The 61,480-nt window shown below is 43.4% G+C and overlaps 1 protein-coding gene across 1 annotated transcript; it reads left to right on the top strand.

The window, feature by feature from the left end:
- The first annotated feature begins 14,531 nt into the window (after nucleotides 1-14,531).
- Nucleotides 14,532-53,686, top strand: LOC127012819 (amine oxidase [flavin-containing] A-like). The gene is made up of 15 exons (XM_050891245.1): nucleotides 14,532-14,592; nucleotides 26,721-26,815; nucleotides 29,387-29,524; nucleotides 37,219-37,323; nucleotides 38,605-38,696; nucleotides 41,734-41,875; nucleotides 43,725-43,874; nucleotides 45,184-45,343; nucleotides 46,644-46,740; nucleotides 47,146-47,199; nucleotides 48,125-48,182; nucleotides 48,597-48,694; nucleotides 50,153-50,264; nucleotides 51,748-51,810; nucleotides 52,313-53,686. The coding sequence occupies exons 1-15, from the start codon at nucleotides 14,532-14,534 to the stop codon at nucleotides 52,466-52,468; spliced, it is 1,581 nt and encodes a 526-aa protein (XP_050747202.1). The 3' UTR covers nucleotides 52,469-53,686.
- The last annotated feature ends 7,794 nt before the right edge of the window (nucleotides 53,687-61,480 follow it).

Raw genomic sequence — 61,480 nt, forward strand, 5'->3', positions numbered from 1 at the left:
CCTCGGGTCTATGCAGGGCTCGTGAGGCTTGGGAAGGGGAGTCCCGCGGCAGAGTGGGGTCCAACCCATGGCGACAGCATTCAAGGGGTAAAATCAGCGTAGGTGAGCATGTCCTCTATCCCGGCCCCATGGCCTCTGAACAGGAACACGTCATGTCTTGGCCTCCATCACGGTGCCCTGGGAGAGGAGTATGGAACCTGGCAGGGGTGGGACAGGCAGGCTCCTGTCCACCAGCGCTGTGTGAGGAGCAGATAAGGGACAAGGAGATAAGTGAACACAGTGACATATTCAGTGTCCAGGTGGCCTGGGAGCCTGCTCTTGCTGCGGTCCCTGGGAGATAACCTGCTGTTTGTTGTGCCAGCTGTGTCTGTCCCTGCCTGGAAAGCAATGTCTGGTTTATACTACCTGTCTTATAGTGCCAACACCGTGCATTAAGTGGATTTTGCATAACGTATTTGCAAATATTGTATAAATATTTCATATGTCTTCCAGCCTGTGTTTTGGTCTGGAAAGAAAGAAGGAAAGCATTTATTATAGCTGAGTATTAGTACAAGCACTGTAGATAAGTCTAGAAGGAGATCTGTATTTCTAACTGTCATAAAACATCTTGTCTCCAGAAGCTTGCTCCTGAGGGTGCCATGCGTTCTTATAAAAATCATTATGCTTGGACAGAAGTCATAATTGCACTACTGGAAATGCTGTATTCTTGTACCAGCTGCCTCAGGTCTGACTGTAGAGAAACAGGAATAAAGAAAACAACCCTTGAAAGCTCAGGATTTCTCTTCTAAGAGCCATGCCAAAAATTTGGGGTGTTTTCTCAAAGTTAACTACAGTTGTTGGATTCTCCATACGACTGAGATGCAAAGCCAGTACTGCCAATTCTTCTGACTCCACCAAAAATCTTGTGGTTATGAAACTTTGTCTTTAAAGCTTTGGATTCCAGATTCTTATGATGATATGAAAATCTTGGAGCGTGCTGTTTTTAAAGAAGCGAGCTTCTGCTGTCCATAGCTGCAGAGAAGAAGCTGCAGCTGTAAATTTGGTATAAGCTAACAATGCAAGAGAAAGAGTAGAAATATATCTTTTCTTTCTGGGTTTTTCCTTTTTTCTAAATCTCAACAGTTTTAAGCCCATTTTTTGATTTAGCAGGGCCTGTGTGATGGTGCTTGGACATATGCCACCCACAATCCTGGAAACTTTGTGAGAACAAGACTATGTGTACCCCATGATCTGGGGGCAACCACTGCCCATGTGGTTCCCTTCTGTCACCTGCCTACATCTCTGGTCATCAGGCTTTATACATCAACAGATGGCTTCAGCCTTGCCTTCATGGGTAGCTGGAGAGGGACTGCTTAGCCACAGAGAGGTCATTTCTCACAGCTTACAAATTGTCAGGTGGCTGGAGTAGTTGGGCAAGGAGAACATCACATCCACGGGCTTCAAAAATGGCTTCAAAAATGCTCCCAACAACACTTCCAGTGCATGATGAGAAAGAGGTATGAGAGGATGCAGAGTCTCTCTGAGGCATGAGGTCTCTCTGACGGTCACCCCGCCCTCCTCCTCCCCAGCACACAGTGGGACCAAACCCATTGCTTGGAGCTGCTAAGCCTCTGGAAAGAAAAGTGGATGCTGACTTCTGTGAGAAGAGCCATCTTTGTAGTATCTCAGCTTTTATATCCTGTCTTAATCAGATGGAGCATGGCCAGAGATGCATGAAAATGCAAAATAATCGGGGAGAACTATGGCCTTTATCAGCCTCAAAGGTTGAAATTATCATAAAGTCTGGCTTTGTGGAAGTTTGAATGGATTCATCAGCAGTGTTTCACCCACATGTGCATCTGAGCTGCATGTCTGCTTCTGCAACAGGCGCTGCGAGCGTGGCGGCGTGCAGTCACAGCAGTGGCCACAGGCTGCCTCCGAGTCAGGCGTGTTCTTCTGACAGTACATAAAAGCCTACGCCATGAACTGTATATGCCAAATTGCACAAGAAAAAGTGCTGCCTTATGGCACTGCATCATTTGAATTACAGCTTTGCATCACCAATTTGATGATTAGATTTTAGCCCTGCCTATGCCTATGCAATCTTCAGAAATCAGGAAGGTTTAAGAAAAATAGTTTTTCCTTGCTTGCCTATTTTTACAGTAGGTGTTGCAAGCACCTCCCTGCTATGCATGGAAATGAGAGAAAAGTTCAGCTATACTACTACATTATCTGTACTAAAAAAAGTTCAGCAGCTGCCAACAAAAATTCAGAAATCAATTACTTTTAGGAAATGAAATTATCAGTTAATAAAATGTTTAACAGGTACTCCAGGATTTTGATGTTTTCTACATTCATGCCACCACAGCTGCAATCCTAGACAAGAGAAAAGCAACCTTGCTCCTTTTTTTTGTTTTCTTTTACAGGTGCTTAAAAATACCTGCTGCCTTCTGGAATGGACTTCTGCTAGATAGCCAGAAAACAAGTTTGTTAACTACCTAAATATTCTGTTTGTTAATTCATCGGTTTATTTATAATAGGCTTTTCCTTTTCTGAATTAGCATTTTCATTTCTAAAGGCTTTGTCAGCTTCTGGTGTAATGGATTGTGGAAGTAATCTTAGCACATGGACTTTGTTTATTCTAAATTCCTTCAGACTAGTGCTGAGCAGAGGCTAATGTGTGCTTGAACCTTAAGGATTTTGTGTGCTTATGTGTGTACACATGTATGTATGAATAAAAAAATTTATGTGCACACAGTTCCTCTGTTACAAGGATCTGGGAACAAGAATGAGATTTTGGCTACAGTCATCACTGCCACGTGTTTGCTAGACATACTCTTGTCTGACAGATTTTGTGCTGAAATATTAGCAGGTTGATGGCTGGCAACCATCAAAATGCAGGTAAAACTAGAAGCATGAAAGCTGGATAGTTGCCTGAGCTGTCCACATATCTCAAACTAAAAACTCAGTCTGTCTTTATTTATTTAGACAAATTTGGTGATGGGCTCAATAAGAAATTTCCCAGAGGGAGCAGAATAAAGTCAGTACATCTGCCTTGGGGAAGGTAGAACAGGAAATAGTTCTCTTGGGACCTCAGCACTTCCCTTTCCAGTCTCAGCCATGCCAAAGAAGCACTGAAGTGCGCAAAGATGTAAGTAGGAGCTCTGATCCTGTCTCTTGAGCTCGTGCATCTCATCACTCTACATGCCCAAAGTGACAGTGAACCTGGAGGCGGCATCCCTACGTGCTGTGCAGGGACTTGTCTGGTCCCTGTCATTTCCTTTCCAGTTCTAGTCGGTGCTGGAAGGAAAGTTTTTATTTTTCTGAAGGATCTTTATTTTCTTTGCAAGAATGTATTTATATTGCTTACCACTGTCACACATTTACCTGTAAATACAATTTAGGCAGGATAAACTGTGCCTGTGAAATACACCCCTCTCTCTGTGAACTGTACAGACAACTGAGATGTCTTCTTGTTAGATGAAATCAGGAGAGATGAATTGTACTCAGAGCCGCTCTCTCCTTATTTGGCCTGACAATACGGGATGCTTTGGGTTATGGGTGTCCTAGAAATAAATTAGTAACGTCTTTTCACATACAGGAGGCTTGAAACTGTTTAGTCCACCTGGGTGCTTAAGCAGAAGCCATGCAAGCAGGAGATCCAACTTCTTCTCCAGGCTTGGGGAGGAGGAGTCCGGCAGCCAGCACACCCTGCAGGTCGGGAGCTGGTCTTGGCTCCGTCGCACTTGCCTGCAACCTGTTTTGCTTGCCCTTGGCTACTAGACTGTGGCTTTTTTCCCAGTCAGAGGGAAAGCCCCATGCCAAGCATGGGCTGAAGGCCTGGCACTTCCCTGTGGAGGGTTAACGTGGCACTGGCAGGGGACACAGCCGCTGCGAGGTGCTAGAGACATGGGCAACCAGATTGTCACCCCCATGCCACGGCAGCTCTGCGGCGTCTGTCACTGAATGGGTCCAAGTCTGCAGCGAGTTGACTGGGAGCAAGCAGCTCAGCTGCCCAGCCACGCAGCCAGGAGGACCAGAAGCACCATACCCTGCCCAGGGCAATGGATGGGGGGCAAAGCAACAAGGAAGAATGCATCAATTCTTGCACCTGGAAGCTGCTCCTCTACTCACGTCTCCCGGTGCAGCCTGCCCCTGTGCCGCCATTATGGACAGCCAGAATGCCCCGTCCTGTTCCCTGTACAAAGTTTTGGTACAAAGTACAAAGCTTTTGTATCAAGAAGGATTTTCTACTATATTGCATAGCACTGAACGACACAGAAAAAAAACCAAACAAATACATGCAGATAATCAATATGTTTTACTCCATAAGTATCTGAATTAAACGGCATAATACATGAACAGATATTTTTCTTCTGTGGAAAATAAGATAAACAGTTCTAGCATAGTCCTGATAGAAGAATATTTAATAAATGGGATTATTTCCAACCAGATTAGTCATTAAGGGATCTGAATGTGATCAGCACACCTCAGACAAACAAAGAGTCTGAGGACATGGGAAGAATGAACTAGAAAAAAGTAGCTATTGAAATGAAAATGAGCATAGCTCTTTCACAAGGTTGTGGTTCAAACAGGCACAGAAAAACATATAACAAAGTGTTCTGGGAGTAGCTCACACTAATACCCATGTCCTAGCCCACAAATACACAGGAATTGTAGACCTAATACTTCAGTGTAATTTGTTTATTCCTTCTCTTTCCAGGAATCTCTTGTTGATAGTCATTCCTTCATCACATAAATGTTTTCTCAGGAAAAAATCTATAACTGAGTATTATCTCCTTAGAAATATATTTGAAAGCCAGTCAAATTGCAGAGGAGGTAGAATTCTCCTTTCAAAAGACTCAATGATTCACCACTGTGTAACCTTCAACACCTGCAAACACAAAACATCCTGCAGGTAAAAAGTTCAGGCAGATATAAAACCTCACATACAGGCGGTTCCCACATTTCAGAAAGCGTACTTTCACACTAAAGAGCAAACACACCAAATCGTTTATTGGTGTAGGCTCCTTTTAATAGCTATATGACATTGAAGACAGTAAAACTAAAACCTGCCAGAAGGCAAAATCCAAAGAGCACCAAATAAGATACATGCTTACTTAAGCATTGTACAGTTGATACACAGAAATAGTCTTTATGCTGAGGCATTGCATTAGGTAAGGCAAGAGGCTCCAGTGTGTGCACCCTAAATTACTAGAGGCTGGCGAAGCTGCAGGAACTGGTCTCAGGTGGCTCTGTCATGTAGACAAGAGAAAAAGTCCAGAAAAGGAAATTAGGATACAGGAAAATATGAATTGAGATCCATAGTCAGACTGCTTGCTAATGGTGCTTGCACCTTCTGGCTTGGCTGGGCACTTCAGCCTGTGCTGTCATCCTCAGACTCTGCAACCTGTGGAGAAGTGACAAGCTTCCTCAGAAGGGGCAGAAATCAGTCTTTGAAGGCACCGTCTTTCTTCCAGTGCCTTTTTAATGCTTTGCAAATGCACAAGCAAAGGTGCTGTGAATCACTCCTCCCAGCCAGATGCCTCCACTTCCAAACCCTGGTGTAGGTGTCATGTCACCCCAGACTGACAGTGCAGTCCCCTGTCCCTGCTGCCTCCCCTGGCACTGGCCACCCAGACTGGTGGGCAGAGGGTTTCACCGTGAGAAGTCGCCCTGGTGGACACTGCTGACGGAGCCGTGCCCATGCCTGTCCAGACTAGCATCAGGTGACTTTTTCTCTCCCGCTGTGAACAAAAAGTAAACGTACACTCCCATGTGTGGTTTTCCCTCAGTCCTCTTTTCACAGGTGTAAGCTGAAGATTGAACTCATAATGATGCCTTTATCTCATAACACGGCTCACAAGAATGAAAACCACTTTTACGGTTCCTTAAGAAATACCCCAAAATATTTAGAAAATTGCACCAATTGCCTTATCTCTTAAACGACTCATTGAGAAAAGAGACAACGGGCAATGCATTTTTCTAATGACTCAGGAGCACAAGGTACCTGCAAAGCTGCCTGCTGCTGCACCCCTCATTTCCAACTCTATGGACAGATGCGCAGCTTCATGGTCTGGTCATACGGTGACAACAAGGACTTTGCCACCCCAACCAGGCACCTGCGCTGGCACTAGAAGTACCACACTGTATTTGTAGTGTGTGCCAAAGGCGTAAGCAGAACATAAATACAGCTACCTCCTGCTGCTGTAAATTATACTTACATCTGTGCTCAGCATTTTGGCTCTAGGTAAATCAGCGCCACTGAGGCAAGCAGCAAGCAGCTCACATTTGAGAACAGTTTCCCTGTCCTTCCTCTCTGTTGCCCTGACACTACAAATTGAACTTTGATTGCTTTGCTCTGCCTGTATCATATATAACCCTGTGAGGCCCTGCAGACTCACATTGCTTGCTGTGTACAGTTGAACGCAGCAGGGCTGCATGCCTATTTATTAATCAAGAAGGTACGCGTAGCCAGGCACTTCCATTTGCCTTCTGGGACTATCTTTTTGAAGTTGGCAGTGACTACTGCTAAACAGAGCTCTGAGAAACTGCATAAGGTGGTGTCGATGGATATCATCACAGGGTACAGTCAGGCTTTTTTTCTTTTACTGGAAGCACATTGCCAGATTTACCTTGATCAGAGATTAATATCAGTTTTGGGTTTTTTTAATCTAGAGCCAGATTAAGATATTTTTTCTCTGAAGCAGTCAAAAAGTTTAATATGTTACTAAATTGCATAAAGCAGAAGTAATCAATAGTATTCTAGAGCATGTTTTGATATCACCAGATAAGCGATAGTGACTATCATAAATACTGCTGAGATAATATAGTTACGCCAGATGTCAATAAAAATTACTAATAATTCTCATGATTTTAACTTTAACCAATTTATTCACAGTTCTTATTTACAAAATCTGCTAATTCGTTGCTTTGGCCAATTTCTAATAATTTATTTATTATCTAAATTTGAGTAATTGTGCGAGGAAAAAGGATGCACTTCTCTCTAAGTCAGTCTTAGGAACGAGCATGACATTAGGATCTCAGATTCTCCATTTGGGCTTGCAAAAAGGAAAACAGGCAATTAACGTTATTTACTCAATACAAGAATGTGATTCCTTGGGTCACACCAGAAGGCATGCTGAATCTACATGGTAACTTCCAGTCAAGGACTTGCAAGAAAAGAAGAAATGGCACCTTGGAAAAGAGCTTTTCAGTCCTCCTCAGTCCAGTGACCTGACAGAGATGGGGAAACGTGTCTGTGTGACCGATTTCTACCTGGTGGTACTTAGGGCTGGGTCCAATTGCAAAGTGCCGGGGTCACTGCACAGGGAGAGGAGGGCTGGCAGAAAGGGTTGTTCGTCTCCCAAACCTCTGCAGTAAATTTGCTTCTTGGGGAGGGGTGCTGAGGGTTTTAGGTATTCAGTGAAGTAGTCATTAATCTAGAAGATAGATTAAGCTGTCCACATGGCTTCAGCTGACTGCATCCCGTACCGAATTGGCAGAGGAGAACAGCCCTTATTTCCTTTTGGATGCTTTCTATAGGTTTCCAATGCTGTTTTACCTGATAGACAGTGAGAGGGCATGACAAATTTCTCTGACCTACTTTTAGCAAAGCTTTTCGATTTTTTTGTTGTATCAAAGGCTGTAGTTCAATGGCTCTAACTGGATTCTTTATTCCAGCTGGCGTTTCCACTAATGATCTCCACTGATCTCCCCATATTCCTATAATGGCTGCTCTGCTTCAAAAATCCTGTTCACACCACAGCCAGGGTTTGTGATCTATAACCAATACTTGTTCTCTGAACGTACTATCATGTTTAGGTTGTTGTTACCTCTTATTCAAGTTTTGATCTAATCTCAAATGATACCAGCAATCCATGAGCTATACACAAACCCCTTTTTTATGAAGCTGGTAATTAAAGGAACATTTTGTTAATATCACTGAAAGTGCATTGTAAAACCCGACGCATAAAAATTATCTGATAGTGTGATGGTGGTGAAGGGCACATAGAAAACTTGATAGCAGCAACGACACTGCACAGTATAAATCTGTTTCATGTGCTTTAAAGAACATGAGCGAAGTTCAGGTCTTCATATAAAGTTCTATCAACTAGCTGGAGCATACGTTGTGCAATACCAACACTCTCCCCTCCAAAGGTCAGAAGGCACTTGCACTCATATGGTATCTAAAGCCTGAAAAGCGAGCCTGGGCAAATCAGCAGGAGCTGCTAAACTAAGAATGGAAGTAAGTCGATTTAATACACCCTCAGAAATACAGTAGCGTAAGTCTGGTACACAGTGACAGAGTCAAAGATCTGAAATGTACAGGTTGAATGTTAAACCCGTGCCTGCGGAGTGGCTGAGTTGGGAGGGAAGACTCAGAAATTTCTCCCTGTTTCCAGAGGCAAAGGCTGCTCTGCCACGGCTGCTCCTTGCCGTCACCTACAGGCCTGCTTGGGGTCTTTGCGTGCCTCTTGGCCAAAACTCTTGCAGACATCTCCCACTGGCAGCTATTTGGGCAGCTCCTTTCGAATGCAACCCCATGCTCTGAACTGCTTGCATGGCCACTTTGCCTCCAGCTTGCTCCTTCTGTTGTGCAATGAAAGCACCACGTGTGCTGCCTAGCAAGGTCTTCCCCCGTGAAGATGGGAGGAAGGAGCTCGAGAGGTTTGAGCCGTACCTGGAGCCCTTCTTCTAGACCTTCCTTGCAGTCTCTCCCACCTGCTGACTTCATATTGGCACTTATATTGGAGCTGAAAGTGTTAGTACAACTAAGCATCCTGAAGGATTTATTTAATTTAAGCCTGTTGAAATCATTTCAGGGCTTCTTTTATTTGAAAGCAAAGACAGACATATACATATTTTTGAAATCCTTATTACTACTGTCCATGAATATATTTTATCTCATAGTTATTAAAATAAACTCCCTTTATAGGCAAATGAGTCACGAAGATAAATTAGAGAGAAAGGGAAAGACTTCATGTCTGTCTTAACACTGGCGGTTGAACTAACGCATATAATTAAAGACAAAGGCTAGTGAGCTAAAGAGATTAAAAATGAGTTACCAGCATAAGCTTTTTAGTCACACATGCTAACTTTAGCTTGAATTGCTTCTACTTGCTTTGTTAGCGTGAGTCATATATCTGAAGCTATGTTTCTTTCACTTCCTACGTAAAAAAAAAAAACCCACACAGGGGGATTGTGAATTTTTGTGATCGCCTAGTACAGCCCCAGGAAAATGTTTATCAAGAGGTTGTCTGGAATCTGCTGGTGCCACTGTAGTGGAACTAAACTAGCTATGAAATTATAAAGATATCTAAAAATCATTGCTTTCCTTCAGAAAAGCTGTGTACAGGAGAAGGTTGAGTCCTGAAAAAAATGGGCTTATCGCACTGCACCTACTTCTTCCTGAAGCACTGTGTACATGTCTTTGCAAATAGAAGCAATTCAATAATAGCCATGAGCGATGATAATTTGCTTCAAGGTGCTTGTTCATTGATCAGAGTTTAGTGTGGTGCCTGAAATAGAGCTAGCCAAGAAGCATGAAGACGCTATAGTTGTTGAAAACACACCAGTGAAAATGAACAGTGATGAACAAACGTCACAGCCTTCTTTGTGTACAAAAGCATTTTTCGTACCAGCAAAGACTGCTTTACAATATCAGTCTGGTGATTGTTTTCTGGTGGTTTTGAATACACACCTAAGTAAGAAAGTGGACTTGAAAAGCTAAGAATATACATCCTAGTCAATAAAAATGTCCATTAATACTCTACAATACCATTCACAGCTTACCAATTTGATTCTTACCAGTTTTTACCAACGTGTCGCATAATCTTGTTACGACTCCCCTGCTGGGACCGTTCCAGCTGGTCTAGATAACTACCTATTCGATGGACCAGAGAGAGGCAGAGAGATTGTATGAACATCCCCTAGGGGACTCACTGAGGACATGGGATCATGATGGTTTACTTTCAAGACCTACTGTATAGTGTCATGTTTTTAATGCTTCTTGAAATATCTCCAACAGAAGAGGGCGAGAAAGATTTGTTCCAAAACAGCAAAGCACCCAGGGCGCCCTGCGATGGGACAGGGGCAACTGGCACAACCTGGAGACACAGGAATTTCCAACTTGATATGAGGAAAAAAAGGTCCACTGCGATGGTGGTCAGACCCTGAAGCCCAGAGAGGTTATGCAATCTCTATCCTTGAATGCATTCAAACTGGACAAGCCCTGGATCTGCTTTGGGCAGAAGGCTGGACTACCCCTTCCTTGCTGTTTGGGAATACGTGTTTTCTCTCCTTCCTCTTTCATAAAACCCTTGGAGACACTTTGATCTGGGGTTGGTTGTTTGGAATTTGTTTGTTTCAGAGGAAAGTGCTCTAAAGCCTGAAATATTTTATAGAACATTTCCTTTTTTTTTCTACTCATGGTGTACAACATATTGTCTATTTCCATGTGCTACATGGTCTTTTATCATTTCCATTACTGATAAAGTCCTTGGAAAATAAAAATAACAAACAACTCTGTAAACATCATTAGCATTGTAAATTAACTGAAGACCCCAAATTTAGCATAAGATAGTCTAAGATACTGTTCCAAAATAGAAAACTGTCCTTAGAAAATACAGTATCACCTACAGCTGAGGTTTGAAGTTACTCCATACCATGCACACTACTGCCCAACAAATGGACTCCCAACAGAACTACTGAGTCTGATGTTTGGAAGAATTTGGGTTATTTTTTGTAGTTTTTCATATTTCAGCTTGATGTAATCCAGAGTACTGACCATATAATTACCAGAATTAAAATGTGTGTGAATATAAATTTATGTGACTCAAGCTTTGCAAAAGGCTCTGATACTCTCTGGAAGGCTCATCTTTGTGCCTGCAGAGTAGAGTGCTAATCAACACAGATGATGAGTTAACGGCAAAAATTTCAGCTGGCAGTAACACTTAAGATGGCATGTTCTAGGATATTTCAGATAAACTCTGTTGATATCGTTAAGATACAAGCATTAGGTGACTTTAGAGGTGGCTAAGTGGTGGTAATTATGACCTTAATAATGACAATCAGTCTTCCAGTGATAATGCATTCCTGCCTTATAGCACCTAGGTTCTATTTACCTGTCAAAAGACATTCATAAAACAAAGAACTAAAAAATTATACTGTATACATGAATGCACCATAGATAATGTTTTTTATTTTGACAAAAACATTTTATTTTAATGCCAGGGATTTTCCCTATGTTTGTGTTCCTGTTTTCGGATGCATTGGCAAAATAAGTAACAGCGAAATCCAGAAGGAATGCAAAACATCTGTATCTTCCACAATGAGTATGACTGATTTTACTCATCCTTTGGGATACCAAGCAGACATAAAATAACACGTAACTGTGACTACTGATGACATGACCTGAGAAGTTTGACTTCCTCACATCAGTAGTTGGCAAAATTGAGAGCAAAACACTTGTAGTACAATAAAGACCTTGGTGATGACACTTATCTTTGGATATTTTTCTTCATGTTCTTTGATCAAGAAATTGATGCATTTTTGCCCATTCTTGGGGCTACCTGACAATTTTTATTGTTGCTGACACAGCTGTGATCTCAAGCGAAAGCCTTGCTCTGGATGTTCCACTGTATTTCTCAGCAACTTCCAGTGGTTTTTTTCCTAGTAAATGTGAAAGTCTGTGTCAGTCCCGTGACTTTCTATACCTTCACATTAATGATCACGCACATTCTGCAAGCTCAGCAAATTATTACCACAACTCATTCACTGAAGCAGACATAAATCAGCTAGACAGATTGCTAGGAAATGATTTCAGCAACAGTAGCTTCCTATGTTCACCCTTCAGCTTTGCCCCCTGTATTTTTATAGCGCATAAGGAACAGGGCCCATTGGCAAGCATTTCTTTATTATTCAACTCTGTTCCGAGCAACAATTAACTTCCTTCCAAATAAAATTTTATCTTCTTGGAATAAAATTTCCTTTACTGTGAAGTTTGCCATCCCTTTATTTTCTGTTGATTTCTGAACACTTTTCAAATTTCTCTTTGAAAAACGGGGTCATAACATTTAGGAAAGGACGATCACTCTCAATATGACACATCACCTTCTTCCTTCCCTGCTTCTTGTGTTTTCAGCAAGTCCTCAGCAAACTCTGATGGAATTATTCCAAGGTCTCTTACTTGTATCATACAGATGGTAAGGGCTTAGCAGTTACATGGTTCTGACAGCCATTGCTACCCCTGGAGGCTGCTAATGCCTGAGATAATCCTTGGTAGCCCCTTAGACATTTTTTCGGTCTTTACTCCAAGGGTTGAGGCAACCACAATGTGTACAATTCACACTTTGATGTCCTCTCTTATCGTTAGAGCTGCTCTAGGTAAAACCATTTCAATCTCCATTGCTCTTTAACAAGCCTGTTGCAGCTCCTTTTAGCACTAGAGATTTTTTGGCAAGCTTATCTATCAGCACATTATCTAGATACACAGAAGTTTCCTGTTGTTATCACAGAGGACGTTTTTGTTGTTTTCCTCCGAACTTGGCTACTGGATCATGAGGGAGGTGCTGGTTGCTGAAGCTTTTTATTCGTCAGATTCCCTGTGACCTGCTCACTGGGGCCAGCAGAGCTGCGGGAGCGGGTATCCTTATCACTCTCAAGAAGCAAAGACTTTTCTCCCCAATAAGCACAAATGGTTGTTTCTGTTTCAGAATACATATCACTCTCACAGTCTTAGACTGTCCCCTTTTTGCTCACTTTACTCTGGCATGGAACAATCTCAGTGATAATAAGCTGCTGTGTCAGTAGATGATCTCTGAGAGCAGTAGGGATCTTGTTGTTCTTATTTGCTGTAGCACCTGGCACTTGTGTGTCTACAGCTAGTACAACACACTTAATTAGCACTGCACATATACTTTACATTTTAAAGTACCTGTCTTTATTTTTGAAGAAGTTCCATTATTCTGTCTCTCGTATTGTTGCTTAGTGACTTCACAGATGTTTCTGCATTCAGTCACTGCTGTCATAGAATCATAGAATGGTTTGGGTTGGAAGGGACCTTTAAAGGTCATCTAGTCCAACCCCTCTGCAATGAGCAGGGACATCTTCAACTAGATCAGGTTGCTCAGAGCCCCATCCAACCTGACCTTGAATGTTTCCAGGGATGGGGCATCTATCACCTCTCTGGGCAACCTGTTCCAGTGTTTCACCACCCTCATCATAAAAAATTTCTTCCTTAGATCTAGTCTGAATCTACCCTCGTTTAGTTTAAAACCATTACTCCTTGTTCTGTTGCTGCAGGCCCTACTAAAAAGTCTGTTGCCATCTTTCTTATACGGCCCCTTTAAGTACTGAAAGGCCCCAATAAGGTCTCCCCGGAGCCTTCTCTTCTCCAGGCTGAACAGCTCCTACTCTCTCAGCCTGTCCTCATAGGAGAGGTGTTCCAGCCCTCTGACCATTTTGGTGGCCCTCCTCTGGACCCACTCCAACAGGTCCATGTCTTGCTCATTTGGCACAATTAGCACAAACCAAAAGTCCGAATTTTTCCCACTGTAAGAAAGCCAAGGCATTTCCAAGGACACCGACTGTGTAGTATTGCACTCTCATTCAATTCTTTGGTCATATCCAGGTATGGAATACGGTTGCAGAATTGGGCAACTCTCAGAACTTATATCAATATTTAACATGACGTGGCATTAGGATTTTCTGTAATTGTGTGAACTGTAAAGGTCTTCTGTGCTTACTTGGAAGGGGATGGACAGGCTCTCTATTTTTTCTACTTAGCTTCACAGAGATGACATTTACACTCTGGCAATAAAAACTGCACGAGCTGTAAAATGCGCGAAAAAATCACAAATATCATGTATTTCAGAGCAGTAATAGTAGCCAAGTACAAACAAAATTGGCATTTTGGCAACCAGTTATTATGTCAGGCATTGTCTTTGGGAAGCTACTTTCGTGCAAAGGTTAACCCTTCATTCCCTGGCTCATGGCCCGAGTGCAATTTGATTCTAGTACGAGGTGAGGCTTGCATACTGTTGTAACCTGTGACACTAGCTCCATGGATCTCCTCCTCTCCCATGCTCGCTGCTAGCCTACTTTCTAAATTTTAGTAAATAAAAAGGGGCTAGCGAGTGCAGGCTGCTAGAGCTGCTGCATCCTGCAACAGGCACGCTGTCGCCTATCTGCCTCCAGCCCTCCTGGTGCACCCAGGACGGAATGGTGCGAAACCGAGCCGGGCCCAGGCAAAACGCGCACTCGTAAGCAGCATTTGGCAGCGCTTTTCCCCGGGCGGCCCCCTCCGCCCTCCCGCTCCGCCGGGGCCTCGCACCGCCCCGTCGGGCCGGGCCGGGCGGTGGGCGAGCAGCGGAGAGGCGTGGTTAGGCAAAGCCCCCGCCCCTGAGCAGCGCCCATTGGTGGAGGTGGCGCGGGGCCCGCCCAGGGGCGGGTCCGGGGCGGGCGGGACGGCGCGGTGCTGTCCGCCCGCCAGAGCCGGTTGGGAGCCGCCGCCGCCGCCGCGGGAGGGCGGGATGGAGACAGCGGCCGGGATGGGGGGCAGCGGCATGGCCGAGAAATACGACGTGGTCGTGGTCGGGGGCGGCATCTCAGGTGGGTCCGGGGGGCGGCGGGGCCACCGCGCATCCGCCGGCCTCCCCCGGGGCATCACCGCCGGAGCGGTCCCAGAGTCCGTCCTGCGACGGGGACGACGGGGGGAACCGGTGCTCGGGGCCGGGGTGCTCCCGGCTGGGCAGCGCGGGGCCTGGGAGCGGCGGGGTCGGGGGTGGCTCGTCGCCACGGCTGGCCTCAAGGCTTGGGCGACGGTTAACGAGAGTGTCAGGTCTCCAGGGGCTTCAGATACACTTGGGGAAAAAAAAGGGAAAAATTATCCAGGTCGATATTTTAGGATGTATTCGCTTCTTCTTGCATCGATTTGTACTTCGTGCTCATCAGAAGAGAGTCCGTAGGAAAACTGACTTTATAATGTCCACAGGTGCATGAGAATGCAGGGATACAGGCTGGGATTTTTGCATCCCGAGAAAGACGGTGTTTTGAAGTTGTGGGTTTTTAGGTTGCTCTTGCAGTGCTGGCAATTGTATTCTTTTGATGAATACTGCAGAAAGATATCTGGGAATATCTGTAAAAACAGGTTGGGTTTTGTTACTATGATAAGAGCTGTACTACAAACAGCCAAATTCCCCCAGTGCGATGACTCTTCACACTTTACTAGGAAATACTTCCCAAAATACTCTTCAGATCTACCTTAACACTAGCAAGTGCATTGTGGCCCCTGATCCTCATGCTTAAAAAAAAGAAGTAATTATTCTTATGGCACCTGATGGTACCTAAGATGAGAATGTTGCCATGTTGGAGAAAATCTGTATTTGGTTTGTCCATCAGATAAATACTGTGTTAGCAGCTTTGGCCAGGTTCCAGTTTTTAGGGAGTCTTTACTTCACTAATGATTCAGAAAAGGTGAGTTATGTGACTGAGTGACTTCAGTGATACTACAACCATTATTGCTATAGGTAAAATTAGTTTTTATTAGAATTGCGAAAGAGTCAGAGGCTTTCCTTTCTTTAATCTGCAGTGAATTAATGCACGAAACAGCAAATTGTTTGCTTGATTACATTATTTCATTTGCTAAAACAACAGTAATCGCTTAAACAATTATTTGTGACAACATAGTTATGTAAATAATCTGTAGTGTCACCGAACAGAAAGAAAGAGTTTGGACCTAGTTTTGCTTGCTTTTTATTTTTACAAGACGCCTGGCTATTTTCCTGCTAGCACGAGTCATTTGGTCTTCATCCTTAAGGTTCCTGTAATGCACAGAGCGCCCTTAGGGAATTACCACCCGTACTGTGTGCAGCTGATGGTGATGTGATCTTAATATGTTTTTTAGGGCTCTGAGAAGCTCTTCTTCCCTTGAGGGTACCTTGTTCCTTCGGCTTTCTAACCTGTAGCAGTGTTTTGGAAAATGCATTGAGCATTTTTAAGTGGTATCTTGCCTCACTAGTACAAGAATCAGTAAGTTACTTCAGAACATTTACGCCTTGGACTAAAGCCTGGTGTGGAGTCTGAAATGGAGCCAAGCAGGAAATTTCAAGGCGTTACAGCCCCTGAAAATTTGTCAGTGGCGTTAGGAAGACAAATAAACATGTCAAAGCACTTTTGGGGTACAGGAACAGTTTTCTTGCCAATGGAAACCCTTAGGTCATGCCAGTGGCATAGAAATTGGTGTTTGCCTGTTATGAATTAGAACAGGCATTGTTTTAAGAAAGCAGCCTTAGAAAAATGGACAATAAATGCCTTATTTTATAATTAATCCATCTTTAATGTACAATACCATTCACAGCTGGGCACTATAATTCCTATAAGCTCCTGGTTTGTTTTGCTTTTCACACAGCTTCTCTGTCGCTACTGTTCCTGTACCAACATACCTACACCTCAGTTCTGTAAGAGGTTAGACAGTGCTGCTTCCTGGTCTTAAAAAAAGTAGTCTGTATCTAGAATTTTGGTTCTGGTGAGACAAATAGTAAAACAGGCTCCAGTATGGACAGGGTTTCCCCTCAACATCTCTCTGACTCCAGTCTTGACTTGCTGCTGCTTATTTCTCTGAAGATGTATTTTCAGTTGCCTCATCTGGTAAGATTACCGTCTTCTCTCCTTCTGCTGTATTTTAAATACTCATTACCTGATGCTGGCAAAAAAGGATGGGAGACTTTGGGATAAACTAGTTCTTTACTAGAAATACATGAAATGCGTATCAGGTATAAGCAAGCTGCTTGTTATATTAAGTGTGAGCTTCCCAGCAGTGAGATTCTGGCTTTTTTAAATATGTGTACAATATTTGTAAAATGAAGCTCAAATCCTGACTGGCACCTCTGGAGTTATCTGTTCCTCAAAGTGAAGCATGGACTTGAGAGCCAATTTCTGTACAACCTAACACACTCTTCTCATCCATGCTCCTGGCCTCTGTATGCACAGATCTGTACATGGTCATTCACAGGGACACAGAATCGACCCTGCCTGTAGGAAGCTGCAATCTAGGGATGGAGGGAGCTTCTGCAAAGAGTGCTTCACAGTGGGGAAGCTCTTGGAAGAAGAACTCGGCTCTGGTGCCTCTACTGCTGAGATTTTCCTGCTGTACCCCATGGAATCGTGTTCAAACTGTCCAGACTGCATCAGCGAGGACATTTGGACCCCTACAGAGAGGGAGCTGCAGAGCTTGGGCTAGATTCCTTTTTTCACATGGGTGTGCATGTTAAAAATGTGGATCATGGCCAGGAAACGCCCCAGGCACATGTTTGTATCATTCTTAATGGATGATGTCCCCTGTAATATAGTTAATATTAATTATAACATTTTATACTCAAACATATTAAATAAACTGATGCCTGAAGTTAAAGACTTTCCCCATACCCACAGGGGGTTCTTATTTATATGCCTTGAATATTGCTCCCATTTTCTATTTATAGGGTTTTCTGCTGAACCGAAGAGGGTGTTCTGGTTTGGATTGATTTTGACCTTTTGCTTGTGCATTTTGGTTTAGGCTATGTAATTCCCTCATTTGTTAAACACAGCAAGCTCATAGCACATGATGTGCCATGGATGCATGTCTGATTAATCAGCAGGATCGTAACCCTGACATCCTGTCAGAGAGTCCTTTGCTGCTTGGGTTAAGGTGCTACACTAGTTGAGGACTTGGAGATTGTGATCCTCTATGTGGACTAACTACTGTATTGATGGCTTCCAGAAGTTGTCCCTTTTATGCAGCAGGTCACTGCCATACCTCTCCTGACGCATTGTCTGCATCCCAGCTTCATTACCTGCTCCGCAAGCTAAGGCCACAATTACAGGGAAATTCAGATTTTGGGTCCGTAGCCCTAGGATGCAGCGTACACAGGTGCTCTGAGATACGAGATGGTTGTAAGGAGGTCTGGGATGCTCAGTCACTCCTTGGGGACTGCTCGTTAACAACTGGACAGCATTAAGTGCTCGGAGAGTTTTGACAGAAACCTCAGATATTTCAGCTTTTCAGATCTAGAAAATGGCTGCTGCTTATGTGTGACCTGTAATTCCTCAAAACTTTGTAACAGACCTTATTGGGGACATATTTTCACATGGATAACAAAATGCGCTATTGTCGTGGTTTGACCCCAGTCAGCAACTAAGCACCATGCAACTGCTTTGCCCTCCCCCCTCCCAGTGGGGTGAGGAAGAGGAAAGGGAAAAAAAAAGTAAAACTCGTGGGTTGAGATAAGAACAGTTTAATAACTAAAGTAAAACATAATACTAACAATAGTAATAATGAAATATAATAATAATAATAATAGTAATGAAGAGGAATATAACAAAAAAAGGAAGGGGGGAGGGAAGAAAAAAAAAACCAGTGATGCACAATGCAATTGCTCACCACCCGCTGACCGATGCCCAGTTAGTTCCCGAGCCGCGATCTGCCCCTCCTGGCCAACTCCCCCCTGTTTATATACTGGGCATGACGTTCCATGGTATGGAATACCCCTTTGGCTAGTTCAGGTCAGCTGCCCCGGCTCTGCTCCCTCCCAGCTTCTTGCACACCTGCTTGCTGGCAGAGCATGGGAGACTGAAAAGTCCTTGGCTTAAGATAAGCGCTACTTAGCAACAACTAAAACATCAGAGTGTTATCAACATCATTCTCACACTAAATCCAAAACACAGCACTATACCAGCTACTATGAAGAGAGTTAACTCTGTCCCAGCTGAAACCAGGACAGCTATGTTGACTCAAAGGCTACCTCCTTGCCAAACTTCACATTGCTGCTAGAACTTCCAAAATAGGAATTAAAAAAAGCCATGAGTTTTCAAAATCAAAGAATGTTTGTTTCCTAGTGGTTTAGAAATAACCAGCCAATTCTGACCAAGATTTTGCAGCAAAAAAGAATCAGCCTGAAAAGCACACCCTGAAAATTCAGGCTTAAATAGTTCAATAGTTTGGCAAAAAAAGAGTGTAAGCAAAATACCCCAATTTTTTTCAGCTGGAAGTTTGGGGTATGTTTGTGTGGCAGCCTCACCTTACACGTGAATTTTGGACACTGGAAGCCGAGTTTGTCAAAAGAAGGCATGGAGAACGAAGAACGTTTGTCTACATAATGCAAACCAGAGATGCATCAGATACGAAGTATGTCCAGAAGCAGGCGAGTCCAAGAAAACTTGTATGTAAATATCTTTTGGAAGAAATTTCAGCACATCGTGTTACAAGCACAAAGCCCAAGGGAAACACAGCCGTAATTGAAACTTACACTGAAGATTATCATTCTTTGACATGGATAGTTCTTATTTCCACATCAAAACATGTTTGTTCTTAGCTAGAAACAAGAAGATCTCATAGCTCAACAAAACGGGCACTTAGATTTGCCCGCTGCGTGCAGGAAACAGCACTGTTTTCTGTTGCATTTATGGAGGAGTCCAAGGGCCACAAATTGTAGGAGAAGCTGGGGTGTAAAAATAATTAGTCTTTATATTGAAATAAAACATATGATACACTATTAAGGCTATTCTTTTCCTCTCTCCGTGGAAGAGCACTATGTGTTGGCATCTCCTGCTCCACGGTGTGTGATCGAGAACCTTGATACTTGAGCTACCTATGCATTGGCTGTGGTCTCTGAGTGAAAGACTGAATAATGAGGAAATGCAGATTTTCCTTGCTTGCTATAATGGCAGCACAACTTATGTTGTATGCTGCTCTGTTTGTTTTGACAGCATGCCAAGCTGCTGGTGGGTGGTGGTGTCAGATAAACTGTCAAATACAGTTACTGGTAGAAGATATAATCAGTCCCACCTGTGTAAATCTGGAGTAGTTTTCAGTAGATTTTTTTTCTAGTGTTACTTCTGAATTTACCCAGAATTTGACCTGTAGGAATGCAATAGCAGGTTCCTAAAATGTATCCTCTGTTTATCTCTTTACATCTGCCCTGTGCTGGGCTCCAGCTACCCAGTTCCTTCCCTGTTTCTTTCTGGATCCAACAGGAAAGCTGATAATCAGTGATAATATTGTCACTTGGTACCAGAAATTCCTAAAGGCCGTTTTTTGGGATGCAGAAATAAATAGCAATGCTTCACAGAGCTCTCAATTCCCCATGTACTGCTAGCAAGCTGACTGTCATTATGAGAAGAATTTACAGCAGGAACAAAACTATCAGACCCCCATATAAAGCATAATGAATGTTTTATACAATACTTGCAAATAAGCAGAAATACCAGTTTCCATTTGCCTCCTTCTTCATAATGTGTTCTAATGTTTTGCTGCTAAAGATGCGAAACCTTATGATGTGCGGCACGGGTTTTGGTTAAGACACTACTTTGTGTTATGCTCAGTGCTAGATATTTAGTTTTGGCCAAAGTATGGTTGCGATGTGTTCATTATATAACCAGATGTAGAAATATTATTATTTTCTTCATCTTTCATCATATTCTTCGTGTGGTTTTCTATGGTAAATGCATCATTTATAAACATTGTCTAACGCAGGGGGTAGCCTGAGTAGTCACAGCTGGTTCTGCTCCTGAATGAAGAACGTGTCAGGTTTTTTTCTGGCAAAAACAAAATGTACACCAGCATGATTCATAGATTAGCAAATTCAGAGCTCCTAAGAGAGCACTGTAAACCTATGGTTTGTCCTTGAGGAGTAGATTTTGCACTATGCCTCAGGCTTAGGTGAAATGTGTTGAAAGGTAGGAAAGAGTATTCCTGCTAGCTAGGTAGGTCTGAAGTCTTACGAGTGTTACTTCAGCGAGCAAAAGAAATAGCCAAGTAGTTAGGACAGATCTCTAAATACCCTAGCATAATAAAAATGGGCATGGGACAGGCATTATGTCTTTCCTGGGAATACCAGTGCTGATGTTCTTAATATTTGTGGCAATGACATTGATCATAGTTTAGCAGCAAAATTTTTTCACATATTTAGTTGAAGATCACCGTTTAGCTAACAGGAATTTCTTCTGCATACTGACCAAAACAATTATCAATAGTTAGAAAATGTGAGTAATTAGCTTAGATGTTTCCATGAACTAGATGGTATCAAACCATCGTCATTTTAACTGGTGCTGCTCATTTTAATATGTAAGGGGAAGGAGGATGCTGCATTTCTAACCCCATGCTTATACTAGTTAACTTTTTTCTGCCTTTGTTCAGGGGGGAGGGTGTTATTCTGGGGAAGAGATGTTTACTGCAATGGGCTTTGGACTTCAAAATCCCAGTGGGTGTGTACGGAGGAGTGGATTCATCCTCGGGATACAATTCCCTCTTCCTGCCCACTGTGTTCCGTTAACACTGTCCATGAGAAACTGTCTTTGTACCCTTCAGAACAAGGCTTGCATCTGTTGAAAGCGTTTAGACAGTAGCGCCATTGAAACAAGTCAGAGTGGCTTGGTCTCAGTTGGACAATGTACTCTGTAATAGAAAATATTTATTCTCTTTTGGTTGAAATCTTTGCTGAATCAACTGGATTATTTTTGCTAGAGGGGAAAAAAAGTATTGATGAAAAAGAAATGAAAAACGTTTACCTGAAAATGACAAAATAAATGAATGCTACCTCACCCCCAGTATCAAGTATTCTACAACAAGGATTGTGAAAGAACGTATGGAAAGATACAATACAGTTTCTGACAGAAAGTTAGTGATGTTATGGTATTAGGCAACATTGAAGAAGAAATGAATGTAGACTTGTGATCCACACTGTGTATTCTTGCTGTTTTGTGCAAATTTAAGAGGCTGTAATTTAATTAAAACTTCTTTTTCTTTTGCAGCAGCAATTTTAAATCTTCAGATCCTTAGTCTGTGAAAGAAAACAGTTCTTTCATTCTCAGCCTTCTATCTGTTGTTGCCCATTAGTGATTTCTCTGGTCAGTCTGATGTAACTGAGTACTTTTTAACTATATTTTAAAACTTATTTAAATACCATGGTGTGCACAAAAATTCCAGTGAAAAGAAAATCGAGGAGGGGGGACAAGAAGAAGAGAGGGGAGGAAGGGAGATTTTACCCTACAGTCATGGCAGAAATGTTTTGCATCTCTTATTGACAGGTTCATGTTTACTTGGCAAAGAGACTTCTAGCTGAATAATGAGAGCTGATTCTAAGGTGGCCATTGCCACATTTAATTACTAAATTGTGTTTGGAAAAAGTTAAGTTTTCCATCAATGAAACAGTAAAAATAATCACAGCATTAGCATGTCATTACAGTGGAACTTTAATGAGGATATATTGACAATTGTCTTACTTTACTCACATATATTAGAATAACGAGCAAAAAAGTTTTAAAATTATTCCCCTGTCTAAGATCAGAAAAATGTAGAGATTTTCCAGAAAGATTTTTTCCGTATGTTACTCAATTAAAGCCTGCTAGAACCCTACAGTAATGGGTTAGTCGTCTTTCACACAATGTAATTATCCCAGTCCATGTACAGTAGGGTGGATTAACAAGGATTTTATGAAGGAATGTTGTATTAGGTTGGTTTTGGTAAACTTTCAGCCCGATAGTGGATCCATAAAAGGCAAATGCACTTTGTCAAAGAAGCTAGCAAGTAGGCAAACAGCGCATCTAGAAAACAAGCAGTTACCTTTTCAGTAGTAACAGGTAACTTCCTCTGCCTTTGTTTTGGTGCGCTCAATATGGCACATACACAGCGGCCTCAGTTTGAAAAGTTAAAAGGTTAATGGTGTCAGACTGTCATCACTCCCCTTCAGTGCCCTTGCATGTTTTGGAGATGTTCAGTGTACATCACGTGAGAAGTGATGTCTCTGGGAAAGATGCTGGTGATTTTTGCTTCTGATCATGGTGTATCAGTGAATCTGTTTAATGTTGTGGATTTACAGAGCCTATATTTTGAAAAGTAGAATTACTGTACTATTACTATAGAATTACTATCACATTTCCAATAAAGTAACTTTTTAAAAACTCCCACCATTTGTGCTACAGAACTTGTATCTGCTCATATGCCCTGTATCAACCCCAGTATTGAGGCAACTTGGAATTATTCTCATAAACTCTACCCTTATAAATGCTTCCCTACAAAATAGGGAAACATTTCCCACATTACGGGGCTCGATTGGGAATCAAGCTCAGGTCTCTTAAGTCCCAGTTTTGTGCACTACCTGTAGAGTTGAACCTTTCTCTCCTATGAGGCAGAGACTTGCTTTGTTGTATTTTCCATACAAAATTCATACAAATTTCCATACAAAATTCAGTATTGTTCAGCATCTCTATGTTTCAGCCATGGTGTATGTCTTGTAGCCTGGAGATTGGCATAAATTCATCTTAGTTTCTTTTTTTTTTTTAAAACTGTGTATCCAGTGTTTTGATGCGCTTGAAACTGCTTCGCTTGATAGGATTATGGCAATTTTCTGAAATGAAAGCAGCGGCAGTATGATCTGTGGCAGCAGCAATTCTGAGTCCTTAATAGCACTGCAAAATCAATAGGAATAGAGCTTTCCTGCATGGTGTCTTCAGACGGGGGGAGCTTGTTGTGAGATTGCCATAGAAACCCTTGTGGAGGGTGTATAAGTCACCTCGCCTTGTTTATTCTCATCTAATAACAAGTGAATTTCTACAGCCAGATAATTCAAATGAGGCATGGTTTTGGCAGGCTCCTTTCATCTTTCTGAGCCAAGTAGCATATTTCTAATTCATAGAGTGATATCTGGAAGGAGTGTGGCCAGTGATTTGGGGTGGTTTGCAGCTTTATCTCCAGGCTACACTTGGAGGAGGTGGAGGCGGCAAAGGGGCACAGCAGCGGCCTTGGCTGTGACAGGCATGTCTGTGCTGCAGTCATACAGGCATACACAGGTGCGTTTTAAAATACCTCGCCTGAGTCATGGCTGCGGCCTGAGAGGTCACAGCCCAGTGTTCGGTTTGGCCTGGTACGGCGTGCTCGCAGGACACTGTGGATATCCACAATATCCCAGGACGGTGTGGCTGCTGTCAGAGCCCACGCGTGGTGGAGGGCCATGGCTCTAGAGCAGTGCTCGCGTTGCGGGAGGCCTTTGTGGTATGAAGGTCCTGCCCTCCCCCTTGGCAGCTCCTGGAAGGTGCGCGATGTCTTCTGGGGAAGTAGCGGAGGTATGGGAGAGGAGCTGAGAGGCTAGCTCCATGCAGCCTGAGGGGAGCTGAGCAGGCAGACGTGGGGCAACGAGCTGGAAAGGAGAAGGTCTCGTTCCTTCCTCTCTCTCATTCTTACCCCATCGATCAAACAGAAATAAATGGTCACTTTCTGGTGTCCAGTCCTATAGAGGGTACTGGAAGAGCGACAAAGGTCTTGAAAATTCAAGTTATGGAAAAGATAAAGGGAAAATATGCAATCTATGTAGACGTTAATTGTGTATCAAAAGCATGTAGGCTTCATGACCTGTGGGATGCTTAAGCCGTATCTGTGGAAGCACCTATATCTGGTGCACTTTGGCCACACCAGAATGGAGCTGAAGAGTTGCGTTCAATAGACAACTACATAGAGATACCCATGTGTGGGTGTTGTTGCTAGTTCTCGATTTTGAAAGAAAACTGTTTCAATGCTTTAAACAAATAAATGTGTAGTAACAATCTTTAATCAACATATTTTGCATTGGTTTTTTTTCTGAGTCGGGCCCTCTCCCAGTTGCCAGTAAGCCATCACTGTCCCAATGTATGTCTTGCCCTTTCCCAGTCTGTGTAGCTCTGAAGCGTTTTTTTTTCCGGATCGTTGTCTAAGGTGACACTTGGATTAACAATAATGAAACTAAAAACCTGTAAGGCTGGAGCACAAGAAGTACAGTTTAACAAGCAAACAGGTTAGAGAACCTCAGTCACACTACTGCATGTTCTTCATCCTTTAGCAGTCCTTCTTTATTTGGATGTATCATATAATTAAGCTATAAAACAGTAGTAAGCTTAACTTCCAGCCCAGTTGAATGCAACCGTTATTCTTCCTAAACAGCTGTGGCGTGAATATAACTAGCATATACAGCATGAAATGATGGTCTTAGGCACTGAGGATTTGCATACAATTTTTTTCATACCTAGGCCAGATTTTTCACTGCTTCATGTTCCATAGGGTAACACATGAATGCGCTGTGCATTTTTTCAAGACTTGTATATCTACAAGTCTAACTTTCTTACAAAAGAATTACCCACTCATGCCTGAGTGTCCAGTGGTTTTTAGGCAGAATAGAGAAATTCAACCTTTTATTTTATATATGTAGGAAATCCACTTTTTTGTGACAAAACCCACTGTATATTTTGAAAAATACTTTTTCCTCATATAAAAAATACAAATATTTGTAAGAAAATACTGCAGTTTGTGTTTCCAACATCATAGACTTGTGTCTTCTATGTTGATGTTGAGGAAGAAGAAAACACCATCACTGAAAGGATTAAAGAATTAACTATACAAAAAATCATAAAATGTTCTCTATAGACTTTCATGCAGGAAAAAAATGATCAAAAACTACTGAAAGAAATTAGATCAGTTTATAAGTTGTTCACTCCACTGACAAATGGCTTGCATTTTTAAAAATTAGAGTATTAAATAGATGGAAGAATTAAGTGTACTTCTGCTCCAGCAGCAATCTAAAGAATATGGTGCAAGAACGTAAAGTTATTTTTAGATGAGTGTGGAAATCCTATATATAATTTTTGTCAGTGTAAGACATTTGAGCTTCCTCAGTTCTGGTTTCCAGTGAATGGTGTTGCACTTCCCCATTAGAAGATTATGTGCACAGAAGTTTATGGGCTATTCTGTATTGTCCTCAGAATAAATGAGTATGCTTAACACTGCCCAGAACGATTCCTCTCCTTTGGTCTTTTCAGATGTGCATTCTTTGTAGGCTCATGAACAGTTGCTTTTAATCACATTTTGAGGTAGTGTAATAAACATGAATATAATATTATTATTCCTTACTGCAGGGTGTCTTGGAAATTCTGATCAATAAGGCTGGCTTTCATATACTTAAGGAGGGGAAACAACTCCAAAGAAACAATGCTTCAGTGCCAAATTGGCCTGCAGGGCAATGGGATAATCTGATTTCACAAACTCATGATTGCTTTTTACAATTTCAGCTTGTGTTTGTCAAAAGCAAAGAGGACTCCTGTCCTATTGAATTTTCAGTTGTCTCTAGTGCCTCCATCACAAAGTCCCATAATTAGATAATTTTTGCTGAGACCATAATTCCTTTTATAAAGTATCTACATACAGCCTGTTTGATTGCCATGGTCAAACTCCATTGCTTAAAATGAATCTTGACAGTGAAGCAGACTTTCTTTCTGCATATGAATGAGGACAACAGATAGCAATAGAGTGAAGAGTTGACAAGTGAGAGAAGAAGTTGGAAGCCTACCTTGCTGGAACATGCCTATTTAGTATATTATTATTTCTATCACTTTAGCGCTGCAAGCCCCACAAGCTGAGTTCTACCTTTCTATGCACTGCACAAATGAAGAGTAAGATGCGTGTCCCTTAATAATTGAGATTTTAGTATTTTTTAAAATGCCAAAATGGTAACCTGAAGGAGGAAACTTCAGTCTGTGAATGCTACTTATGGAGATGGTTATAACACGCAACTAAGCAGCAGCCACATGATTTCTGTGGTAAGGCACCATGAAAAGTTTTTGACTTCTCTCAGGAATTTTTGAAAACAGTATTGAAATCTCTGACCTTTGGTTCAGTTTTTGACCATTAATGTGGCTGATTGCTGCCACTTGCTTTAAAGCACTTTCTCTTCTTCTGGTAGGTTTGTCGGCTGCCAAATTGCTGTCTGAGTCTGGGGTCAGTGTGGTGGTTCTTGAGGCCCGGAACAGAGTTGGAGGAAGGACATTCACTATCAGGGTAAGTAAGTGCTTCATGAGATGCTGGACTCTCACTTGTGCTGTTCTATGACGTGGCAAATGTCACTCCTATCTTCAAGAAGGGCAAGAAGGAGGACCAAGGGAACTACAGGCCGGTCAGCCTCAACTCAGTCCCTGGGAAGGTGATAGAGTAACTAATCCTGGACACCATTTCTAGGCACATGAAGGACAAGAAAGTCATCGGTCAGCATGAATTCACCAAGAGGAAGTCATTCTTGACCAACCTGATAACCTTCTATGATGAAATGACTGGTCTGGTACATGAGGGAAGAAAAGTGGATATTGTCTACCTAGACTTCAGTAATTCAACGCTGTCTCCCATAAGATCCTCATAGACAAGCTGAGGAAGTATGGGCTGGTTGAGCGGACAGTGAGATGGACTGAAAACTGGCTGAACGGCCTGGTCCAGAGGATGGTGATCAGTGGTACGAAGTCTGGTTGGAGGCCAGTAACTTGTGGTGTACCCCAGGGGTCAATACTGGGTCCGATCCTGTTCAACATCATCATTAATGATCTGGATGATGAAGGGACTGGAGCATCTCTCCTGTGAGGAGAGTCTGAGAGAGCTGGCACTGTTTAGCCTGGAGAAGAGAAGGCTGAGGGGGGATCTCATCAGTGTATAGAAGGGAGGGAAGGGTGCAAAGAGGATGGAGGCAGGCTCTTTTCAGTGGTGCCCAGTGGCAGGACAAGAGGCAGTGGACAAAAACTGAAACACAGGAGGCTCGAACCATCTGAACATTAGGAAACACTTTTTTACTGTGAGGGTGACTGAGGACTGGCACAGGTTGGCCAGGGAGGTTGTGGCATCTCCCTTCTTGGAGATACTCAAAAGCTGTCTGGATGCAGTCCTGGGCAACCGGCTCTAGGTGACCTTACTAGAGCAGGAGGGGTTGGACCAGATGACCTCCAGAGGTCCCTTCTGACCTAGCCATTCTGTAATTCTGTTGGATTTGACATCATTAGCCAGGGGGAAGAGGGGAAGTAGAGTTCCTAAAGAAGACAGGTGTCTCAAGTTGCCATCACTTTTGTCAAGTAATAGAGCTCTGTTTGGACAGGTTGCATTGCAATATATGGCAGTGAGCTTCTCTTTGACAGGAGGTGCTTTAAAATTGGTCTGGAACGAACTCTGAGAGCCATCAAATGGGATTTGGGTGCCTAACTAGAAGTGTGTAGTGCCATTTTAGCTGCCCTAGGATACCTTGCCTGGCCTCCAGCTGCAGGTCTTCTGTGGGTCGTGAGTCACATTTGTCAGTCTCGCACAGAAGTCTTGGATACCTTGGGCTGTCTAAAATGGTGTTAAACATCTGTATTAAGGTAATTGAATTCCACCCGCATAGTCCATACCTTTTGTCCATGGCAGGATCTGCTCTGCCTTTAACATTACAGAGGGGAACTATTATCTGAGACCGTGAGTGTCAAAGCATTTCTCCTCTCATTCCCATCTCACTTTGCATACTGTCACAGGCATGATAACTAAGAGCCCTATAAGAAGCAGCCTGAGCAGGGCCAGCTATGTCAGTTACAGCTCAGACATACATTTTAGCATGGCTTAAAATTATCTGAAATAACACTCCTGCTTCTAAAAATGGACCGCATCTTGATTGCCATTAAAAAGAAAATTAAAGAAATGACAAGTCACCTGTGGCACAGGGTAATGTAATATAGACATTACCTCTGCTTCCCACCCTGGAAGTAAGGGAGGTTTAAATTATGTCAGATGCCATTGCTGGGGAACCAGAGATAAACAGTGGTGTTTCAGCAGAAATCATTATACGTGAAACATGAAGCATAAACACCATCCTTCTGTGACACTGAGAATGCCTAGCTTAAAATGCTCGCTATAAACAGTGTTAAAAAGAGTTACTATCTTGGGAAATCAGCCTGCTTATAATAGTATGCATCCCTGGAACTTTTTGCTTTCTTCCTGCTTCCCAAGTGAGCATGATGCTGGTCTGAGGGGTGTGTGGAGCACCTTCGGTGGCAGGCATGGCTGGGGGCTTGCTAGCCAGAGTGCACCGAGCTAGAGCCGAGGTGTGCTGTGTTGGAAAGGAGATTACTTTCCTTGAATACTGCAGTGCAGCACTCAGCATCTACAGCATTAAGTCTAAGCAGATATCTACAGAGAGAAAACAAGCCTTGGTGCTGGAGATGGTTTCAACTTGAGAAATGTTTTGCAATGACAAGAAAAGTAACATGAAATCTGAAAAAGTGGGGTTAGACTTAACCAAAGTATTGATTTGGTTGGATATTTCTTCATATTCTCATGTCTTTTGTGAGACTAAAAAGCCAATACTGAAAACTATAGTGAAATTTAAACAAGAGTGAAAGCCAGTTGCACACATGTGGTTGATGGAGTGAAAACACTGTGATCTCTGTGTGTCTGTCATTACAGAGCTCAATACTGCCTACTTTTAAATCAGTCAGTACACATTTTCTCCTGTGCATATAGTTGCAGTGCTAGTCAGTACGGAATAATTCTTTCTACTTCTAGATGTTTGTATTGAGCAGCTTCCTGCACAGCTTCTGATTCCTGTATTCTTTCTTTTGACAGAACAGTCAAGTTAATTACGTAGATGTTGGTGGATCGTATGTAGGACCTACCCAAAACCGGATTCTCCGACTGGCAAAAGAGCTGGGTATTGAGACCTATAAAGTGAATGTCGAGGGCCATATGATCCATTATAAGGGGGTAAGTATTGCATCTTTCATGTTGAGATACCTAAAGGTATCATTGAGCTTTGGAAATTACTGACAGTCATTAAGAGGGTTTCATTTAAAGCTTGCTTTTAGTAATCCAGTAAGCACCTATTTAAAGTGTTGTTATTCTCTTTTAACTTACTGGGAGTGGGATGAATGGTTCTTGTTTTCTTTTGAAAAGTGTTCAGAAAATGGGACTGACAGCAGTTAAAAAATTTGGGATACCTTTGACACCTGATTATCTTTGAACATATCCTCTAAAGAATTTTTGCCTGAAATTCAGAAAATACTTGTTCTGAAATAAAAGCCAAATTTAAATTAAAAAAAAAATAATACTGTTGGATACTATTGAATGACGATACTAGACAACAGTATTATGGGACTAGTCTGGGAGTAGTATAACGTATTTGCCCCACTTAAGTAACTAGATTCACATGAGATCCCTCCCAGTCCTGTAGCGTGGGATTCATCTTACTTACAAATGGATGTCTGGAAGCTGGGCATTTAATTTGAGACTCATTGAGATTCCCTCTCTAGCTGATGGTGAGAAACAAGCCCCTTGCAAGGGGGGCTTACAAGGCTCGCTGTAAGCTTCATGTCAGAGATGTGGGGCAGCGGGAGTCCAAATGGCCACTCTTGAGTAGGTACTGGTGCAGCTAAAGTGAACTGGAATGAAACCTGTCTTCAGAGCAGATTTCCAGCCCTTGTCTTAGATCTTTAGCCCACCGAATTTTTGCTCAGGTCCTAGTCAGGACCTACTGCCAAAACCAGTGCAGGGGGAGAGCGGTAGGGAGAGGGACAGAGATTCATAGGTATGAGGTACAACCATCTATCTCGATAACTCACAAACTACTTTACTTTCCAAAGACCATCACTTTTTAATTTTTTTAATACCCTTTAGTTTTGGTATTTCCCAGACTCTGGCAGAAAAAGGCTTGAAGCCTATATGAGTCAGAGTTGACATACTTGATAGAGGCAAGGCTATATGTGATGGATCCTTAACTGTTTTCATTTCTATTATCTTCCCACTTTTTCTTCCAAGAATTAGAGCAATGTGTTCATGCTGCAAAGTTTTATCATCTGGTTCTGTAACCTCTCCTTATTGGGCAGATTCATGCCATGCTCATAAAATAGTCACATCTTAAATAATCGCATAGCCACGCCATAATACAAAAAAAATTATTTTACACCACCTGGTGTAATATTGGTGTAATTCTACAGCAAGAGGGCTGGTCTGATTTGTACCAGCTGAATGTTTGGCCCATTCTATTTAATTTAAGCTCAGACGTGGATCTCAGCATCCTAAAAGGCACTTATCTTCTGTATGTTAAATAAAAGGCTTTAATGGGTTACATGAATTTGAGCCCATAATCCATTTTGACACTGAAGCTGCAGCTTTTTTTTGTCCCACATTACGTTATGCATGTCCTCGCTAATGACCATGTAATTTTGTAAGTTTTCTTTGAAGTGAAAGCATGTTTCTAAGCAAGAGGCAGCATTATGAGCTATTCAGCTGGATCACAGGCTGTGGATCAATTCTAGATTTGGCATCGTGGTCCTGCTGAGCTAACCAGGGTCCCCAAGGGAGGCGTAGTTGTTGGACCAGGGTGACAGCAAAGGGGCTTTAAGATCTCCCAGTGTGGACAGACTTAAGCACTGGATAAATAATAATGTTGCTTTTCCTCCAGTAGGTCTCATTCCTCCCACATCCTCTTCCCACGAATTGCAGGCTTTTTGTTTTCTTTTCTTTCCCTAAGGTTTTCCACTGCTTCTTCTCCTTACTCTTTCTTTGAGACATCATGTAGTCACCATGCCCTTTGTTTTAGGGATCTGTTGTTGAACCCTCTCTTACATCCCACTTCTACAAGAAGCCTACTGAAAACCGTCTGTGCAGTCCTGGCTATTGGCTGGGTTGGTGAGTGTTCAGGGCCCTTAGGGCTTATACATTTTACCTACCCACTGCACACTGTTATCATGCTGTGATGGTGAGTTGGCCAGGTAGGGATTTGTGCTCTCCTGGCTGTAGATGCACCCCTCATATTCATTAAAGATGCTGCAGGAACCCGAGCACCTATGGTATTTCCTAGATGACAGAAAATGTGTTAGCAAAGAGATGATTTGATATTAAAGGATCATTGCCCCAGAAATTAAATATTAATCTGAAAGATGGATGTGTTCAGCTTCTTGGGCTAATACGCTGTCAGCTGTGGGCCAGCTGCTGCCTTTTAGGTTTGAAAAGTATGACTAAAACTTTTCTCCTTGCATCTCATCTGCTATTTCTGTCAGCTGATGGCTGTCAGGGAGCATGTAGCCGGAGCCGGACAGGAAGGTCTCTTCCCAAGGGCATTTCTCCAAAGTCTGCAATGCTGTGCAGTTTTGTCAGAGGCGAGAGGGCGAGTTTTTTGAGGAATGACTAAACATGGCTTCAGATTTTGATGTGACAGTCATTCAACTGTATATAATCTCCAGCATCCTCAGATTAAGAGATTTTTGGTCTTTTGTTTACCATACTAATCGGTTCAGTTTGGCTCTTTCTGAAGATTTCCAGGATACTGCTTGGATTGAGTTAGGGGAAAGTGGGGAAATGGTTTATCCTAGCAGCGGAAGCAGCCAAGAGAAAGTGGAAATCCCCAGAGGGATTTCATAAGCTTCTTTGCTCTGAAAGAAATTTTTCCCATGTGTGTGTGGAAAAATTCCATGTACTGCAAGCTTTAAAAATCATGTTGCTTCATGTGGACAGGTTTCCTTTGTAGTTACAGTTTATTTGAAAAATCCAGATATGTAACTATTCTTTATCTTTTTGTTTGTTTGTTCATCCTCTCCCATCAGTTGTCATGGTAATGTGGACTGCTTTGATGTCAATCAGGAATTTGTTTGTATCCTGTCATCGTAAATCTGTAACTTCAAACTGCAAATTTTATGAGCCCCAGACTTTCTTTCCAGCCAAATTGCTCTGTGGCTACTGTCCCGTAATTCATCAAGAATGCTTTAGGACTGAGAAAAGGCAGATGTGCTGGAGTTCTCCCTTCCCAGAAGAGGCAGATAGCTTTTTATTTTTACAGAGGTCCTTGAAGGTCACACTGTGCTCTATTTTCACCTTCTCTTTAGTAGAAGACCCTAGAAGGTAAAGGCATTAGGGCCTTGGTGTGGTATTAACCTTCTCATATAACTGCAGTCCTTTAATATCTGGCAGCAGCACCCAGCTCCAGTATATGTAACATTAGTAAATAAGGACTGATTTTGCTTATTTGTTTGGTTATGATTTTCAGAGCAAGGTAACACTTGACAAAAGATGAGCATTTCTATGCAATGCTTCACGTTGGCCATCTAGTCTTTTCTTTCCTTCATCTAGCCTTAAGATTAAGAGATTAGGGTGCAGCAGGTGAGTCTGTGACTAAGTCTGTGCAGATTGCTGTAAATCTGCAGTTTGGACACAGGAACCACAGACAGTCCAAGGCACTGCAATGTTCGCAAGGCTGGACGTGCTGGAGATACTGAGCAGTGACGGATGCCCACCTGAGGGCCCACACCATAGGGAGCCGCTGCTCTAGCTGTGTGTGCTGTGCACGGCCCAAGGGCAATAGCAATCCCTGCTCTGGGGTGCAAGGGATGCTCCTCCTGTGCTTCCTGATGTGTAGCTTGTCCTCAGCACAGCAGGCAGGAACCAGACGTGCCTTTCTCAAGACTTGCAAAATTGTCTGCTCCTCTTGCACAAACGGAAACTTGGGGTGGTGTCACAGCTGGGGCGGCTTGGGCTTAATTCCTGTAGTTACGGCTACAAGCCACAGCGTAGCCTTGGGCAGGGAAAAGACAGACCTTGCAGAGCACATCCCTCTCTGCTACCTTCTTTCTAACCGCTGAAGTATGGTGCTTGGGGGTATTGTTTCCTTTGGATTGGTGTGGGGTAACTAATCCAGGCAGGCAGCAGGAGTCAAATCCGAGGTCTGCAGGAAAGCGTTCAACACACCAGGAAATTAAAAAAAAGTTAGATAAACTGTGGGTCAGTCAAGCAGCCTTGTGTTAGCATGGGAACAAAGCCAGTAGGTTATTTGCCTTTCAGTTAAGAAAACAGTAGTTCTCAAAATAATGCACCCAGAACACTATAAACTTGTTTAAAAATGGAATATTGCAAGACCTTGCCTGCTTGCAGTGAGCTCCTCTGTGAAACATGCAGCCAGAGCTCCTCTGCCTAGCAGGGGGACAATATTAAAAACAAATGAATAACTTACCAGCTCCAGGTCATTTGGGCTAGATTTATTCCCTGCTGTGGAGATACTTGTGCAAGAAAGAGAGTAAAAAACCTGATGCGGCTAAGGCTGTTTGGCTTGCGCTCTCTGATGGACAATGGGAATTTCTCTCCTGGAATTTGTTAGAATTGGGCTTTCCTCCAATCAGCTCCCACCTTTTATGGGTCCAGCCCCGCTGCACAAGGAGTTGGTGTGTCTGTGAACTACTTCAGGCTCTCTGAATTCAGTCTCAGCCTCTTCCAGGTCTGTTAGCACTGTTGTAGTTTTCCAGCTTTTCCTGCCCTTGGTCTCCAGTCTTACTGAAATTATGGGGTTTTTGCATGCAGAAGAGAGCAACAAGTAATGCAACTATAGACTGTTCGTTATCAGTTGGCATTTCGTAGTTCTCAGTGGATAAAATATGTTTTCCCATTGATCTTCCTGGGCTATGCCATTGACCAAAGATGTAGGGATAATATTTTCAGATCAGTAATGAAAGAATAGTTCTTTTTTCAAATAGCAGATATATGAATACTAATATGATATGTGTCATACCAGTGGCTGAGGTAATAAGATTTCTTGATCAGTCCTCAGCAGTTTGTGGTTATGGTGGTCTAAAGCTAGTATAGAGGTGGAAAATTTGGAGGAAAATATTAGGTAGCCAGGCAGTGGGCAAGTTCTCTCACCAATGGCTCCATCTGCAGCAAACAGGGTAGTTTGGGAGTTCCTGAACCTGTAGCTGTTGAACACGGTACAGTTAATACTGGGAGTTGGAAAAGCTGTTTCGGCGCAAACCTCAGCATGGAGTTACTGAGAGAGACTTTTCTTGGGCTGCTGTTTCCAGCAATGTAAGGAACAGGTTTGGCTGAAAACAAGGGGAGGAGAGGCGCCTTAGAAGAAGTTACTTTTTTGACTTTCTTTTTAAATAAGTGCTTCTTTTTTTGAGTTAAATAAGCCAAGGATAGGTATTTGCAAGTTACACCACTCAGTACAAGCACAGTCACTTATTGAAAAGCTGTGTGAAAAGAGGTCTTACTGAACAGTGGAAAAACTTTGGGAAGTTTTCCCTGCTACTCCTGAATGGCAGGCTTATCTTTTCCCTTCGTCCCCTTGCAGTATCAACATGACAGAACTGCAGTAATAACTTATCTTCACCTGTTGTTGGGTGGCCTGACAGCATTGCACCTCATCTCTGCTTAAGGGCAGGATTATTGGTGTTAAAGCATGTCAAGAAAGACACATTAATGGCACCTGCCTTCCCGACCAGAGTAAAAAGTCTAGCAATAAATGAACTTTGAAGGAGCAGTATTTGATGATCTTTTTGAAAAACAAAATGTTGTGCAATAAGAAGAAAATTATTAGCAATATATTACTGCTTTGTATCAGGATTTCCTTGTTTGATACAGCATTGGTTTATGACAGTAAAAGCTGTAGCATGCAGTATATCCCTTTGTGTGTGTTCTTTGGTCCTCTTTTCTGTGGCTGAACACACAGTGCTCTAAACTGGCAGTGAGAAATTGTGCTCAAGAAAAAAGAAGAGGCAGTGTCGTATGGAGGATTCCCTTGCTGGTAGCTCATAGGAGCATTTTCTCTGCTCTTGCCGTAGCAGAAGTGTGTTTTGCATACACACATGCACCTGGAGAAGGCTGGAGCAGCATCCCCCACCCACCTTCCTCCAACATAACTCTCTAAAACAGAACGAAATGGGGATAAAAGAGAGAAAAAAAGTGTGCAGTACACAAGATTAAGATTACATACCCAGAAATCCAGAGGTAACCAACAACCTCCAGAGTCATCCTGGTGACTTGAAAACTCAACGTTTGTTGGAAATTTAAAAAGAACCTTTAAGCACTTGGATCTCAAGCTGAACGAAGTGCTGAGATCGCAGCCTTGTGCTTTGCTTGGCCCAGAGCAGAGGTTACTGTGTTTAGACTGAAAAGGAGAGCGTGTTTGCTGCTGCCCTCACTGAAGATGGTGAGGAGGTACAGCACAGAGTGGGCCATGGGCCCAGACGGACACTGGAGCTGGGGCACCACTGCAGCCATCCTCTGGGGAGAGAAGGACCAAGCAGTGTTGGCCATAGCAAGACTTCTGTCCCTTACCCGTGTACCCTTGTCTCCTCCATTGTACCTGCCCTGGGGCTGACAAAAGTTGGCCAAAATGTGGGAGTCTGGATTTTTTACTGCTTTTGCCAAGTCTGAAAGCTCACTATCGTCTCTGAGTTTCATCTTGCACCTTTTATGTTTGTTATGATCTTTGCAGAAAAACATTCTGAAGAATATCAGAAATCCATATGTATTTACACACACATACACAGTTATCAGTGGGGAAGACCGATAAATTCTCTCTCGCCAAGTGTGGGGAAGGCACATTTGGCTCCTGCTTCGTGTCCCCCCATCCCTGGGTCACCATCTCATGCATTCGCAGCACTGCAGCCTCTCGCTTGGTCTGTGACTCCCACCTGCCAGGTGCAATGGGCTGGCATGGTATACATTGCACTGAAAAGCACATTGCACGCTGCTTAGCACCACAGCTCCTACCTGTCATGGTCCAGCTTGTTCACTGCATCCTCCCACGTGACCTCATGCAAACATTTGACACATCTGGAAGAGCAAACATTAAAGAGGTCTGATGATTTGCCGTTGACTTACATAGGGGAAGGTTCAAAGCAATTTAATAAGAGAAAATGTCTGCTCATCCAGTCCTCTTTCAGATTAAAGTTATCACAAAGAACCAGCTGCTGTTAGATTGTTTCGCTTATCATTATATCACAGGATTATCTGAAACAGTCTGTATTCCTGTTGCAGCTATGTGTCATACACATTGTAAGTACTGATACCATTTTTGCAAGTGTACAAAATTTTTCTTCCTGCAGCCAAAAACTTTCTTTTTGGCAATTTTTTTTTTTTTTTTTAAGGCTAAGTTTCTCCCAAGGTACCTGGCATAATAAAGAGGTACGTTTCCTTTTTATGGGTGAGGTGTGCCATAAAGGTGCTTAGATAGTTTAAAATTATAAATGCATGCAGTTTTAGACCCATGCAAATTTTAGGACGCACATTTCAGCAGGCAGGCAAACATTAGATTCATTCATATGTAATAACGAAGAATGCTTAGGAACAAGGAATATTACCTCCTTGGCCATTGCTTGAGTCTCCTTAGCCCAGAATTTGACACCGTGCTCAGAAGACATGTACCCCTCCCCATCCCGTCTGAATTAAAAAAAAGTGTTATTGTCCTTTTCAATGTCAGCCCAACTGTTTTTTCCCCTCATGCTTAGCTTCATGCATTCCATTGCTTACATGCATATGCAGGGGGAAAAAAAAAAGGGAAAAAGAAAAAAAAAAGCTAGGTCTTTTGGGGCAAAAGGTCAACCATGTGATGACTGAGAATTTTGTGTTCTTGAGTAATGAAGATATGCTTTGTTGTGTTTCAGTTGCTTATGTTCTCATGTGTATTTTAGGGAAAGTCACGCTATTTCACGGGTATTTCCCCTTCAACATGGAATCCCTTAGTTTATCTGGATTACAATAACTTCTGGAGGACCATGGACAAGCTGGGAAAAGAGGTAGGCAGTATAAATTGCATCTGTTCCCTACAATGCTCATGTCACCATGAGTAAATCTGGTTTTGTTCTGTTTTGTTTCTGGCAGGCTTTTTTCTTGCTTCTTTAATATAAAAAAAAGGAAACATCCATCAGGAAAGATACGTATGTTGCCCAGGAACTATCAGGAATAACAGGGCTTCCTCACTGAGAGGTGGTTGGACGAGATGACCTTTAAAGGTCCCTTCCAACACAAACCATTCTATGATTCTATGAGAGGATACAAAAAGATCTAGAGGTGTCTAATATATCTGAAAAAAATGAGGTTGAACCTCAGTGTATATACTTTCTCATGCCAGGGAAAACCATTCTATGAGCTGGGAGATAAGAAGGGTTTTTCCCCTTCCCCTATGACAGCCTTTTTGAGTAAGGATGATTCTTTTTTGTAGCTGCCTAAACTCGGCTCCAGTTTGGCTTCGTAGTAATTTTATTTCTAAAATTTTATTTCTAAAATTCATAAACAGTAAATGCCTTCAAAGTTCAAGCCGTACAACTGCAGATCCTCCTGTGTGCAAAAAGTAGCCCCTGGGGTGTCATACTGTCCTTTAAATATTTATCAGTTGCCTTATAATCTGGCTACAAACCAGGGGCCCTAGCTTACAATAACCTTCAAGCATAACTAACTATATTCCTGCAAAGTTCATTGGGTTTATGTGGTTTTGCAGAATCAAATTTGTGCATGATACTACACGTTTTTTTGTCAAATAATACATATTTTTTAAAGATTCAAATATACGATAGTGTCCTCACATGTTATGGTACTTAGATGCAATGGATTATTATTAAGAATTTAACTGTCTAAAAATAACTTAATAGTATCTAGAGATTTTTGCTCCCTCTGTAGTTAACAGAGAGACATAGGGGCCTTTGGATACCCATCTTGGAACTGACTGAATCTCTGACTGGAGAAAGAATTTTTCCCTCAGCTGTTAGAGGGCACCAAGACAACTAAATTAGAGTAGACACCTCACTTCTGGACAACTGAAGGCCAGATGAGTCCCAACATAGGGATATAGTTCATTGGTCAGACAAAGTCGGATTTGGTGGTCATGGTACAATTCATGCCCAAATGTGTGAATGGAAACTATTCCATTTAGTGAATTTATTCCAAATTTACAGCCATGTGCAGGGGACAAAAGCAACTCCTGGCCAACATATCAAATTAACTCTGTGCTACTAACTAGCTATGATCAGACAATGATATAGTACTGAATAATTTCTTGAATATTTTGCCTCTGTCTCCAGATTCCTCTTGAAGCACCATGGGACGCTCCGCATGCTGAAGAATGGGACAAAATGACCATGAAAGAGCTGATAAATAAGATTTGCTGGACCAAGTACATAACTCTTTATTCACTTTGAAATCCAGCTGCAGAATGATAGTGGCTCCCTGGCAAATTCTGGGTACAGCTGAGTACAGCTGGGGTACAGGTGGTGAGAGAGCAGGAGGTGTTTGAGATGAGGCTGGTCTTTGTGATGGGCTGTTGTGAGGCGGTGGGTGAGGGCCTGTGGAGGATAAGGTGGTATGGTAGTACTTGGGTTGGCTGGCAGGTGGGATTAAAGGTGCTGGGGAAACCTGGGGTTTGCCTCAGCAGGCCTGTGCACACAGGAGTGACAGCATGGGCTCTTCCCACCGTGCTTTCACTTCACTCAGTTGGAGAGCGTGTGCCTTTGTCTTTAGGAAAAGCAACATGTAAATAAAACTCCGCTTTGTAGGCAGGAATAAAGGTCACTTGCAGGCACAGAAATGGAGGCAGAAGGAGGTGAGGTGGCTTCTCCAGCCCCACGGCAGGCTAGGAGCTGAGGAGTGATGTCCTCTGACTCTTGGCTATGTCCTCTCCTGCACAGTTATCATATGTGTCTGCTTTTACTGCGTGAGCTGCATCACGTGTACCGCGGAGTAGGCAGGTGCTGCTGACACATCGGAAAGCAGCACGCCGTGCCAGAGGGCAGCTGCGTTCCAGTGGTCGCTCAATGGATGGGGCAGCGCAAGACCCGAGGAGTGGGGACTGAGCAGCTGTTGGCTCTGGAAACTCTGGAGATGTTCAAATGCAGCTCCTTGTTTCAGCAGTAGTGCCTGCTGGGCCTCCGAAAGCCTTGGAGGGAAACAAGGCAGCTGAGGCAACCTTTCTTGTTGCCTTTCGTCTCCCTGGCTGGTTTGTGCCTGAGCCTGGTCAGGAGCTCCGTGTTTGTCCCAGCAAGCCTGTTGCTGCGCTTGCTCAGCTCTGCCCATTTCAGTGCACCCTCCCTCTGCTCCTGGGAAGCTGTCCTTGAATGCCAGCCAGCTCTCCTGGGCCTCTTAGCCCTACAGGGTAGTTTCCCATGAGATGCTGCCAAGCAAGTCCTTGGGGAGGATAAAATCTGCTCTTCCGAAATCCGGGGTTGCAATTCTGCTGTTTGTCTTGCTCCTCTCAGAATCTTAAACTCCACAGTCCCATGGCCACTGCAGCCAAGGCTGCCGTTCACCTTTGCATCATCCGACAGGTCTTCCTTGTTTGTGAGTAGCAGGTCCAACAGAGCATCAACCCTCATTGGTAGGAAGAGGGCCCAAGGTGTTGTATCACCTAGAAAATGGCCAGTGTGTTTTATATGTCTGTGAGGGACCACACTGTACGAAGAAAATAAGGAACAGTGTTCAATATGAGGTGACAACAATTGGAAGTACTCTTTTCTTCCTTTCCTTTTTCAATTAATTCTCTTTATAAGGCAAAAAGAGAAGTGTGCTTATATGAGCACTTGTGTCCCCGCTTGCTGTGCTGGCCCTTGTGCTATTCTGTAACACTCTCCTCCCTTGTATTCAGCATCTTTTATTTGTGCAGCTATGCTCTGTTTGCCCTTTTATTCTGACTGTGGTTTAGCACTGTGCCTGCAGCCTCCTGACCCAAACTTTCTGTTTGAAATTTATTTTGCTGGCTTAAATCTTGCTCTAGCTCCATGTGATACAAGGTATGGCTGTCTGGCCTTTCTTTTGCTCTCTGTGGCATTGTAGTTTTCTTTACAATGAGTTTTATGAGCCATTTGCCTGCAAACTCGGTTACTTTGAACTACCCTTTCTGTTGCAAGTGCACTGGCTCTTCCTTTTCTAGTTTTTACTGTTCCTCTTAGTCAGGGAGCTGGTGGAGTATAAGCAGAACTGGGTTTATAGTGATCTCTCCTGTAACATGCTTCTCTGCAAGACTGCTTCTACTGCCGATGGTTTTGTGGCACTCCAGTTTTAATGGATGTGCTCAGGTGAAACACGTTCAAAAACTCAGTAAAAAGCCATTTTAGATCTTCAAGCCAAGCCAGATTTTTCTACACATAGTTAAAAACCATAGTGCCCTAAACAGAAAAGCTCTTCTGCAGCATTTTCTATATGACTTTGGTCAAGATTATAAAAGAAGATTTGTTTGTCATGTGTCACAGATCACCATCTACTGATCCTGGAGAATCTCTTCACATTTCTCAGGCCTGAACCTGCTACAACTGTTTAGTGTCTTGGTGCTTTCAGGATTGTGGCAGAGGGTTCTTGCATGCAGGATGTTTTCGTATCCTGGCTAATGAAATAGAAGTGACTGGACTTCATACCCAGGGAAATGAGGTTATAAAAGTTTGTAAGTTACATATTTTAGCCCAGATGATAACTTGCAAAGTTCCTTCCTTTAGCAGATGATTATAAATTCATGTTGTTTTATGAAACTTTGTCCAAGTCCGTCTTTGCAAAATGATCTCAATTCTCTTAGCAATCTGTAGCCACAAATGAAAGAAATGTGAATAGCCAGGTCCTCATTTCCTGCTGCTGTAACACTGTTTACGTTCAGAGGACTTATTGTGGTAGGCAGCTGACCCTCTCCTTATATTTATGGCAAAGATTGCCAATTTGGTTTCTCTGGGTTATTTACCATGTCTGATTCTTGGTTTCACAAAAGGTCTGTGCAGCAGTTTTACATGGGAGATAGGGAATGTCTTGACCACGTGGCTAGTTGAGTCCCTTGGGACCCATCAGACCTTGGAAATTGTGTGCCCGATGAGCTCCCCATAGAGGAGAAATGCAGAAGAGTTTCACTAACTGGCTACCAAATGCATTCTCCTGTTGAGAAAAATATTTGTTCTGATGAAAGGAATAGCAGCTGGGAAACTATTTAAAGAAATAACTAAGGTGAAATCTGTAGGATTTCAAACTGGATGGGTAAATGCTTTGGGAGGGAGGGAGTTGCTGATATAAACCCATTGAAACAGTCTCACTACAGACTAAAAAATGAGACAGATATAAATCATCTTGGCTTTTCTGACTTTGCGAAAGCAGCCCTTATTGAGAATAACAAAGAAAATCCTGAAAGGAGTCAGGAAGTCACATTTACTCACTGCCTGTTTTGGTTCCTGTGTCTCATGCAGAGCTGCTAAAGAATTTGCCACCTTCTTTGTGAACGTCAACGTCACGTCTGAGCCTCATGAAGTCTCTGCTCTCTGGTTCCTGTGGTATGTGAGGCAATGTGGGGGCACAGCCAGGATTTTCTCTATCACCAATGGGGGCCAGGTACAAAATGTCTCATGTTCTTCCTCCTCTCTTGAAACCATAAAGAGCAAGTGGAGTGTTGTACCCGTCAAAGCCCTGCAATTAATGAAAAGAGGACAAAACACCAAGTGCATGTGGCACCGGAGACAGTTGTGTTCTCATGGGGTGGACCAGCCCTCTTGGCTAACTCTGTACAATGAGGAATTTTATTAGCTAGGCTTTGGGATAAATTGGGACAATTTAATAAATTGTTTTTTCCTGCATTCACTTCAGCACAGTCCTTTTGTTGCTCTTTTGTTGCTTTTTTTCCAGTTTATTTTCTATGGGCTACTTAGCACATTTTAATGTTTTCAGGAGTTCAAAGCAAGTGTACTTCAGAGTGAAATAAGTTTTTTTGGCATTAAAGCCTCTAATGACAAGAGTTGGAAGCAAAAGGCCCTTCCTTCTTGGGACAGCTCACATGGCAGCATGTTTTATGAGCTACTTCTGACTGTTTCTCACCTTGGTTGTGGCAGGTGCTGGTTGCCTGCAGAACATCGTGGTTTTCATGTGATTGTTCTGGATGAAGTTTCAGAAAAGGGGAGAGGGGGCTGTCAAAGTAATTTGGATGTGGTATGTCGGCACTCTTTACTAGCCTCCTACCTCAGTTAACGCAGCCTCAGAAAGCACACGTAGCATTTCAGGCTTAAGCTACCAACAGCAAAAGTGGATACAGTACCACAGCCTTCCAAGTGTGCCAGGATAGGGAGATATTAAGAGAAGTTGCCTGGAGAGACTCAAAGTCTCCATCAACATCTGTCCATTGGGGTAAGAACAGACAACATGTGTCAGGAAGGATGTAAGCAGAGCTAATGCTGCCCTGAGGTAGGAGCAAGACCGAAGAGCCTTCCTCCTCAGGAGCCCCTCAGCCACATTTGCTGTCCCACAGCAGCAACTGCGAGGTGTTGCAGCAAGAATTAAATATAAAATTAATCCCAAGATAGTCGTAGCTAAGTAAGACATGTGGAGAGGGGAAGGCTAGCCTGGGAAGAGCACTTCCGTTTCTTTGTGCCTGGATGGGGCAAGCTGTCTTGGTTTCTACCATCCTTCCCTCTCCCCTCACCCCAATCAAAATCAGTTGAGCAAAAATGCTAAGAGTTTCTGACTTAGCGGCCATGACGGGTCTTATAAAACTTCTTCAGGCATCCATTTTAGTCTTTCAGCACAAGACTTTGTGGATCCTTTCCTCCCTGCCAGTGCCAGTGTCTTATATGTAAAACTGAGCTGCTTGATATAACGCTGGTGGCTGGTAGATGAAAGAGTGTTAGTGCTTCCCCTGAGCCTCTGCACAGACATCGCAAGGAAATACGTGTCACAGATTGTGCTTGTTTCCAGACAGCCATGTCTTTGTGTCTTCCCAGGGACAGATAAAGCTCATTGCCTGCTGCATGCAAGGCCAGACCCAGTTAAAGATCTGTCTTGCTTCTGGGCTGGTGCAGGCTTTCACTGTACAGATGCAAGTTGGTGCCTTTGTCACACATGAGGGTTTTGGTAGCACAGTGATGGGTAAAATACTCAAAACCTCTTTTTAATGAAATGATATGTTTATACTAGCTAGAATACCTGCATTATATGTGTTTGTTCTCTAGGCTTCAAGAGTCTTTAAGCCAGCTAATTGAAGAAGCTATTGCAAAAGTGGTTTAGGCAGCAATCCCCACTGAGGCTCAGGTTTATGCCTTCGCTCTTCTGAAAGTCTGGGCTTCTTTATGCACCCTTAGGACTTGCAGATCTGGCCTGGAGTTTCTTGATTATGAGCAGAAGTCATTTTCAATGTCATTGTGATTAATGCTGGTGATTTTTTGTTTGTGTTTCTTTTCTGTTTGTTTTTCAGGAGAGGAAGTTTAAAGGGGGTTCTGGTCAGATATCAGAGAAAATAATGGAACACCTCAAAGGCAGAGTTAAACTGGAGAGACCTGTGGTCCGTATTGATCAGACAGGTGATAATGTCATTGTGGAGACTCTGAACCATGAGATATATGAGGTAATTTGATCAGAATAAAAGTAGAGTATGCATTTAGTGGGGGAATACATCTGCTGTAGCTCTTAGCCAGATGTAATCAGGAAGTACCCATTTGTGTGTGTCTATTTCTCGGACTATGCTGACACTCTGAAACCTGCTTTACAGATTTATTTATGACTGGGTGTCTTCTTAGTGTTCTGCTAGTTAGTTTCTGTCATTACTCTGCCTTTTCTGCCTTAACTTTTTCTGTGATTCTATATTTTAACATTTTAGTTCTGCATTGAGACCATTTCAGAGAAAGCAAAAATAACGTTCCTGTTCATATCTAAGTTTGTGGTTTGCAGAACAGAAAAAAAGACATTTCAAATGCCTTTAGTAAGATTTTGCCCCTGTGCAGTGGTGCTGTGAAATGCTCTGTCAGTACATGATTACCCACAGTGGCACCCACAAGGCGGCAGCTCCCTTCTGCGTGCAGAGCCCAGCCTGCCGCGGGGGTTTGTGCAGGACCATCACGGTCTGCAAGACCCCCATCTCAGTGGTGGCAGTGTTTGGAGGATATTTAGAGAAAGCTAGCAGAAAGGGAAGGGGCTGTTTGGCAGAGAAGCCGGTCTAAGGATGTCCTGGAGGAGGGACTCTCTCCCTCCCCCAGGGATTGTTAAGCCCCGGAGTTAAACCACTGGCTTCTCCCTCCATGCTGGCTGAGTGGCAGCCAAGTTGGAGGAGACGGGCTTCCTGCACTCAGTGGCCCCACCAACATGAGAGCGCCTGAGAGCAGCAGCGTCTGTTGTGATATAGTGTCACCCTGAGCCCTGAAGCAGAGCGTCCTTCATCGCTCCAGTCAGACACAGGACCTGCGAGAGGGATGGAGCGTGTTCAGGAAAGCTGAAATTACCGTCAGTGTTGCTTGTCCTGAAGTAGTATCCTGTGAACATGCACAAAAGTGATTTTTTTTTTTAACAACTTATAATTTGGACAAATGTGGGTCATATTTTCCTGGGGATGATAAAAGGCAGCTTTACCTATGCCGTAAGATCTATCTTGTCCCATTTCCCCACCTGTCTCCAGCCAAGTTTCAACTCTGGTCCTGTAGTGTCCAGAAAGCTGTCAAGAATCATCTAACCACAAAACAACATGTTTTTCCCAGCTGCTTTTTCTGAAATGGCAAAATTATTTTGGTCACCTGGAAATATCTGTGTGGGAAAGCCAAGTAGCAAAGTCAGGTGTGGGAAAGCTGTTAACAACTAATAAGAGCATCTTTCAAACATGTCCTGCAGGGTGAGCTCAGTGAGAGGCAGCACCTTGTCTGTACTGACTATGTTCTACATTTCAGGGCAAATACGTGATCAGTGCTATCCCTCCAATCCTGACAACGAAGATTCATTACAAACCAGAACTGCCGCCAAAGAGAAACCAGTTAATTCAACGTTTGCCTATGGGGTGTGTCATAAAATGCATGGTGTACTACAGGGAAGCCTTCTGGGAGAGGAAGGGTATGTATGTGGTGAAAGTGAAGGACTTGGGAGCCCCATGCTATGCGAATTTTGAAGCTCTGCTGTCTATCAGGGAATAAATCCAAGAGGGGGTTAAATGTGCAAGACCCCAAAACCAAACACATAGAAAAGTGAAAGGTAAAGCTCCTTAGAAAGGAGAGCTCTTCCTCCAAGCTTGAGTGCAGGCCTTGTCCCAAAGATGAGTCCAGACCCAAACAGGATCCTGAATCTCATTGTTGCTAGCTGAGGAGGGATGACTGAGAGAACAAGCAAGGTTTCCCTGGGAAGCATTGCTGAAACCTGCAATGCACAGAAGCAGTGACCCTGCAGCAGCAGGTCACTGCTTCTCCCTGCCGGGGACAGAGTTAGGGCAGCCAAAGGGAATTTACAGCAGATGACAAGGAGAGCTTAAGGTGTAACCAAGACCTTTCCCTGTCTTTAATCCTCTGTTCTACAGACCTGATATCTCAGAGGACTGGAAAAAGTAGGTTAGCTTTTTGTTTAACTCAAGATATTTTTTCCATGTGCTGCAAAATCATGTGTTTCTCAGCTTTAACAGATACCATTTCCAGAAGTATTTGTATGAACAGATTAGTTTCCTCTTCCTGTGTAATTATACTGAGAGTTGCACTGGGCGAGAATATTTCTTAATCCAAAGAATGTAATTTTGCATGTCTCAGGGCATAAACCAGCCATTGGGATTAGAAAGAAATGTAAGCAGGTTTATACATTGTTATCTATATGGGATTTTTTGTGTGTTCATCTGAAATGTGTACTGTTGTGATACTGGATTAGCCGGCCCATGTTTCTGCTGCATTACTGTTATGGGACACCATTCCTGACAGTCTTATCATCAGCAAAATCAATACAGGGTGTAAATTTGAGCCTGCGGTGACCGGATGTAATTACACTGGGTTTTGTTACTGCTGTTGTTGTTTTGGCCAAAGTTATTCATGGAATGAACCATCATATTTCTTGCTATATCCATTTATTTTTAATGTTTATTGCCCCTCATATAAATAGCCAAAGGGACTTGAAACAATCCCCAGAAATTCCTTGCTAAGTAATAAAGGAATTTAAATATGACTTTTATAAGCCAGTATACAAAATTTCCCAGAGTCAGAGGGCAGAGAGGAGAGAGATTGTTACAAAAATACTTCAGACATGTAGGTATTATTGGTGATGAAGGAATTACTGTACAATTCCTTTTATGGATAATTTTCCTTGCTCATTACTATCAGAAACAATGATTATCAACAAGTTTCTCTGACAATCATTTTGTCTTCTTTTCCCCCCTTAGGTTATTGTGGTTCCTTCATCATTGAGGATGAAGAGTCTCCAATTGGAATAACCATAGATGACACGAAACCTGATGGATCTTTCCCTGCCATTATGGGGTTAAGAGCTTCTAGCTCATACTTACAAATGTGTATTTCTTTTTGTATGAAGGAGTGGAAGGAGGAGGAAGAGGGGAAATGGCCAGGTTACATCAGTGGTGCCCACTCCCACAGTCTTCATAGATGGAGGAGAACACTTCTGACAAGCCTCTTGTGCCTCTCTAGTCTCCTAGAGAATGCATGCTCTCCCTTTCAGTTAACTCCCCAGGGTACCCCACACAGGCCTTTTCACCCATGTGACCTGTAATTATTAAGTGATGAGGTATGATGAAAAAATGTCAAGCCCATAACGTACTGGTAAAGTGCTTTGCCCGTCTTTTTTTAGAGTCATTTCAAGCAAGAGCTTGTGAATCATTTGGGTTGCTGACACTGCATGATATTTATATGCCATATTTTTCTTTGCAGTTTCATCCTTACCAGAAAGGCTGTTAAACTGGCCCATCTCAGTAAGGAAGAGAGGTAAGAGTTCAGAAACTGTAAATATTTCAGAAATAAGTCAGTTCTCTGGGATGCTTCCCCACAGAAATAGATGTGCGGATATGTGTGTGCATATGCATGTATACACATGCTCAGTGCAACTACCAATACTGGGGCAAAAATTGAGGTTTTAGCATAAACAGGCCAAGACACTAATACTAGTATCCATCCAGTTATGGATATTTCTGAGCTTCCAAGTCCTGCCCACTCTTCCATGTTACAATTTATCAGCTCTGTGTGTCTATGTGAACTGAGAAGGTTTTTCCGAAGACATTCCGAGACTGCATCCCCACTGAATGATGCTTCACCCCAGGGATATAGGGAGTGCTGACATGCATAGTTTTGGGTGTCCTTCACATTCAGACTGGGTGATAAAATTTTTAAACCTCCGTGTTTACAACAGTATGGTTTCTCCATTAGTCTGTGAAATGAACAAACAGTACTTTCTAAATGTGATTTTTGGTACACGTGCAAGTGAAAGAGGAGTTTTGCTTAGGAATGTGAGTAGTATTCTCCAGCTCATATTTTGTTCTCAGCTATAGTAAATCTGTAGGGATTTCACTGATTTATATTGCTTCTCTTCTGGTCTTACACCAGTGAACATGAGAATGAATTGGCTCTGCATCCTAAAATGACTGTACAAAGATTTGTTTTTTCAGAGCTCATTGCCAAAATCAACCTTCATTTCCCATTCCCTGGATCCATTTTGGATGTCACATTTAGGCATCAGCATTTGAAATATGTATGTTAAGATAAGAACTTGAAATCAGACTTAAAAACAAAGCCAAACCCAACTTTCTTTCCAATGTATTGCAATAAATGTGATTTTTTTTTAATGAGAAAAGCAATAGCTGAGAGGGTTATTTTTCACCTTTTTTTTCCTGACTCTGATTTTATTTTCATATAGGAAGAAGAAGATCTGTGAGGCATATGCCAAGGCAATGGGGATGGAAGAGGCTTTACATGTAAGAAATGACTGCCTGTTTTCACCTCTGTTGTACAGTAATGTTGCTCCTTTGTTCTGGAGGATGAAGCCTAGGATGGTACCTAAAATGTGTACCTAAAATTGCATGTTGTGCCATACAATCTGTACTCCCAAGAGGAGGGCAGCAGCATCTAGTACAGGAAGAAAAGAGCTGCCAGTCTCACTCTTTACAAGAAAAGAGAAGGCAGTGCATGGTCATTTCCCCATGGGAGGCTAGTGCTTCTGTAAAAGTGCAAAGATTTGTTTTGTGCAGATGGATAGCATTAGCCAGATAACATGGCACTCCTTTGACAGGTATCCTTAGCCTGTTTTTTCCCTCTTCAAAGAAAATTTGTTTTTTATTTCCAATTTTTCTGCCACTGTTTCACTCTCTAATGTTTGCTAATACTTCCAGCCTGTGCATTATGAAGAAAAGAACTGGAGCATGGAGCAATATTCAGGGGGTTGTTACACAGCCTACTTCCCACCAGGCATAATGTATTCTTATGGAAGGTAAACCACAGAATGCTTTGCTTTCTACTTTACATTTCTTAGCTCGTGCACAATGATATATCTTATGCAACAAACTTACAGCATATGTAGCATATTGGGGGAACTCCAACCCTCTTTCCCAGGGTTGCAAGCAGGGAGCAACCCTCCCCTGCTCCCCAGCTAACAAGGATCTTGCTATTGACTTTAGTAAGAGCACAGTTTCTCTTGTGACTTTCAAGGAAACAAAACCCAGTGACAAAGGGACCCGCTAGAGCCATGAAACCTTTCCCCACTAGGTTACTTACAGTATTTGCTGCTACACAGTATTTGCAATAGATCCCTTTAATGCTTTCTAAGACCTTGAGGGCACACATCTTGGACAGATGAAGAGTCTTCACTAACTGTGCAGGTGGAGCATCAGGTTCTGGTGAAGCCCGTTGAGTCATATCATAAGGGGAAGACACAAAACCCTTACATGAAAACTCATTCCCTCCTCCCACCCAGCAAAGCCTCCCGTGCCCTACCCATGCAGAATTGCTGTGTTTCTAAAAGAATGTGTTGTTAGAAAATACTGATTAATACTAGGTATATCACTGAAAAGTGTGTGGAAGGCACCGTTAAGCACGTAGTAGGAACAACCAGACAAATCTTGTGTCCGTAGCCGAAGACCAGACAAACCATGTAGCACATCACAGCGTGAGCTCCTTAGCATGTCCGTCACAGAGTTACACCCTGCCTCTGTGCCAAGATGTGTGTGGGAAGAAGTCATCTCGTGCACAGACTCTTCTGTTGTAATTTATCTGAACACTTGGGTAGTGATGGGTGAGGCTCCTGACCTGGGGAAGCTGGTGTCAGGCAGACAGGGAAAACCTAATCGGGGATTACATGGGAGCCCTTAGAGCAAGCACATCTTTCTGTGGGAAAGGGAGCTCATTACCTATGGCTGGGTTGACTGGGATGCTTGTGCAGCTTTGCATGGCTGAGGAGCTGACTTATATAACCCTACTGGGCAAATGCAACCCCCTGAATGCTGAGGCCTTCAGCTGCCATCCCCTTTTGGCAGGACTTGCAGCCAGGCCTGTCACTGCAAAAACATCATTCACATCCCATTGTAATGGCAGGATAACAACAAAGCTGCCATGCAGAAGACGTAAATCTATATCAGCTGCACTGCATTTCTGGAGGCTGTTAGGATTATCTCTTATCCCAGCACTAAAATAAGGCTCGTATTATTTTGCACAGAAGCTGGGCACACTGATTTATGCCTTAGATTTTCTCTCTCTCAGATCTTGAGTTTTGTGTACAGAAGCAAGTAGGTGGTCCTGCAGGGACAGCTTGTTGCACCATGTTCCCCAGCCCAGGTCTGCAGGAATTCTGGAGAACTGAAGTTGAGCGCTCCATCAAAGCCCATAAATTGCTTTTAGAAGGATCGTTGCCTTCCTGTTACTTGTCATCTGACATTCTCCGTTTGTTTTGAAGGATCATTCGCCAGCCCTTTGACAGAATCTACTTTGCTGGCACAGAGACAGCTACCCAATGGAGTGGATACATGGAGGGGGCCGTACAGGCAGGAGAGAGAGCAGCCAGAGAGGTACAGACCATTGGTTTGCTTTCAACATCTCTATTAAAAGGTTAAAAAGGATTAAGTACCGCTTGGAGGGTCTGATTTTGTGCATCACACCCTGTAATTGTGCAGAGGCTCCTAGAATTGATGGGGAAGAATCCCGGAAAAGGATGTGAACCACAGCCTTTTTTTTTTTTTTTTAAACTTTACGTAGTTTGTTATTGAATAAAGTGAAGCCAAGAATCTCACCTGAATCAGAACATTACTCAGTGTGTTGCTGCACTGGAGACTTAAAACGAAGCTCATGCCGTATACCTCATGTCTAGAGGAAAAAACCCTCCAACCTGATGCTGCCCTTAGATATACTGCCACGATTTCTAAGAAATCAATCACTGTGTGTTTTAAAAGTAATTTAAGTCATTACAAATGCTCGCAGCTGTTTCCTATGCAGCAATCTGGAAATCTGAGCATTGTTCTCCTTTTTGATCTATCCCTTCTGCTTCTCCTTTTATGAGAGAGTACCGTTAGCTCGGCTTTATGAATTTGTAATGGGCGGCTCTGATAATGTCTAAATCTCCTCAGAATGACACGCATTGGGCTGGGTTCCCAGTCATAGTGAAATCCCTTTACAACAGTCTGGAGGGAGGGAAAAAAACCATTAAAGGGTGTACATTACAGTTACAATGACTGTATGGCAGAGCCACGGAGCTGTTATTTAAGGGAAAATCAGCCCTTTGCTTCCATTTGACAGAACGTCGTATTCAGCTTATAATCCTCATTACTTGCTTTCTTTCAAGTCACCTAATTTCTCTTTTCTTTTCTCCATGCCTGTGAGCAGTAGTTACAAAGACGGTTAGCTGTCTCTTCTGGAGACATTCATTTGTCCCCAAGAACGGCCATGATTGTTACAATCAGTTTATTCTCAATAAAAATCCTCGATGAGCTTTGTACTGCCTCAATAGCCAAGAGATAACTTCGTAATTGTATGCTTTGAAAGTCCCAGAGTTGTATCTCTCCTCTTTCTAGTTTGTGATCCAAGCAGCGTCACTTGTAACAGGCTTTGCGTCCCGAGTATGTGGCGGTAACCTCACCTTGCTATTTCTCAAACTGTCATGTGAAAAAGCATTTTTACTTGTACTCAGAAAAAAATTTAAAATAAACGTCTGGAGAAGCTATAGTTCGTGTAGATTTCTGAGTGAAGTCCTACTATTTACAAATGACTCCTCTGTGAAAGTATCCTTTTGTCCTTAAAACACTGGTTAGGCACATGACTGTTTGATGACCAGCTGTCATATATTTACACGAACTGCCAAAACTGCCTCCTTCTTCTCTCTTTGCTGATACAAACAGAGAAATCACTAGACATTTTCTGGTTCAAAGCACTTTCAGCTAGTCATAGTTATGCCTTTTACCAATGTCACCTTGCTCTGACTTGCTCTGCTTTTGCAAAACTGAAGGTAGTGTGGGTTTTAATTTTTTCTCACATGGTACAAATAATTTTTTCTTCTAGATATTGCACAGTATGGGGAGGATCTCAGAGAATGAAATTTGGATGCCAGAGCCAGAGTCGAAGGTAAGCCAGACTTTCTCATTGTCACCCGGTCAGGCGCGCGCCCCTCGGTCAGGCTGCAGTCCCTGCTTTGGCGATTCCTATGGGGCCTGCCCCCAGGCAAGGTTTTGGTTACCTCACATGCTGATGGTATTCATTTTTTTGATTCAACTGAGGAATATTGTTACCCCTGTCTGAGGGGTGGATGGCCAAGAGCCAGGGACAAAGATCTCGGAGCCTGGGGGACTGCAACATGCAGGAAATCAGCCTAGTTCTGCCCAGTCCCAGGCCATGGTTTTAAGCCAAATATGACCTCCTTCCAGTCACAAGTAACTCCGCCTTCACTGTCCTGTGGCTGTTTGGGATGACAGAATATACGTGTTTCACAGGCATGACCCTCCTTCCCCGCCCAGTCTGGTCCTTGGGAAAAACCTGTGATCTCCCCAGCCTAGTGGGGACGTTTGCCACCTCCCCACTCATGTGGTGAGGGAGACCCTGTGGTGGTACCATCTCCTCTCTCCCCCAGGATGTCCCAGCCCGACCGTTCACCACCAGCTTCTGGGAGAGGAACCTGCCATCTGTGCCAGGACTGCTGTGCCTGCTTAGCTCCACCGTGTGTTTCACCTCTGTGGCTGCTGCGGGGCTATTTGCCTATAAAAAGGGACTACTAATTCGAAACTAGTGGGGACCACACGTCCAGTGGAAGCTGCATACTCCCTCTTCTTCCCTTTTACCAGATGAGTGTTATTTTTGGAGAGAAGTGGCACAGACAGCTGGAAAGGGCAAAAGTTGTTCTCCTTGTGATTTTTCTTTTTAGTACCATAATTAATGCATCAAATCTACTGCAGTTCCTACCAGCTAAACAGAAATAAATCGACTGTGGGGGCGTTTTTCAAATTTGCCTTTTCCTTGTCTATTTGTTTTGATTGGACATGATAATATGGATGGTATAGTCCTAATACAAGCAAGGCAAAATGCAGATCACACCTTTCCCAAAAGGCAAAGAGGCCTTGGAGAATGCATTCGTTTCCACTCGCTGCTTTATTTTTTACCACACGAGATAATAAATGCCTTTATGTATTCACCTCAGTTAGCAGCTCAGAATGTCTGAGGTTATTCCCATAACATCCCTGCTGCACAGAAGAGATTAGCATGCCAATCAGACGTAGAATTGCCAAATTAATTTTCAAATGCGTTTGATTGATTGATTAATTATTAATCATCTCAACATGAAACTTAACCATGACCTGGATGAAAAGAAGTAATTGGCACGAAGCAACTCGCTAAATGGCGAGAGAGGAAGCGCAAGTGGACTTTATTCTGCCTGCTACCGAGCAAACATCTGCGCTTATCATTTCTGCAGGGTGCCTGCGTCAGTGCAGCATGGCCACGGCGTGGCTCTTGGTTACTTCCTGGCCCAAGAGCATCCGATCCAGCCCAGCCGTTTGTTGTTAAAACGGAGTGAAATGAATTAGCAAAGTTCAAGCCCCTCCGACTTGCAGCAGGTGCTAGCTGTTATTTTCCAAATGGCAGCAGCTTCCTGGCTCCCTGTCAATTCACTGCCCCTCGTTTTGCTCGTAATCTGTACCGCCTTCCTCCAATAAGGAGAAATATATTTGGGGCTTGAATTACTGCCTTGTAAATTACAGTAATTGGATGCATCTGCCTGTTCCGCTCTTACTATGTACATGATACACTTAAAATAATCACTTTAGTGTTTAACTGAAGTCTGGAATATATGTTTCACAACATACCATCATTATGGGGTCTTTTTGCCATGAGATGTGAGCATTGTATGTGTCCATGAACTCAACTGTCATTCAACATGGGTGAACTGTGCCTTCCAATAGTCCTGAAACCTTGATAAGAGGAGTTCTTCTATAAACTTTTCTTCAGATTCTTTCTTGCATCGTTTTTTGTGAGTTTGTGGAAGATGGTGTTTCTCTAGTGCATTAAATCACTAGGCACATCACATGCAGCAGCCACCAAACCCTTGCTCTGCTCGATATGATCCATATGTATATGCCAACAGAAATACCTACCTACCCAAGATGACTTCGCTCCTGGCCTCTGCTTCAACCGCATTCGTATGTCCTCTCACTTTTTTGTACAAAAGACTTGTAGACACTGTAAGTGCAGACCAATCTCAGCCTAGGTGCTGGTGGGCTCCAAACCAGAAGCCATTTCCAGAGGGAAGGGGTGCTTCAGGTGGCCCCTTGTCATCAGGTGTGAACAGGTGCTCACGGTGCCAGTGTTAAGCACCGCACAGAAAAGGTTGTACAGGCAGTACATGTCTCCTGAGCTACTTTGTTCATTGTTCTCAGCCATTCTGTGTGAGGATCAGCCAGCCACTACCAGTTTCTCTGGGGAAAAAAAAAGCCTGAACAGATTATTTATAAGAAGACTATCTACATTTTCAGCTTCAACTTTCCCATCTACCTTGAACTTACACACGCACTTCAAATTTCCCTCACTGGAAAGGAGAGAATAGTCTCAGTAGGAAGCAGCAACATTGGATTTTGAACACATTAAACTGTAGTATTAAATGCTTGTTTAAAGGATTTTTGACAGGTCGTTTGACAGGTCGGTTTAGCATCCACTTTAGGAACATTTTAAGGGGGCAAAAGTGACTAATGTGAATTGCTGTTTGACTCGAGGGCTCCATGCTGACTATGTTCTCCCCAGCTCCAGCCATTACCGAGCAGGGATTCCTGTGCACTAGGACTACCCTGTGCATGCAGCCTGGCACGGCCACAGTGCCCACCTGAGGGCTCGGGGAGGGAGCACAGGCTTGCTCCTGACAAGCATGAAAAGGTTCTGCACCGTTACACACTTCCCCCAGGGGGATATTTGCACCACCTGAAAAACACTGTCCGTATCTGTTCAAAAATATTCATTCATACATGTATTTGCGGCAATTAGAGCCATTCATTTTTGTGCTGACTTTAAACTTGACATCTGAATTTCACAGCTTTTGTGTGCATGTGTGAAAGAGACCCCAAATCATCTGGAATACACCCATAAGCCGACACCGTCCAGCTTTGCTTTTCACCTTATCCACACACATTTCTATTGCAATTTGTTTGGGTTTTGAAGTGCAAGTTCAATTCAGCTGAACTAGTCTCAAACTGTTAAACAGGGCCAGGTACAATGTTCCCCACTTCGCAGGGAAAAAGCACGTCTTACTGCTGTGGGAGTGGTAAGCGGCAAGTGAAATGAAAGAGGTTGATTAAAATTGGCATTTCTGAAACTTCTGCAGCTCCCAGGCACCACACTGCTGCAGAGAAAGGGCAGCGTTTGTCAGAGATTATAGACCAGTTTCCATCCTGCTTTAATGCCCTTTCTGACAATCAGAACAATTTCCCTGTTTAAACATTAAACATTTAGCTTAAATATTAAACAGCCAGGCATCTTTCTTAAACCAATTTTGAAACAGAATGGGGCTGAGTTTATCACTGCTGACAACTCTCCAAGCGAGCTGCTGCCGTTATTAAAACTGTGAGGCTGAAGCACCATGGAAACACCTCTTTCTGCTGGGAGTCTTCACCTGGGCTGTGGGGTGGGAAAGCCTTTGGTGACCTTTCCTAACCAGGGGTGCTCAGTGCCCCAGTTTTTGGAGGAAGAGCCCTACACTCCCTTGGCAGAGGTGGGAGATGCTCTGTCCCGTCAAAGTAAGGGGTGAGACGGGAGAGGCCAAGGTCTGCACCAAGTCCATCAGCACCGGGATGGGAACTGAATTGCCTTGACACGCCTGGGAAACGGGAAAGCCTCAGGTGAAAAAGCTGCTGTCTGATGCTTGGAAATAAAGCAAAGACCAGAGCAAGCACTGGCAGAAGGAGCAGCAGAGGGGAAAGAGAGAAAAAAACCAGACTAATCCTCCATACTAGCAGTGAAATAAGAAGCACCACGGAGCAGATAGATCAGGCAGTCCAAAATAGGCAAGCAGAGATGATGCATGTGAAAGAACCAGCCTCTTCTTTAATTAAATTGCTGGTTTTGCTTACAGATACCACAAGCCCCTCATAGCATGTCACATAATTAGCCTTTCAACACCTTTGAGAGCCACAGAAATTGGCACCGGGGATGGAAAAACACTCCTGTGAGACGCTGACGCTTCATACCTCCTTTCTGCCCCGCTCCCCTTGGCTGCAGCTCCTGCCTCTGCAGGGCGGCACAGCTGCCCCCTCCCTGGCTGCCGTCAACCAGCCCCATGGGGACAGGGACCTTGAAACAGGATGGGCTGCTGGGCCACCAAGAGCTGGACAGGCAGGAGGTGCGGGAGGAGAGCCACCGGCTGGCTTTTTTTGCACCATCGGCCCAGCGAGGCTTTCCTTCCCTCATCACCTGCCCATCACACAACCTCCAAAATGCCCAGCGTGGGAACTGACAACCCAGACCCCTCTGGTTGGAAACCCACCATGTGAGAGGTCTGGGAAGGGGCTACCATCATGAGGAGGAAGCACCGGGTTGCAGGGGCTGCATGCTTTGGCACAGCGGACGTGAACCTCCCCCAGGTCAGACAGCATCCCTCCAGCCGTGCTCCTCACATGGGGCAAGGGGGAGGTCTGACCAGATTCACCTGGGGTGCTAAAGGTACATCCAGCCTCAAAATCCACTCTGGACAAGCAAGTGGTTGCAGCCTGTGCTTGGTCTCTTCGACAGTGGTTCACCAGCAATACTTTCCAGTCCATGCTTGATCCAGCCCCCAGTTTCAAGCTTGATCTCTTTTCCAAGGATCAAACATACCCCCAACCACCAGCAGAAATTAGTGTTATATATTTTATATATACCACCCGGGGGGATGTGCCTACATTGCGCAGTCTGACGGGCCGTAACGTGCAGTTTTCCCACCAGTCGGTTCCCACGTCCCACTGACCAGGTTCTGCTGCCTGACAGCAAGGGCTTTCCCCAGCCAGAAACCATGCCAGGAAAAAGCTGGGGACTGGTCTTATGTTCTCTGCACAGAGCTCAGCTCCCAGTCCCTGACAGCAGCATCAAGGAATAGAAAAATGGACAAATCCAGAGCCCTCTTCTGTGGAAACATGACTTTAGTCGGTTCTCTTCTTTTCCTTTTGGGCTGTTTTTCTTCCACAGAGCAGCTGGAAACAAACAATTTTGCTTTGTGAATGTTCCCTGCAACAGTTGCTTTCCACACACAGAGAAAGCAAATTTCATCTTGGTGAAAATCCAGAAGGGGAAATTAAATGTGCTCTTTGATAGTGAACTGTAACTTTTTCTTTTCCCACTCAGCTCCTGCACTTGGCAATCAATGCTTCAGGCTTCAGTTGCAATTCCTGTTTTGCTCTTTATTTGTAACGCTTGGCTTTGCAGTTTCTGTTCCCTGTTTCTTGCTCTCTTCGGGGTTTTTTTGGCCTCATCTTACATAGCAGAGACAGAATAACCCAGGACACATAGAAGGAGCAGGGAAAAAATTTTCCCAAGCGAGAGCGCATTACTTACAAGAGGAAAGGGAAGCTTTAGCAGAGCGGTGCTGGCAGCTTGCTGGGTGCCAGAGGAGGTCAGCAGTGCCTCCGAGCTGCCGGTCTCCTCTTCCAGGGGTCCCAGGAGATGTGATGTGCCCTGGCCTATACCCATGAACGGATCAGACGGGTATGAGTTTGCACTGCCTATGACCTTACCAAGCGCAAGACAATATAAGACAGTCGTCCTTTGCCATCTCTATCTTCCCACTGTTACTCTTTCTCTATGAAATCTAACTGTGAGCTCCGCTGCCACTCACAGTACAAGAAGACTGCTTCCACTCGAGATGGGGTTGAAAATGAAGCAAAGGACATAATTACTGTTTGTGTTGGCATTTGGACTTACGTGGCCAGACCATTCACTTGAAAACTCCTTGGATTATAGCCTGAGCACCATCATTTTCATGAAAACGTTGGTTAAATCCAGGATGTCCGGCTGAATTACAAAAGGCAGAGCCTAGCATTTGGGGACGATGACTACTGTTAGTAGACACCAGCTGCAGACAGCTGGGCTGAAGCGTGGCCGGCCGCTTGTCTGCTGCACAGCAGCACGGCACAGCAGGGCTCAAGGCTGAAATAAAGGCTGCCATCTTCTGGCTACATAATAGCAGTATTTTATCACTTTGCAAACAAAAATGTGGCAGCAGCTTAACACTTCGATTTGCAGAAAGGTCTCAGTGGGTATTTCTGCACTGGTGCTTACCATTTCTGTTGGGTACCCAAAATATCGAACTCTGGAATGGAAACACACTAAAGGAAAGGGATGCAAGTCCCCAGCTTCAAGCCCTAGTTCTCACCCACCTCCAAGCTCTGATATGCCACATTGCAGGAAGCAGAGAAAGGCAAGCTCCATCCCTGCAGCCTCTGCTTCCCAGTACTAGCCAGTCCCTGGCAGAAATCAGGGCAATGAAATGGCTGCGGCACCACGCCTCTGCTGGCACTGCAAGACTTCCTCTGAAGGGCAGCTGAAGTCTTTTCTGCGGTTTGGCAGCATGAAGGAGCTGGAAGAAAAGTGTGAGCACAGATCCTAAAGGCACCTGAACACTCCCCTCCTCTGAGAAGGGGCTTTCTTTGGGGGCAGTTTGCTTTACAGAGGTAGTTAGAGGTGTTGGCTCAAATAGGCAACCTCTGAAAAAAGCACTCTGGCCAAACTCCAGCTCACAAAGAAATTACTGGGAAATAACATAGTTTCTAATTTAGTTTTATATTCTTGTTCCACTTTGGGCTGAACTGGCAAGTGGAGGCTGGAGTAACATCTCCCCTTGATTTTGATTAAGTGCAAGCATGCATTTCAATTGTTTAAGATAATGACTGTGCTGCCTGATGGGACATCTTACTGCCTCAGACCTGGAATAGAAGTTTCCACATCTGAAATTATAATGTAATTTCTGCTAAATGCAACACTGCTGTGCAAAGTGTTTTCTTACAACTTGGAGCATATGCAAATTGGGAGTGAAAAGCCTGAGAGCTGAAAAGGATGCCTCAGTGCATTATTAATATGCTTCCTTTTCTCCCCTCCTTCCCATCCAAGCATCAGAGCATGTTCGAGTGCAGTGTTGAATCCCATTAGACGGCGGTGCGGGAGCGAACCAAGCCATTTGGCAAACCCAATCAGCCCAAGGCTGGTGTTTCGGCTGGGTACTGCTTCCTCGAGCGCTTCTTCACCAAGTCTCTGCTCCCAGAGGGAACAGCACTCGATGAGACCCCCCCAAAGTTACTACTGGCGTTCCATGACAGTATGCCCTTGGGCAGGTGAGGCTGGTCTGTATTTGCTCAGACCCTTTCTGCTGTAGGTCAGATGAACGGATCGCTTAGATTTGGATGAGGCTTTTTCCCCTGCCTTGAAGTTGTGGGGATGGGGGTAGGGAGTCTATAGAGCCTGTAGATGCCAGAGTAAATGGAGCTGGATGGATATTGATTATTTTGTTAGGGCCGTTCTGCTAAGGAGGGACTGTAAAAATTGCTAACAGAAAATTCCCTGTGCACATAGCAAAAACCAGCCCTGGGTGACAGCTAATAATCCTTTACTTCTAAATTAGAAAAGGTATCTCTCCCATTCTGTCAAAACACCGAGTGAGACTGTCTTTGGCCTACAACGGACGTAAAAACTCAAAACAACTTTGTTTGCCTCTTTCAGCAAGGCCAGGAAGAATGGAAAACTGGGATGAGTCAGCCACTGGTAAAGACCCAGTGGACAAGACCCTTAGTGTGTGTTTCACAGCTTATCACAGCTATTTAAAATTCATTTTTGAGCTTTTTCTAGCCTAGCTTCAGAATAGCTTATTGCTACTGACTGTACAAATCATGCAAACTAAAATCAACTTACAAACCCTCTTACTCAGGTGTATTTTTTTTACAGCTTAACTTGGCACTCAGCTGCTAACTGAAGGCTTTTCTAGCAAACACCGCTAATATTCTGACTGGAATATCATGCCTTTGTTTTTGTTTCCAGTGACCAACAAAATCATTGTATAGCCTGCCTGCATAAAGGACAGCTATGTATTAACACATTACATGTGCAGCTACCTGTTAACATGCAATTTATTAACATGCGATTTATTAACTTGCATCACATTAGATTCACGCGGCTTGCGTTATCCCTGTTTGCATTTCTCCAAAGCTAAATACCCCAAGGAAGCATTTAAGTACCTAATTTCCATCAGCAGTTGGTGGGAGGTAGAAGCTGCCTAGTTCAGTATCCAAAGAGCATCTGTGCCACCTGCGCAGGGCTGGTTTAGGACACATGGCCTCTGGAAGAGCTGTCGCCTTTCGGAGCAGCAGCTGGAGGCTGGACAAGGTGCCCTCAGATGTCTCAAAGGCACAAGACAACTGTGTTTCAGCTCCTGAATTGCTCTCTAGGTGGGTAAATATCATGTGCTCTTTGAAAACATCTAACCTTGCTATTAATGTCTTTGCGAACAAGTGAAACACATGCATTAGATATGAGTGAATCCCATGTATTTGAAACACATAACTGAGATACTTAAGTTAGAAACTCCATCAATTTAGGCATCCTCCTACACGGAGAGTGAGAAAGGAGGATGTGTCCGTAGGACTCCTCCAGTCCTGCATGGGCTGAACCACCAGGCGAGGAGCCCCTCTCTCCCCACTCACCGCACAGAGGAGGACCAGCCAGGCAAGAACTGTGTCTCGGCAGCCCCGTTGACGGAAGCACCTCAAACGAGGTGGCAAAAACTTGAGCCTTAATGTGTCTAAATTAAACAGAAAGCCTCCCCTTGTTTCCAGTAGATACCAAACTGTGTCTTGGTTCCGTACAATCTGAGGCCAGTTTTGCCTTTCATTCTTGGATGCTTTTCTTCTGAGGCAACTCTACAGGCCCAAGGGGAATTTATCCTGCCTTGAGCCAGAAGGCAAAACTCATCAATCCCTCAAACATTTTGGGATTTGCTTCAGATGAGTAGATTGGTATAATTACACAAGGTGAGACGAAAAAATGATCCTTAGTTCTCATACTAGAAATGAGTTTTGTATGATTTAGCCAAATAATATGCAAACACATCCTATCTTCTCCTAAACAATGAGTGGGATTTCTAATTGGTTTCTCAGGAAATCATATTAGTATCTTCTACAGATGGTATACAAAATGCATTTCTCCTGTAGTCACCTGTCCAAATTAATTTTCTGTAGGCTGGACTGCTGGAAATAACGAAGTGCCTCCTGGCTGACATAGTCTCTTTGACGTGCACACTGAAAGCTTTGTAAATAAATGAATTAATAATAATACCACCATTTCAGTACCTCCTCTGGGATGCCACAGGATATGTCTGAACAAAGAGTTAAAGAGGTAAAGAGGTTCAAATCTGACCCAAGGCAGCAATGTTTAAGAGTCATAACCATTTGTGAGCTGCTTTGAGGGCCTGTGAAATGCATTGCTGGTTCTGATACGTTTCTTAGGGGACAGATGCTTTATAGAGCGTGCAAAGGATTAGTTGAGGATATTTGCTTTCATGGTATCTGTGCTCCTTTATAACTTGTAAGTAATACTGAAAGTTAAGCCTATACAAAGAGCACTGCATGCTTTTGATGCTTTTTCCAGTATTCATAGACTATGTTTTTGTGAAACACATGTCCCTTCCCAAGGCCGAATTTGTTCTTCAGTTACATTCTCTCTCTAGCACTGACACTGAGCTGCTGGATGAAATTAAGCCAGTGGTTTTTGTCTCTCTTTTCTTCCAGGTTTTTTATGTTTACAC

The sequence above is a fragment of the Gymnogyps californianus genome, chromosome 1 (genome assembly GCF_018139145.2).
Source record: "Gymnogyps californianus isolate 813 chromosome 1, ASM1813914v2, whole genome shotgun sequence".
Lineage (NCBI taxonomy): Eukaryota > Metazoa > Chordata > Aves > Accipitriformes > Cathartidae > Gymnogyps > Gymnogyps californianus.

Coding starts and splice junctions, on each gene's coding strand:
- LOC127012819 (XM_050891245.1), top strand. CDS start 14,532: ATGGGGGGCAGCGGCATGGCCGAGAAATACGACGTGGTCGTGGTCGGG. Junction 43,875..45,183: donor TGAACCATGAGATATATGAG/GTAATTTGATCA, acceptor TCTACATTTCAG/GGCAAATACGTGATCAGTGC. Junction 51,811..52,312: donor TGCCAGAGCCAGAGTCGAAG/GTAAGCCAGACT, acceptor TCTCTCCCCCAG/GATGTCCCAGCCCGACCGTT.